This window comes from Trichoplax adhaerens, genomic scaffold, assembly GCF_000150275.1.
Source record: "Trichoplax adhaerens TRIADscaffold_7 genomic scaffold, whole genome shotgun sequence".
Lineage (NCBI taxonomy): Eukaryota > Metazoa > Placozoa > Uniplacotomia > Trichoplacea > Trichoplacidae > Trichoplax > Trichoplax adhaerens.
In genome coordinates, this window is record NW_002060949.1 from 1,172,956 (window position 1) to 1,245,044 (window position 72,089).

The 72,089-nt window shown below is 33.2% G+C and overlaps 9 protein-coding genes across 9 annotated transcripts in view; 5 read left to right on the forward strand and 4 right to left on the reverse strand.

Annotated features, from left to right (window-relative positions):
* Nucleotides 1-29,908: 29,908 nt before the first annotated feature.
* TRIADDRAFT_57900 (uncharacterized protein) lies at nt 29,909-34,680 on the reverse strand (the record flags this gene model as incomplete). Its single annotated transcript, XM_002114232.1, has 15 exons — nt 29,909-29,950; nt 30,226-30,371; nt 30,520-30,628; nt 30,783-30,870; nt 31,015-31,091; nt 31,529-31,606; nt 31,719-31,787; nt 31,924-32,010; nt 32,568-32,694; nt 32,777-32,848; nt 33,029-33,104; nt 33,607-33,736; nt 33,891-33,978; nt 34,309-34,397; nt 34,657-34,680. 15 exons carry the CDS (start codon nt 34,678-34,680, stop codon nt 29,909-29,911), a joined length of 1,302 nt encoding a protein of 433 aa, XP_002114268.1.
* A 2,174-nt stretch (nt 34,681-36,854) lies between these two features.
* Nucleotides 36,855-37,763, reverse strand: TRIADDRAFT_57901 (uncharacterized protein; the record flags this gene model as incomplete). Its single annotated transcript, XM_002114233.1, has 1 exon — nt 36,855-37,763. One exon carries the CDS (start codon nt 37,761-37,763, stop codon nt 36,855-36,857), a length of 909 nt encoding a protein of 302 aa, XP_002114269.1.
* A 1,088-nt stretch (nt 37,764-38,851) lies between these two features.
* TRIADDRAFT_57902 (uncharacterized protein) lies at nt 38,852-40,083 on the forward strand (the record flags this gene model as incomplete). Its single annotated transcript, XM_002113914.1, has 3 exons — nt 38,852-39,050; nt 39,264-39,716; nt 39,905-40,083. The coding sequence occupies 3 exons, from the start codon at nt 38,852-38,854 to the stop codon at nt 40,081-40,083; spliced, it is 831 nt and encodes a 276-aa protein (XP_002113950.1).
* Nucleotides 40,084-41,229: 1,146 nt separating this feature from the next.
* Nucleotides 41,230-47,052, forward strand: TRIADDRAFT_57903 (uncharacterized protein; the record flags this gene model as incomplete). Its single annotated transcript, XM_002113915.1, has 8 exons — nt 41,230-41,335; nt 42,190-42,359; nt 44,115-44,231; nt 45,131-45,271; nt 45,639-45,944; nt 46,032-46,060; nt 46,170-46,258; nt 46,922-47,052. 8 exons carry the CDS (start codon nt 41,230-41,232, stop codon nt 47,050-47,052), a joined length of 1,089 nt encoding a protein of 362 aa, XP_002113951.1.
* Nucleotides 47,053-47,734: 682 nt separating this feature from the next.
* TRIADDRAFT_57904 (uncharacterized protein) lies at nt 47,735-53,076 on the reverse strand (the record flags this gene model as incomplete). Its single annotated transcript, XM_002114234.1, has 15 exons — nt 47,735-47,797; nt 48,873-48,941; nt 49,022-49,105; nt 49,192-49,259; nt 49,326-49,404; nt 49,534-49,559; nt 49,686-49,704; nt 49,819-49,878; nt 49,958-50,021; nt 50,114-50,154; nt 50,225-50,278; nt 50,347-50,423; nt 50,515-50,658; nt 51,031-51,085; nt 53,059-53,076. 15 exons carry the CDS (start codon nt 53,074-53,076, stop codon nt 47,735-47,737), a joined length of 921 nt encoding a protein of 306 aa, XP_002114270.1.
* Nucleotides 53,077-54,150: 1,074 nt separating this feature from the next.
* Nucleotides 54,151-57,262, reverse strand: TRIADDRAFT_64065 (expressed hypothetical protein). Its single transcript, XM_002114235.1, has 9 exons — nt 57,164-57,262; nt 56,993-57,037; nt 55,877-56,002; nt 55,516-55,782; nt 55,297-55,394; nt 55,123-55,230; nt 54,966-55,029; nt 54,728-54,819; nt 54,151-54,634 (listed from the first exon to the last, which is right to left on the reverse strand). The coding sequence occupies exons 1-9, from the start codon at nt 57,215-57,217 to the stop codon at nt 54,580-54,582; spliced, it is 909 nt and encodes a 302-aa protein (XP_002114271.1). The 5' UTR covers nt 57,218-57,262; the 3' UTR covers nt 54,151-54,579.
* A 2,966-nt stretch (nt 57,263-60,228) lies between these two features.
* TRIADDRAFT_57906 (uncharacterized protein) lies at nt 60,229-64,316 on the forward strand (the record flags this gene model as incomplete). Its single annotated transcript, XM_002113916.1, has 10 exons — nt 60,229-60,261; nt 61,102-61,104; nt 61,154-61,201; nt 61,947-62,015; nt 62,493-62,557; nt 62,646-62,749; nt 62,826-62,885; nt 63,764-63,850; nt 64,041-64,100; nt 64,201-64,316. 10 exons carry the CDS (start codon nt 60,229-60,231, stop codon nt 64,314-64,316), a joined length of 645 nt encoding a protein of 214 aa, XP_002113952.1.
* Nucleotides 64,317-65,893: 1,577 nt separating this feature from the next.
* On the forward strand, nt 65,894-68,798 carry TRIADDRAFT_57907 (uncharacterized protein; the record flags this gene model as incomplete). The annotated part of the gene is made up of 9 exons (XM_002113917.1): nt 65,894-65,941; nt 66,047-66,208; nt 67,100-67,240; nt 67,368-67,392; nt 67,544-67,626; nt 68,131-68,183; nt 68,279-68,420; nt 68,496-68,565; nt 68,677-68,798. 9 exons carry the CDS (start codon nt 65,894-65,896, stop codon nt 68,796-68,798), a joined length of 846 nt encoding a protein of 281 aa, XP_002113953.1.
* A 463-nt stretch (nt 68,799-69,261) lies between these two features.
* TRIADDRAFT_57908 (uncharacterized protein) overlaps nt 69,262-72,089 on the forward strand; it is a gene marked incomplete at both ends in the record, with an annotated part of 3,179 nt that continues 351 nt past the window's right edge. Inside the window, 10 exons of the mRNA XM_002113918.1 lie at nt 69,262-69,427; nt 69,651-69,688; nt 69,795-70,361; nt 70,433-70,528; nt 70,632-70,739; nt 71,026-71,077; nt 71,247-71,304; nt 71,382-71,436; nt 71,542-71,621; nt 71,690-71,783. Of these exons, the coding sequence (XP_002113954.1) occupies nt 69,262-69,427; nt 69,651-69,688; nt 69,795-70,361; nt 70,433-70,528; nt 70,632-70,739; nt 71,026-71,077; nt 71,247-71,304; nt 71,382-71,436; nt 71,542-71,621; nt 71,690-71,783 (1,314 nt within the window). The remainder of the gene's footprint in view (nt 69,428-69,650; nt 69,689-69,794; nt 70,362-70,432; nt 70,529-70,631; nt 70,740-71,025; nt 71,078-71,246; nt 71,305-71,381; nt 71,437-71,541; nt 71,622-71,689; nt 71,784-72,089) is intronic.

Consider the following 72,089-nt stretch of genomic DNA (forward strand, 5'->3'; position numbering starts at 1 on the left):
TTACTACACAAATTAGATCGGACTTTGATACCAATTATTATTGTAAAATTTTTCAGTTATGTTAGAAATAGTATTAGAATACCTATAATTCTTGTTATCACATGAGTATTAAATATTCTGTCCAAGTAGTATAAGTTTTTGCCTTTACTTTGAACGCTTCCGCTTATGTTGATGGTCACCTATAGCGTTTAAATCAAACAAAATCATTTCGTTATTATAGTCGCGTTGCCGTCAAATATTTAATTATAGTCTATTATTCTACCCATAAAGCTCATATATTTATAGTTTATAGCAAACTTTTATAAATTCGTACACTGATGATGGCATATTATTCACTAGGTGGTATTCGACGCAGCATCCTTCTCCCTCGGCCGGCAAATGAAGTTGTTCGCGCAGGCTGCGAGGCTGCTGTTTACATCAAGCAGATAAAATAAAAAAAAAGGTTAAAATTATTTACGATAGACCTAATTACACTTGCAAAAGTACACTTCCTTACAAAGAATCAAAGAAATTCTTATTAACCTGTCGTTGTAGTTACAACGCTAGTGCTTTCAGGTACAGTACTTGTAGTCGCTGCAGAACTTGAATCCATGGAAATTGGTCTATCATCTTAAAAAGTATATTTACATATTTAGAATCTCTACGTACTAACACAATCTAGAGTAAAAAATGTAGCTATCCACAATCAATGATACCTTCAGTGCTTTGTTCACTTCGTTCAGGCGAGTCCGGTAGATCTGAGATAGCAGTAGCGACGCTCTCTTGATTTTCAACAATTTCATGAGGTGTATTGGTACCATCATCGCCACTGTCATTATCTTCTATTACTACGACATTGTCTGGTGATACAGTATAATTTGTAGTAACTTCCTCACTTACAGGTTCTGAGATTATAGTATAGAGAATTACATTTAACTACAGTACAAAGTCAATAACAATCACGGAATCTAGTAATTTTATGTATGAAGTTCATCGTACTGTGCAAAAGATCTCTATTTTCTTCATCTGCAAAATCTACATCGTGATGGTAAGCTTCATCGACGCTCTGAGCGCTGTTAAAAAGTTTTAAAAAATTACCGACGCTCATATCATAGAAATTTATACAATAATTTTCGTATGGATAATATCAGATCAATAACTTACGGTCCACTGCATGATTGTGAAACGGCATTATCAATATCAACCGTCATATCCATAGTATCCGATATAACCTCTTCACAAGGTCGGACAATCAACTCTTCGTCTCCATGCGTTGCTACTAAACCCAACAAGTAAGTAATTCTTTAACGTCATGACAATATTAAGTACTGCACTTTGAAATAGTACGTATCCTAAATTTATACTATCCCACTCTCAATCACCTGCTTCATCAATGATATCAAATACATTTCCATCGTCAACAGATAAAAGAGCAGTAGGTACATCCGGTTGTGCTAGGAAAATTTCTTCATCAGTTGTTTTCCTTATATCACTGTTACTGGTTTCTGCCGATAAATCAATCCTTGTATCATCCACGCATAATCCTGCGGTTTTCATATGACATCAAAATTTCAGGGTTAACTTCATTTAAAAATTCTACTTAATTTCACTACGGTACGAATCATAGTTATTCAAGTTAAATAGTAAATATATTTTACCAGCTGACGTGTGTGAAACAACATCTTCTAAAGCACTAGGCTGAATATCAGGTACACTTGGATATTGTTCAGACTGCGCAAAGGAAAATTCATCTCGTTGGGTATTGGGTGAACTAAAGGCAGATTTACGAAATAATTAGGCTTGTAGTATTTTGCAATAATTCTTAAAACATCAGACATGATCTTGAAAAGATTATCAAATAGTCTTATAGAATAATTCCAACCTAACTGCTTCAGCAAAAGTTTCAGAGGGACGTGGTATAAGTAATGTGGGAGTGCTTGGCACTCTACAATCATCAGATTCGTCGTAAGTTCCGGAAGGATGCTAACATTCAAATGTAAGGAATAGTTAGTATCTCAAAGTTCTTCAGTGATGCAACAACAGTTTAAAATATTTACCTGCATGCTTGCAAAGTGAATCGGCGTAAAAGGTGTTTGACGCCTACTATGTTAATTTAAATAGTTAGAAGTCGTGGCTTATCGTACAAGTCATTTATAAATTACCTTCTAGAAGTAACATTAGAAACTTCGATGTCGTTCTCCTCTCTTCCTATATTTTGATCCTGTGACTCGCTCGAAATTGGCTAGGGAAATTCATATTTATTATGGATCTGCGATTACAGCAAAATAATTATCAAATAACACAATTTTTACTTGATCAGATTCTAAAATTTCTCCTTCTTCTATCTCATGACTTGAATCTTCCGCTATTACAACAGCATCACTGGCTTTGGGCTGTTCCCCCGATAGGTCTTCTGATCCAGTAGAAATCTCTTGCGTACTTTCCTGGGTCACTTCAGAACTTTGCTCACCTGTTACAGCCGAATCTGTATCTTTATGTCATTGTAGGATAGGCATAGTTAAATAAGAGATTTTTGTATATGTTTCTAACCATAAATTAACTATTTTACCTATTGTTTCCTTAGGTTCAGAATCGTCAATCTAATGCAAGTTTCAACGCAGAAATAAAAAATTATCATTTACAACAAGAAATTAATTGCAAACCAACAACGGTATCATACAAAGCCTTACTTTCTGCTTTTTGCTATTCGGAGTTTCGTCAGTTTCAACCTCAGTTGTAGCAATATCCGTAGTTTGAGGTTCGTTTGTGCGAGTTCTCTTTAAATTTGTTTGAGCTACATTTTTACTGTGCAATTCCTCTGATATAGATTGTTCATGGCTTTCTGATTTAGCATTATCATCAGAATAGGCAGTACTTTCGTTGATATTTGTTGTATTAAGAGGCTCTTGTGTCTTAACTGAGACGTTAATAGACACAGTTTGCATAGCTTTCGCTCGCGATTCTCCAGTTTTAAGACTGTTATTAGACGAGCTAACAGGCACTGCCTCAGCAGCACTAGTAGAAGCAATTGGGGCTCTAGCTATATCGAGAGCCGCAGGGTTAACAAATGCAGACTTCTTCACTGACGAATTTGAAATCATAACTTGTACCGAGCTACTTGACTTATCCTTTGGCGTTCCATCTTCCCGTTTATCCATTACTACACGCTTAGAAGCTCTATCAGCATTTGAAGGTGGTAAATTTCTCTTAACAGGTAGGCTTGATGACAATCCTTGTGACGCATTCATAGTTTCTGATACGCTAGCCTGTAATACAATAAATCTTCCAGTCATGTAACGAGCTTTAACAAATCGCTCAAAAAAATGTTAACGCGTATGCCTATAAATTGGACAGAAATTTAGAAATATACAGTGACGCCTGAAATTCTATTTCACCTTTTGATTTCCTAATATTCTCTTTATTTGTGGTCGTACTTGTGGTTTAACTGCTGTCTTTTCGTTTGTTCCTGTCTCAGTTTGGCTTTGCTCTTTCGACACCTTCAACGTAGTTGATGCTCTTATGTTTGAATCGGGTTTGTCAGAGGTTTGAATCTGTTTTGATTGTTCCGTTGTTGTGGGTGGGCATTTTGGTGCTTCTCGTATTACAGTTCGCTGAGCGTCTTCGACTTTTTGTTCTTCAGCATCGTTTGTACCCTTTTGTGATGGTGTACTTTCATTTAAAGCTTGTTGTTGAATTTGTTGCTTGAGTTTCCCAATTTTACCGTCATACTGAGATTTCAAAACGCCAAGCCTCATCTTTAATTCCACTGCGAATGCGAAAATATATAGTATATTTAATGCTATTCTTAAATCAATCGCAGTACATCATGGCATTAGCTATATCGATGCGCTTGTACAATTATCTTAGCAGTCAAGACTTGAATTATAACTATAAACTTCAATATATACCGATATTTTCTTCCAATGATGAAATTTTATCTTTGTCCGAACTTCGTTCGGTTTTTAGTTGATCAATTTCGCTATTTAGTGTTTCTTTCGTAGAATTAAACTCTTTTGTTTTCGTTTGAAGTCCTCGTAGGAGCCGTCGATATTTTTCCTCCACAGTGTTTTTTACATTCTCTAATGTAGTGATTTGTTCTTGCAATTTCTTACGTTCATCGTCCTTGCTTGATACTGACGACGCGTTCTTTGATAATTCATTCTTAAGTTTATTAATTTCTTCATCTTTTTCTGTCAAGGAAGCATTCTTCTTTGACAGCTCTTCTTTAATCGCAGAAAGTTCAGCAGTTGTCTGTGATATTCCCTGGTAATCATGGGATATTATTTATTAATATTGTCCGTAAATTCTACAGTAAACATAAAGTTCATTCACCTCATCCCCTTTAGTTTGCTTTTCATCTACTTCTTTCTTTAACTCTTCGTATTGGGTTTTATAACGTCTAGCCAACTTTCTAACCTACAAAGTAGATGAAAACCAAAAGTTACCCGGTAGCATGATTATTTTCCATTTACCATGAACATTTTGAGAGTACCTGTGCAATGGTTTTGCCTTTCTCGCTAATATCATTATTTTTGCTCGCAATTTCAGTTTCTAATGTCTTGATGGACTCGTCCTTCTTAGCAATATCTGATTTCGCAGCATTCAGTTGGCTCCTTGCTGAGTTTGCAGTTGTAACTAGCGAAGAGACTTTAGCACTACAACAAAAAGTATTTTGATCATCGCTTTAGCAATATAACAAACATTAATGGCATTGAATGCGACAAGTCGATCGCAGATACGTTAGAATTGCAGTACTTATTTTTTTGAAATTCTTCTTTTAAATTTTCATTCTCCTTCTTTAAAGCGTCTATGCGGTCTCTGGTAGTAATGAAGCCATCGAATTAAAAATAAAGATTATAATTTTATTTTTAGTTAATCTTTAGTAAATCAAACCAACGTTAGCTGTTTCATTTCCTCTCGGTCGGCACGTTGTTCTAACAGTTGATTGCTTCTTTTAACCCATTGCTCAATTTCTTTTCCCATTGCAGCTTTCTCTGCGAGCAGAGTATCCTTTTCAACTTTTAGTGTTCTATTGCTGTCTCGTAATGGTTGTATGTCTTTTTCTAATTGGGATATCTAAACCAATGCAAATCCAGCTTAGCATAGTATAAAATGATTACTACAGATAACGAATAAAGGATCCTGCAAAAACATCTTACTTTCGCTGTTTGCTGCTTCACTTGCTGTTCCAATTTTTCCTTCTCGTCACGTAGCAACCTGTTACTTTCATTAAGGAGATTCAGGTTCTCAACCTTCTCCATCAAATTAGTGTATTTAGCGGCCGATTCAATTTGCGATTTTATGCGATTTCTCTCCGTAAGTAAATCTGATCTGGCTTCTTCCAGTTGTCTTTCAAGGTAATCACATCGACTCTTAAGCCTTAAATTTTCCGTCATGGTCACTTCATATTTTGTTTCAGCAATATTTTTCTCTCGTCGTATAAAACTAGTGAAAGATTGCATATATATATATATTTTTTATATAATCTAACAACAACATCTAAAATACTATTTGGGTTAATAGAGTAATTTAAATACCAATTTACCGTATAACTTCTAGCAATTCATCTGAAGACTTATCTGAATTGCTGAATGAATCAGACGTACTGCCATCAAAGGACGATACTTGACCATGCGAAGCAAGAGTACGTGAACTGATCTGTAGGAATATATATATATCTTGTCATTTTTGATGGTATTAATAATTTTTCATTTCTATAACAAAATACAATATTATAATTTATTGAACCTCTTCTATTTGTCTATGTAAGATAGCATTCTGTTCATCTATTTCTTTATATCTATTTTCTAATTGTTCTATATCTTGCTTTTGTATTCGTAATTGCTCTTCATATGAATTCTGAAATATGATACACAAATTATTACTCAATTAGAAATACAAAAATAAGATAAGATTTTAATTTAATAACACTAACAGTATTTGTTTGCAAGGTTTCTTCCGCAATCCTTGCTGTTTCTTCGGATAGACTAACTTTTCCTTGCAATTCTCGAAGCTATGCAGCAAAAAGGTCAATAGCAGCTTTGTCATCAAACATCTACTCATTGATATCAATAAAATAATACAAATATGTGTTATAAGTACCTGTTCTTTAACTGCTATTAATTCTTTAACATTTGCTGCATGTAGAATCATTTCTCGCTCATACTTATCCTGAGCCTGTTAAAGTATTGTAGAATTTAATATCAACGTTTATAAATTTACAAGGTTAAAGTCTTATTATTTTACTCTAACCTCTGTTGCTAATTCTGTTTGTGCTTTATAATCATTTAAAGCATTCTGTTCCGATTTTTTTGCAGCATTCAGTTCCTCTAGAGTCGTTTGCAATTTTTCTTCAGCAGATTGTAAATTTTTTTGCAATTCTTCATTCTTATACAAGAGGGTAATATGTCATATTAATACTCATATCAATGACCACTTTAAATCTGCAATCAATAAGACAAACCTTTGCGTCAACACTAGTTTCTAATTCACTACACGATTTCTTCAAGTTTTGTATTTCATCCTCCATCGTTTTCAATTGATCCTTCATCTCGATTTCCCCTAAAAGTTTCATAAATAGCAAACATTTTTATAAAAATGTAATTATTAATAATAAAAATACAATGCCGCACATACTTGACTTATAACCCTGTAACTCTTCTTCCATAGCTTTCTTAAATTCATTAGAAACCTAACAATTGAGACAGGAAATATAATAAAATATAAGATAGCCAAAAAAGTATCGATATGAAATGAAACTAGAGACATATCATATGAATATGGAGGCACAATAGTGCGTTATAATGCACTAACTTGATTAACATCTTTTAAGGCGTCTTCGTTAGCCGCAGCAATTGCTTTATATTGTTCTATATGAGATTTTGCCTGGATCAGTTGCTCTTCCAAACCTATTTAACCCGGAGTATTCAAATTAACCAAAGCTATAGTCTATAATTGGAGAGAAGAAAAGTAAATACCTCGGGAACGTGCTAACTCCTTCTGTAACTCAAACATAAGTTGACGTGAGTTATCCCTATCTTCATTTGGTTGAGATTCCTCAGCATTGTCTGTATCTAAAATTATTGACACATGGAATCAATACCAGTTTTAACGTTAATAAGATCAGTTTCTATTATCTATAGTAGTATATAATAAATTACAATTACCGTTGCCATCTCTACCGTGGCGTAGATAGGTATCCAACCGACTCTCACTTGCTTTGAGCTGGTTCTTAATTTGTTCATTCTAGTATATGAGTCATCAGTAATTCTTACTATTCTTCTCAGTAAGTCTTAAGTTTGTTATTACAAAGTCGTTATACCGATATCACTATTTAGCTTTTTAACAGTTAAACTGACCTGTTCATTTAATGTATTAACTTGGTATTCAGCCAGCGTCAATTTCTCCTTCGTGTTTCGATAATTTTGTCTTTCTGTATCAAGATCTTTTCGAAGATTAGTTATTTGGGCCTATAGTAAAATACAACGTTCTAATATCAACAACTGACGATATAAGAAGCATGGTGAGGATAAGAGTAGTACCTCAAAAAATTCAGCACGGCTTAGGAAGTCACTTTTTTCAACATTTAGTTTATCTTTCAATGTACTAATTTCACTTTGTAAAGTTTCAATCTGATTCTTTAGCTTAGACTTTATTTCGTACTCGGAGCTTTCGAAATTATTCTGAAAAAATTTTAATACATTTTACTATATTGTACCACATTAACAGGTGAGATCTAAATCTGCTTATAGAATCAGGTTATCTTACTTGAATAGCTTGTAGATTAGCAAGGAGAAGGCCCTTTGTTTTTTGATCTTGAAGTAGTGACTGGTTTTGCAGCAGCAGACGATTTTCAGACGACTTATACAGGTCGCGTTCTCTTTCTAAACTCTGACTTTCAGCTTCTAATCTAGCATATCGTTCACGAAGTGTCGAAAGTTGCTATACGTATTGGATGAATTCAATATGTATCACATATCTGGTAATCAATATTAAAATGGGCCAATTCTAACTAAGTATACCTGTCTTTGAGCTTCGTCTGCTACCTGCATCTTTTGGAGGGATGAGGAATATCTTTGACTACTCTCACGTACATGCTCAATCTCTTTCTTGTAAACATCTATTTGCGATACAGTCATCTGAAGTTTCTCCGCAGAATAGAGGATATCAGATTTTAATTTGTTATTTTCCATTCTAAATTCAGATGCTTCCTTGCGAAAATTTTCCATTTGATCTCCTATAATCCTAGAAAAAGTGCAGAACCCCATTTTTGTGGTCAACAAAATTTTTAAGTGGCTTGATATTATCAATAACAAGTTGTTCGTATACTTGTCATTTTTTTCCTTGTTTTCTTTGTATTTCTTAAATTCCTCTTGTAATTCTAGTAGTGCATTTAAATGAGAGGAACTATCTTCCTTATCAATAGTGGTTGATTTTTCCATGCTTTCTTGGGACTTATTTGGAGTATCACGTTCCTGAAGTACTTTATACATATCACGCTGGCGTGTAATTGCTTCAGTTATTTGCAACTGCTGCAATCTAGTCTGCTCCATGTCTTGTACACGTTTTAAAGCATCTTCTAGTCGACTTCTTAGTTCTTTCCTAGAATCTGATTCTATCTGTTCCTCCTTTTCCTCGAGTTTCTTACTGAGATCGCGTACGACAGCAAGCAATTTTTGATTTTGAGCTTGAAGTTCCTCTATGTTTCTATATAGCAAAATTATTCGTAAATATACATCAAAGAATATTATATAGTTTTAGAAAGACAATGTAATAGATTGGGGGTATACGTTAACACGATAAATAAACTTGCCGGAATATCACAAGATGTCCAGAGATAACTGCAGATGAACTAGAAACTTCAGTGTCTTGCAAGTTGTCCTCTATCAGAGTCACTTGCATAGATGAATCCTTTGCGATGCTTTCTTTTAATAACGTTTGAACTTGTTGACTCAAATCGATTATTTGTGCTTTTAATCGTTTATTTTCACTTTTAAGTTCTTCACTGATAGCCAACACTTCTTCGATATTTTCCCGTAAATTTCCATTTTCCTATACATTACGATTTAAATTATAGAGTATTGTATATAACCATATCAATAATTTTCTTTTTTAAGTAGTTAATGACTTACCTTAACAGCATCGTTTAATTTGGATTTCAACGATTCGATCGAAAGTAGACTTTCTTCGTAATTCTTCTTTTGTTGATAAAGCAATGGGGCTCTTTCTTCGATTTCCTAAATCCGAATTATTTCATGATTGTCACAAACGTTAAGCATAATAAAATTTAAATTTGTTATTGCCTTCGATATATTCAACACTACTTACAGCTAGAATTTGATTCAAGTACTGTTTCAATCTTGTAGTTTCATCTTTTTCCAGTTGCAATGCTTCAGCCGTCTCTACATATTTAGTATAAATCTAGTGTGGTAAGCAAAAGTAGTTAATAAAATGCTTATTATAAAACCTGGACTTGATTTACTTATTTTTTTTTTGCGGTACGATTAATTTCAATCTAGAGTAAACCTCAGTTAGCGTCATTCCCGATTTCATAAAAGCACCGGTAGCTGCTGCTGTTGGTGAAATTTTTGACATAATCCCAGCTGTGGTATCGGAATCATCTAAATTTAACGTACAAATAGGAAAGCTATATTTACTTAAGTGAATATTAAATTGTGCTAGAATACAAAACATATAGAATGGCTTTAAATCTGTGACCTCGACTTCTTGCTGCCGATAAAAGATCATTTGCGTTGTTTAGCTCATTTTGCTGTTTTTGGACAGTATCCTCTAAATGGTTTTATAAAAAAGGTTGTAATTATTTTATGAAGATTTATTAATGAATTAGAATCATCTCTAAATATTTATTGCACAGCAATCAACTAACTATAAATTGATGTCAAACCTAGAAGTTTGGTTTTCGATTCTAGGGATTTAATCAATTCCTCGTTGTGGCTTTCACTTTCTGCCAATGCTAATAAAGTATTGTGCATATTTAATTAAAAAACAAACATGAATAGCTTCTACTCTAATAAGTATACACTGTAGCTAAGAAAATATTTAGGTTCAATCTATCAACACTTATTTTACGATCATTACTAACAAATTTGTGTATTTTTTAATTGATCGTGTAACTCTTCCACAGCTTTTGCTAATTCTTGAACTCTAAATTCTGATGCTTCACTCGCAGTCTAGGCATTAAATTGTGTAAAAGGTAATAGGAGATTAACGTATGAAAGTAAAACTGACGTACAAATTAGTTTACCGAACCTTATATAAATCAGCTAATTTCCTTTGAGAACTTAGCTCCGACGTAATTTGACCTTCAAAAGTATTTCTTTCATCTTGTACCTAATATAAGAAACAAGAAAATGAATTTTATACTTAAACACGCTGCTTGAGCAAGAACTTAGACATTACTTTTTTATTGTATCTTGAAATAACTACATGATTGAAAGATTGATAGTGAAAGAATGAGAGACAATCCAAAAAAGTTGTAGACGTTTTAAGCTAAGACGTATTACCTCTTTTAGTTTACCCAGTAAAGTATCAATTTTATTCTGTTGATCATCGCCAGACTTCTCCAACAATGTTTTACTGCTTCGGAGGTGCTCCGCCTTTTATTTTTACCGGAAGTCGTAAATATTGTATAAGATATTAGGTAGAGATATTGCAATTTACGAGCAATAAAATCTTACTTCTAGGCGAAGCGATTCCAATTCATTAGTAACGATGAGAAGTTCAGACGACTATCAGAGACGAAAATCATATTTTCATTAATTTAATTTGAAGGAAAAATAATATTTAATCGTGATAGCAGCTATACAAAGCAAAAGAATGATTTTTAATTAATTGTATCTACCTTTTCTTTCCTGTATATATTGAATTCTTCCATTATTTTCTCATTTTGGGCTTTTAACCATTCTCCATGAGAGGATATTAACTGCTTTTCTTGCTCTAGACGTTGTTCCCGAAGCTACAATATTTATATCAAATATTTTATCGATCACAGATTCAACATTACAAAATAAATTTATTGACGTGTAGGATAGTGGTAAGCATATATGAAAATTTCATCATATAAATAGAATACGTAAGCAAAATAATAAAAGGTAAATGTATTTTTCTACCTTCCATGTTGTTTCAGTACTTTCAAGCTCATCAATTCGTGCCTGAAAGATCGTTGTAATATATTAATGCTGTAATGAATTGCTGACCTTTTTCGATAGATATGGTTTAGCAGAAAGAAGACAAGTATACAACTAAAACCAGATATGGACCTTACCTTGGATGTGGCGGTATTACTGTTAGTATCGGACAATTTCTCAACTAATTTTTCTAATTCATCTACGTTCGATATGACATGGTTAAAATAACTGTATTCACCAAAAAACTTGTATTAAAGTAAATTAATTGATTACCTTGCAATTGGGAAATTGTCTTATCACGATTATTAATTATATCTAATAAATCGTTCTTCTCTTCATTTAATTTTTCAACGAGCCGGTTATGATCGGACTGCATGTTATTAAATCATATTATAGTCAGCATTTTATACTATCAAATATCAAAAATTTTCAATTATACCTCGTTATTTACAAATTGATCAATGCGAGTTTGTAATTGACGAATCTGATCATTCTTATCGTTGAGAGTATTGCCTGAGGGATCCAACAGATAAAAAACAAGTTAGAATTTCATTACTAGGTAGACTGTACAATATCGATGCAGTAATTAATAATTTTTAATCATCGTCGTAACATAAACGTGAATATTTTGCTCTCTGTAGTGTAGGACGTTTAATTTTAATTAAAAAATTTCTAGTATGTAAAATAAAGAGTTTTCATTGATAGTACAATTACAGTATTAGCACCTTTCTATTTTCGATAATAACTTTAGACAGATACAATATTGTATATGCACAATGCAAGTCATACTTTACAAGAAGGGATAGTTATCTCATGATAGATTTAGATAGTAAGGAAATAGATTGATCGCAATATTACAACTTTTTATTTAAAGGTGTGCAGTGCACACTGTGTAGTTACTCGTGCTATTCTAGCAGAAGCTTCATCTCATATAGAGTAAAATTTGACTAAAAACCGAATATTTTAGCATTAACACGTGAATATATAGTAATTCCTTGGCACGCTCACCGTTGTCTTCTATATCCTTTGAAAGTTGATCGTTATATTTTTCTTGTTTTTCGATCTTAGCCCGAGAGGCTAACAGTTCATGTTCAATTTCATGTAATCGATTTTCTATTGAAGACGAGAATACGGAGAAGAAGAAATGTTGCTATTACTATTAGGGTTTAGTAATATCGTTATTTATCCAAAAATATGAATATAGAGTATTGATATCATATCAATGCAAGTTTGTGCCACGTTAGTTGAGTCTGATTCATTTAGAACTATGTAGCACAATTGAATTACTGTCTATTACTATGCGATAAAGTAATCTGACTAAATGGCATCATCATGGAGTGGATAATTAGAACTGAAGATAGTATAGTTGTAACTAGCTCCGATTGAGTAAAGACTTGCAAATGCACGCTTGTTTCTGTACAATACTCAAGTTTGTCAGTATGCAAGCGTAGCAACGTTTTTGAGGTTGCACGACAATGTAAACGCTCGTTAGCATCGGTGAAATACTCCAATGCCTATTATGAGAATATTTGATTGGAATTGTACAACTATCAATAAGTGTATGCTTTCACTGATTGGTTATAAGCTTGAGATATGGATGAACTATCCAGTGCTTGTTGAAAGAATTTACAGTGCAAGTGCTAGCTTCAACGTGACACACATCGTCTGTATAAGAGATTGATTATTCATTGATTGAATGTATTTATGGACAAGCCTGATACAATAGTAGCAGAATAACTGCATCCTACATTGCCAATTGAACGTTCTATTTGCAAAAATAGGCATAGTTTTAGTGATTTCTTTTACTGTGGTAATATTCTGTCTATTCAATCCTGGTAGACTATATGATGAAGAAGGGTAAGCCATCGGTGGGGGTAATACGCGCATGGTTGTCCTCTCGATTGCCGACTAGAGTTGAGTTAAGTTGTACATATTTGGCTTTATTTTAGTACAGTTAATCAATAAATAAGTCAAGTTTTAATGCGTTCAAGACTTGTTGATAGATCTATCTATATATGTCTATGTAGATACTATTAGTCATTCATGATTATTTGGATTGAAAATGATTGATAATGTTGTTTGTTAACATGACCAACATTGCACTGCATCTTATTTTTTAGTGCAAACGGAACTACTTGGGATACTGCATTACCTGCATTGAAGGAAGTCCTTTCATTTTCAGCTTGTAAATGCTCTTTTTCGTTCAACCATAACTGATTCTTTCGCTCTTGATTTTGAATATAGAATTCGATGTTAGAAATGACTTTCCTAGCCAATTGACTTTGTTGGATGAAAGTATCCAACTCTTCTTGATTTAATTGAATGACACTCTTTACATCCGTCATTTTTCAGCTCAATTTTGGAAAGGCCTAGTTGGAGCTATCAAGCGGTACTTCCACTCTTACTACTTTTTATGTCCAACTGCAATAGCGATGTTGGCTGAGAAAGATTTCTCTGTATTGCGTGGAAACAACTGCCAATAGAACTGAATGCGTTAATGATATAATTGCAATGGCGTAAGAAGATTAGTCAAGGAAGAGGACGCAGGAGATCCCTTGGTGCTACAACATGAGCGCAGTTAGGAGTGGAGAGTGGAGCGCCGTTTTTCAATTCAATTGACTGTTTTCAAATGTGCAAGGCGAAATGGTGGCCCCTGGACACAGGCCATACTGGACGTAGTAAGCAGGCAAAGGGATTGAGAGGCAAGATAGCTGATTAGCGATGAGCTAGCGTGAAGTAAGAGGTCCACAATACTGATACTGTAGCGCTCAACTGTCTTCAACCGTACACTTGGATATTTGTCTCTCTATGGCGCAGACCTCAACGTGTGAGCTGATGTTGACATCCAGTAGAGTACAGTGTACACATCCCGTACTGTACACTGTAGACTACAGTGTACAGTGTACAGTACAAGATGGGATACAGTAGATACAGTACTGTACAGAGGCTGATACTGATACTGAGACAGTACAGTACAACATTGGGTATACAGTACTGTACGTGTACAGTACAGTACACTACAGTACTGTACTGTAGTCTAGCGATGAGCGTACTGTACAGTGTCCAGTACAATATGAGATACAGTACAGTACAGTACAGAGACTGATACTGATACTGAGACAGTACTGTACACTGTACAGTACAGTACAACAGGTTTGGAATTTTTTCCTAAAATAGATTTTCGATTTTACCCGACAGAAAAGGACAGAAAGGGGGGCGCCAAAGGGCTGCTTTTTGCAGCGATCGTAGTACAATATTGACTTACTGTACTGTATTGACGTACAGTATAGTACAGCACGCGATGCTCCGTATACTTTTTTATCTGTATGGCGGTGGCCGGTGACTACGGCATACATAGAGGTAGAGGTTTTTTTCTGTTTTACCTGTCAGGCCATATACTGTACGTAATACTGGAAGCATACAGCTACCAAGATATTTTCTCTAGCAAGTCGCTCGCTGTACAGTACAGTACAGTAGAGGTAGAAAAATGATAGAAAGACTCAGTACAGTGTCTACAGTAGTAGAGTAGAGTAAAGTACAGTACTGTACACTGTAGTCTGTTGAACAACAGTACTGTACACTGTACAGTAGAAGCCAAAAAGAAAAAATGATAGAAAGACTGTACAGTACAGTACAATACAGTTTACCGTACACTACAGTACAGTACTGTACAGTACTGTGCTGTCAAAAACTGAACGGACTGTACGGTATTGTAAAACCTCCTTACGCAGTACAGTACAGTGTACAGTGTACAGTACACCCTATTTACAGTACTGTACAGTACAGTACAGTACAGTACTGTATGGCATGTACTGTACGGTACTGTAAAACCTTTTACGCAGTACAGGACAGTATGTACAGTACTGTATGTAATATATTCTGTTGTATGCAGAGACGTACAACTCACAGTCAAGAAAACTATGTTTATTGAAGAAAGACAGAGAGGATAACAAGAGAGAGACGAGGTATAATCACTACTACCGTTAGCAAGAGATGCGCTCATTTATATAGCGATCTCTGAGCCTGTTGACAGGTAAATAGTATAGCGTAAACAGGTTAGATCTTTGAGATCTATAAGGTACTGTAGTTAGCCAATACATGTTACACTGTACACCCTATCTACAGTACATTCTACAGTACAGTACTGTACTGTACGGTACTGTACAGTATAGCATGTACTGTACTGTACAGTACTGTACTGTACTGTACTGTACGGTACTGTAAAACCTCCTTACGCAGTACAGTACTGTACTGTACTGTACATTACAGTACAGTACACCCTATGTACCGTACAGTACTGTACGTACTGTACTGTATGGCATGTACTGTACAGTACGGGACTGTAAAACCTTAAGCAGTACTGTACAAGTATAGTACAGTACACCCTATCTACAGTACAGTACAGTACAGTACTGTACTGCAAAACCTCCTTACGTAGTACGTACAGTACTGTACACCCTATCTACAGTACAGTACGTACAGTACGTACTGTATGGCTTGTACTGTACTGTACGAGACTGTAAAACGGTACTAAAACCCCCTTATGCAGTACAGTGCACAGTGTACAGTACTATAAAACCTCCTTACGTAGTACTGTACAGTACAGTACAAGTACACCCTACCTACAGTACTGTACGTACAGCACGTACTGTATGGCTTGTACTGTACTGTACGAGACTGTAAAACGGTACTAAAACCCCCTCATGCAGTACAGTGCACAGTGTACAGTACTGTACGTACTGTACGGTACGGTACTGTAAAACCTCCTTACGTAGTACTGTACAGTACAGTACAAGTACACCCTATCTACAGTACGTACAGTACGTACAGTACTGTATGGCTTGTACTGTACTGTACGAGACTGTAAAACGGTACTAAAACCCCCTTATGCAGTACAGTGCACAGTGTACAGTACTGTACGTACTGTACGGTACGGTAATACCCCCCTCCGGGCCTCCGCTCAAGTTGCAGCAGTAGAGGGTTACCAGCAGATGACTGAGTGGAAAACCACCACCACCATTGACAGGCTGTACCCTACTGGTCGGTCGTGTTCCGCTACTCCGTCTACAGTACAACGGTGACAGGCGATAGCACACTAGCCGGTACCACCCCTTCACCCCCCGTTCCCCTTGTCGCCATATTACAGTACTCAATGTGGACGGTTACCCAATGATCAAAAGCTGCGTCGGCTGCGTGTTGCTGATGCGTATTGACATTTTCATAGTGGCTAAGGAAGAATCATAGCAGCCCAATCGTTTTTATTCCCATCCTATCCACGTTCATTGCCAATTTAAAGTTGATTTTGAAGCTATTACAATAAACCGTTACTGCCAATTGTCCATGTTGGTGGATTTCTGACAATCCCAATTTGAAAAATTGACAAGGAGCGGTCGACTCACACAATTCAGTCAAGGGAAATTCGCAGGTACTGCAACTCATCTTGTTCAATTGGACTGCCCAAGTGGCCATTGCGATCGCTATTCTTGCATTTTCCGATGATTACAATTGTACTCATGCTTTTATCCATTTTACTGTCATAAATATGTTCTAAGTTATTCGTCATGGGTTGATTCAATGTTGAAATAAAAAAAAAAAAATGAGACCTATGATATCCATCATGCACAGTAAGACACCAGGAGTACAGTACTTTGACACAGCAAACAACTCCCAACAAATCCTTTTACTGACTGTAGCAAGCTTGTATAGTGGTCATGTCAATCATTATCTTTGTGCCAACTTTTGCTATTTTGCTCCAATCAACTTATTAAATCAACATCAATTAATATGATATACAGATCAATAACCATGGATGATAGAATCGCTTCGTTGGAACAGGAAATCCGTAATCCAGACAGCAATTTACATGTCGATACATTGCTGGTAAGTCCATCACATCAATTATATCATTTCCTACCAGTCATGCATCCAGTACAGCTAATAAGTCAAGCTCCACTACAAGCAGCCATGAGGAATGGTGCCCTCCATCTTACTTAGCCTTTTATTCATTGACAAACGACTTGAATACTTTCTTAGTAATACCATTAAAATAGACAAGATAGTAATGCTAAAAAACAATATGGACAATGCTGATAATTTACAACACTTGTACTGTAGTATTCCATGACAGACTTACCTCTTTTTCATGATCGACTTCTATCGGATAATAGTCATGGATTGATGATGATCCACTAGTGTTACAAATGCCAATGCCTGATAATCTCTGATATTGATCATATATGTGTATTTATTAGGATTGCTTTAGTGCGGTCGTCAACGATTGCAGCTTTCCTGGTGTTCGAAGGATGAAAAACGTAAACAACTTCCTCTCCAGACGTAAGTACAAATTCTTCAATCCAGTAGTCTATCTTAGACACGCCGCTAACTTCCATTGTATGATTTTTATTATTCAACTAATGGAGCAAACAAATTCTATTCAGTTAAGAATGAGTTGATGACAACTACTGTACTTTTCTATTACCTCACCAAGATGTACTTATCGTCTTTCAACTTTTTCTATGTTTTGAAAAGTGTTCACCGATACCACTCTTTCTTATTGGGATTATTGATACTCTACTGTGTAGTTAATCCCTTATTAACAGTACTTAGAACTTGCAAGTGTTTTCTTTGATTTGCAACTGTACTTGATCGTTTAATTAATTGGCTAGCTTGGTACATGCTTATTCTACTCTCTATTTGTCAACAAGTGGCGCAATCTTAATCCTTGTCCTAATATAGTCATTTTATTCCCATCCTTATCCTACCTTGTAATGTTATTATCATGGGCCATTGAAAAGGTTGATCGATTTCATAGGAGTAAATTCAAATCCATTCTTACCTTTTCAAATTACAGTGACCATTGAGTTATACCATCCAGTGTTCAGTAGTCAAGTGCATAAATGATCACTTTACACTACGCCTACATCAAGTGTATTCCTGCAACTTTCTTTACAATTTTGATCTACTATATTGTATGAATATATCATAAAAAGGTTGATCCAAATTTCCCAAAATGAACTCTATCCTTGTCAAATTTTTCCGGGCTATTCCTTCTATCATTGTTATTCCTTATTCGATATCAATCTGTGCTGTGTTTGTCTTATTTCAAGTACTTGGAAGACACCTTGACTAACCTTCCTACATCATGAGTACTCGTGAAATACAATAATAATTGCCACCGTGATGTTCAATCCTACAACTTGAATGAAACTTTTGTTCAAATTATTGAAAACCATGTAACTAGTCTTCAATTACGACTACCATAATACAAGCCTTATTTATTTCAATAATTCTTAATACAATAATATATTCTCTCTATGCTGACTCAATTAAAAATGGTTAGCTATCGAACGAGATTAATGGTTTTATTATTCAATATTATATGAAATAATGACATTATAATATCATCAATATGATGCTATTTAATTTAGTAAATATTTCCTTAGATGATTACGTAAACGTTGAAGTCAACTGATATAGTGTGTTGACCATAGAGGTAAAGAAAAACCTCTATGGTGTTGACACTGGGGCAAAAAAGTAACAAGTTACGTATATAAATGAAGCTGTAACGATTGATCAATCCAGTAAAGCAAATTAATTGTGCTTGATTCATATTTTATTTCATTTATAATGGAGAACATTAATCTATTCTGTAGATACTGTGCGGCAATATTATTTTAATCGAGTTTATCAATCAGATGTTAGAAACAAGTTATTGTACTGTGACAAATCATGAATCTGTTCGACTAGAGGGAAGGCGGCAAGATGAGATGAAGTACTTTTCAATAAACTTACGATACTATCATATTAGTTTAGTGAGGTGTTCATTTTGATAACGATAGGACGTGGTCTTTCACTATCGACAGCTTCGTCAAATTTTATTTTTTAGATAGGGAAATCTAAATGAATACCAATCTGTTCTATTAGCTGTACGTAGTATATTTTGATCGACTTGTGAGTTACTATACTGTCCAGCGTACAGGATATAATTTAACTCCATTAACTTAGGTGAAGTTACACTAGTAGTAACTTTTTTCAGATAGCATCAAACCCTTGCATACTTTTATGCTCATTTTACATAACGAAAAGTAGAGGAAAGGAACGTAGGATCAGTTAATCTCTATGCCGTACTAATTGAACTATGACTACAACATTAAAAATCGTTTACACGGCAACCCCTAATAAAAATTCCTATTTGCTATCGTTATCGTGCTTAGCATCTTAAAACTTATCACATTCATATTTCAGATCGATTACTTAAAAGAGGTATTATGTATTATGATACCAAAGCTTTATAGTTTGTCATGACGTTAAAATTCATTCGTTGAAGAATATCAAATTCTGATACAGAGCAAAAAGCATTCCAGACTAAAGTTATATCAATCAGTTAAATATTTGCATTTCATGAAGCAATAATATTCTTTTGTAGGTGTAGGCCAAAGCAAATTTATATTCAACAAAAGAACTAATAACATTAGTCTTGTTCTGCTTAAAAATTAAAAGTGGAAGGAAAAGATTAGAAAAGTGCTAACTCTTTATCAACTACTAAAATTGTATTATTTCCATATAGATGAAAAAACCGTCAATACTATTTCCAAGTATCGAATGAAAGAAACAGACTTCAAGACTTTGAAGGTTATAGGACGTGGAGCATTTGGTGAAGTTCGCTTAGTAAGTACACAGTTATTCGTCGGTATTGATGGGAATGCTGTAATTTTTATTTTTAATGTAATCTTTACCTTTTTATTTGCTGAATTAAATGGCTGTAATCAATCACTATATAAAATTGCTTAACGCAATACTGTAACTATATTTTTCTAGGTACGACACAATATTAGTAGTAAAATTTACGCCATGAAATTACTCAGTAAATACGAAATGGTATGTATCAATAGAGCATTAATTGTATACGTGAATTCATAAATTAATATTTATGATTAGCTTAAATTGCTGTCGTAATGAATTGTATCGAAGGTGTAATAATTTATGTATTGCAATATCATAGTACGGGTGTCTCGTATCTTTGTTAAAAAACTGATTTCTATTATAGATTAAGAGGTCGGATTCTGCATTCTTCTGGGAGGAACGAGAAATTATGGCAAGAGCAACGTCAGATTGGATAATCAAGGCAATCTTTTTATCTTGATACTAACTTTTTATATATCATCAACAGCGATCGTAAAGTCTTTTCTTTTGATTGAATACAAATTACTACAGATCGATTATGCTTTCCAAAATGAAAAATTTTTATTCTTAGCTATGGAGTATATGCCAGGTGAAATAAAACTTGTAATGAAGTAAGAGCATCATACAATTGTGTTTTAAACTGAAGTTTATTCCAAAATAGGAGGAGATATGGTTAATGTTATGAGTAATTATGAAATCCCCGAGAAATGGGCGAAATTTTATGTTGCGGAGGTTTCTCTTGCATTAAACTATATACACTCCATGGGATTTGTCCATAGGTACGTAATTTATCAATTGGTGCATTTACGCTTATCTGTTCTTATTGGTCCCTACCCTAAAATACTTACGAAATCGTTCAATTATCCTTGCAGAGACATCAAGCCTGATAATATGTTGCTCGATAAGCAAGGTCACGTTAAACTCGCGGACTTTGGTACTTGTATGAAAATGGATAAGGTGATTATAATTTTACTTTACGAAAAGGCAATTTTAAACTGGTACCGAATTTTGATTATGCATCTGAATTATATATCTTGCAAATTTTTATAGGATGGCATGGTTAGATCTGATAATGCTGTAGGGACTCCAGATTATATATCTCCAGAGGTATTATATTTACTACATGGTCCCCATATTTCATAACGGTAATATGAATAGAATTTTCAGGTAGTAAATCATCATTTTTCGTATAATAGGTCCTTAAATCTCAAGGGGGAAACGGCCATTACGGTCGTGAATGTGACTGGTGGTCTGTTGGTGTGTTCTTATACGAGATGCTCATTGGTAGGCGTTCGGTGGTGTAGCTAATCTATCTATTGTATAATAATCGTAGTGTGTACTGCATAATGCAATATTCTATCCATAGACGTGTACACACGTATATATTGAAATCATTGTTTATTAGACTATGATATCTGCGTAATTGTAGCTGTCACCCAATTATGTATTTAATTCCAAAAACTAAATTGTCTAATGTAGGTGATACGCCTTTCTATGATGATTCTCTTGTTGGTACTTATGGTAAGCGTAGGTGTAATTGGAAGATTACTAATCATTGTACTATTAGTTAAATAAATTTTCTGCTCAAAGTCTAAAATTACATTCTTAACAATTGGTAAACTTTAGGAAAAATTATGGACTTTAAGAATTCTCTTAAATTCCCTGGTGATGTTAAACTATCTTCTGCAGCTAAACACCTAATAAATTCCTTTTTATGCGATAAGTACGAAAAAAATGAACGTATTGTTAACATTCTTTACTAGTCTTAACTTTACTGTAAGGATTATTTTTAATAAGACTTCAATTAATTTATAAGGAAACAACGACTTGGTACAAGTAATTTTGATGAAATTACTCAACATCCGTTTTTTAAACAAGATGTTTGGACATGGAATAATATTAGAGAATGTGCGTCCTTGCCTAGTTACGTTCTTTTTGTACCATACCTGCATCGTAATACTTGTACTATTTGTAGGTGTTCCTCCAATCGTGCCGGAGCTTAACAGTGACACCGATACTTCTAACTTTGATGTATTTGAAGCTGACAACACTTTAGAAGAAACCTTTCCAGAACCAACGGTATCTATTTTAATCATTACTTATTGATAGCAATTTGTTTACCAAACACTCGTATATAAAGTGCATTTACACCTTTGCCTAAATGTAGAGTTATGCTGGGAATAATCTGCCGTTTATTGGTTTTACCTTCTCACGTTTTCACCGGTAAGAAAGATTATGATGTTTGCTAGCTTTTTCATATACTTTACTGAAATTTTTTATTACATGATCTAGGCTATTGTCTGGAAAAAATTCCATAAAAGATATGGTAAATCAATCATACTACTGTATTTATTTACATTTGTGTACTAAATAATGTTTACTTCCATACTAAGACGAACGGTTCGATGGCTATCAACAATGTAAGCAAACGTTTAAGCAGTAATTTTGATTTCTGTAGACGCAACTTGCGTAAATCAAGGAACTATTCATAGTGTATTGTACAATAATGACGTTCATGAGAATCTGGATTTGTAATCGACGTTATATTAAATATTTAAATATTAGACCGCCCCTGTTAGTAAAGATTCTAAAGACCTTGAAAGTAAATTGAAAGCGGAATCTAACGCAAGAAAAAAAGCTGAAAATGAATTAAAGTACTGTATTATAGTTTATAACTACGATAATTTTTGAAGCGGTAACATCCTAACTTGTATAAATAATTTCTTACAGTGATATGTCGTCGAAGTTATCAAAATTAAACAAGGACCTAGAGAATGAGGTTGATAAAATCTAATTTTTATCCTGAAAATTATTTATCATCTCTTTATAATCGCTTTATGTACTTTCTTATTAACAGACAAATAGACGTATGGAAGTTGAATCTACTAGTCGTGATTTAGAGAAATCGTTGGCTCTTATGAAGCACGACTATAGGGAGGTTGTATTCTATTGCTAAATATATTAGGTACCCATTCTCAATATTAATTTTTGTTGCATACAATCTTTCAATGGTAGGCTCAAAGGAAGACTGATTTCGAAATAGAAACCAGGAGAAAAGTATGTATGACATAATCGACTTTTATTAAGATTCTAAAAATAACAATATTATCCATATTTTATATATCAGCTTCAAGAAAAAGTTCAAGAGCTGCAAGCAAAATTAGATAATGAAGCGGAATATCGCGCTGATATTACCAATAGCACTAAATCATATACTGATAGAATTAGCATTCTTGAAAAGGAGGTAATACCAAGTGTAATAATACAAGACAAAAAAGTACTGGCTGTCTTATTCTGAAAGCTTTGTTCTAATATCACAGGTTGATGAACTTAGTAAGAGTCTCACAGTTGAAATGGAAAATAATAGAAAGCTTCATGGATCACAAGTGGAGCAAAATAAGGTTGTAGCAGATTGTTCAGACAATCATAAATATCGTTAGGCTAATATGTTACAAATTACATCATTTTACAGCGCATGACTGATATGGAAACTGAAACTTCAGAATTACAAGATAGATATAGACAATTGAGTAACATAAATACTAAATTGGAACAGCAACTAATTGATTCAAAGAATTCATTAGAGCGACATACTCAAAGTCAATCGGAGCTATCAACCAAATTATCCGAATCAGAGGGTATCAGTCAATTCACTTATTAATCTTTCAACTTAGACGCCGCTAATGTTGTTTATTTAATATTTAGTAAAAGTTCGTTCTCTGACTGATGAAGCTGCGGAGTTGAAAAGAAAATTGGCCGTCATTAGTTCTCAGCGAGATGAATTGCAGAAAAGTTTGATTAATATGGGAAAGGTAAAATTTGTAAAATTTGTAATGATTGTGTTCGCTGAAGTTAAAAACTTTCCCTCATGTTTTTTCATCAGGAAAATGCACATGTTACTTATGAACTGAAATCATTGCAATCAAAACTAGAACAATCGAATGCTGAACATCAGGTAGTACATGTTGTACCGTAGTCCATTTGCGTAAATTTATAAAAGACAAATTTTTACAACAGATCATAGAATGCTTAGTTGTCATGTTAATAATATTTATTGGATAAATAGACGGCCATAGCAAGTATAAAGTTACAAGCTGAAGAAGAAACAAGCGCAGAACAGAATAAAGATTTAGAAAGTAAATATATGTTATTTTCTGTATCGGATGCACAAGCAATTTGAAGACCATCTGTATACTCTAATGCTGTTGAAATTAAAGACCTTCATACCTTTTCTTTATTGCAGATTTAAGAGAACAGCTAAAAGGAGAATCTACTGCACGTATTGAAGCAGAAAATCAAGCAGGAAGCATGGAGAGGCAATGTAATATCCTCAGAGTTGACATCGAACAGTTGCAGCTGCAGCTAAAGCAGCTTGAAGAGATGCATGTGTCCGCAAATGAAAAGGTTTGTGAATCTTCTAATTAAGCTTACATTTTAAGGGATAAAACTTCAATATGTTTATGGAACCTTTTTATATAATTTAACTACATTGAACTGTCGACATATTCTATTTGTTATAGATTAAAGATTTATCAACTCAGAATGAACAGGAAGTCAAAAACTTCCTCCGTGTTGAGAATGAGTTGAAACAACAAATGACTGCGTTAGCATCGCTCCGAGACGTTGAGAAATCATTAAGAGAGGTTAGCATTAACGTATAAAACTTCTTTCCCTTAGCGCTGTAATTACATTGTAGCTGAAATCAAACTTTTAACTTCTGCTTTTTGTATTCATTATCTAATAGGACTTACAGGAATTAAATATATATAAAGCTAAACTTGAAGAAAATTCATCCGAACTTAAAAGGTAAACTGGCTGGTTAATGAAGTTTAAATTCGACGCTGCAAGAGTATATTTTGATTAATGAATCAAACTAATTATCGATTTTTTTTTATTCCTAGCAATTTATCAAAGAGAGACGGAGAGATTAAAGAAATTCGTGAGCAATTAGAAGCCGAACAATATGTTTCTGTAAGTACTGTATATCTTCTACGTTAAATGATAACTTTAGTCTGCTATATACCGCTAACTCTTGATTATTCCTATCGTAGAGCTGCTTTAAGTCAGAATTAAAGGAACTTAAACAATCAGCTGAAGAACGCACGAAGCACTACAATGATTTGGCGAAGGAAATGTCTCAACTACAAGATGAAAGGTATCGCGTAATTGATCGGATGATAATGACATTCTCATGAATACAATATTTTTACTTATTTGTAATGACTATTACTTGTAGGGATTCCTTATCATCCCAGTTAGAGAAAGTACTTTCGAAAGCAGATTCTGAGCAACTAGCTCGATCTTTAGCTGAAGAACAGTGCGCGGACCTAGAAAAAGAAAAAACTATGCTAACATTAGAAATTAAAGGAATTAAGGCAAAACATACAGGAGAACTATCATCAAAAGTGGCTGAGATAGCAGAGGTATAATTCAAAGTCTACAATTGCTAACGTTGTCATGGCTTACGCATGTTGACTATATAAACAATTTTTACATAGATGGAAGAAAAGTGTAATAAAGCTAACTTAAATGTTGATCAATTAAAAACTGACAAAGACGAAATGGCTCAGCAAATAAATCAGTTGAAAGAAGGTAAAGCCTAAGATCAGTATAGTGATTTTGTTACTTATGGACTAAATTCGATTTTATCTTTCTTTTCAACGCAGAAGTAGAATCTGCAAAGGACAACAAAGATAATGATGTTTTAACGCAACAGGTAGAAAAATTAAATCAACAACTTGCTGCAGAAAAATTACTGAAAACCCAAGTAAGTATTAAATAACTGTACAACGTATACCATTATTTTATGATCTCATAATTACAATAATTAAATTTTTAGGCTGTTAGTAAGTTAGCTGAAGTATTAAATCGGAAAGATCAAAGTAAGCCAACGAATAAGAACAAACAAAGTTTCCAGAAAGTGGACAAAGAACGAAGAAAACTGAAAATGACTCTAGAAAAGGTAAAAAAATTACCAAGTGTCTATGTATACTATTATATACAATTTGTAACGATTCCTTAAATGCTTACTAGGAAACCGAAAAATATAGCCAGATGGTAGCTAGATTCCAAAGGGAAGTATCCGAGCTGCAAGCGGTAAGTTATTACTGTAATAATTATATCCATAGAAGCAAATTTCTAGTTAATGACTAAAATTGATTTCCTAAACTTGTAGCAATTAAATGAGGAAGCCCAGCAGAAATCGCGAATAAAGGTTCTAGGCATTCGTAGTATTTTACGGAACTAAACAAAAACTTAAATTATTATTCGGTGTTATATCTGTAGATGGAAGCAGATAGTAAAGATTCCGAAATTGAAAGACTTCAGGCTCAACTAAGTTTAGTCCCCGGAATTACTACGGAAGTTGCTAAGGGTAGACTTCCTGAGCTTGGTCCTGGAACTCCCATCACACAGGGTAAGAAATTGCTGTAATCTTTTGCTTTTGTCATAAATAAAGTTGATTATAAACTATTTCTTTTAGCAGAACGACTTGAGGGATGGCTTGCAATACCTAATAGAAAGAATATAAAGAAATACGGTTGGAAAAAGCAGGTAATTTGTTTATATTGCCGCTTGCTTTATTCTATTTCGTATTATGTCTGAATCGTCTAAGTCACTCTCCGTTTTATTTGCAGTATGTTGTCCTCAGTCTTAAGAAAATCTTTTTCTACGCCAGTGACATGGACAAAGCTAACTCCAATCCAGCGATGATCCTTGATGTCGAGTACATTTCTTGAATTTAGTTATCATTTACTTAATAAAAGCGATGAAATGAGACGGAGCTAATTTTTAATATTTTTACAGCAAACTGTTTCACGTTCGGCCGGTAACCCAAGGTGATGTTATCCGTGCAGACGCAAAAGACATCCCTCGCATTTTTCAAATATTATACGCTGGCGAAGGCGAACAAAGTAGAGTTGATGCTGAAGATAATTCACCTGCAGTTGGTGTAAGAAATAATTTCTTATTGAGTGAATTTTAACAGGATGCCACATCTTACATGTTCAAATTTATACAATATTTTGATTTAGGGAAGCATTGTTAGCTATATGCAACATCAGTTTATACCAATGCATTATCATACGCCAACTTCATGCGATTACTGCCAGAAACAGCTATGGAGTGTGTTTGTACCGCCTGCTGCACTAGAATGTCGAAGTAAGCTTATTTCTATAGTGTTTGTGTGATCTCCTAGATTAACAATCTACGATTTGATTATTTGGATTGAGTAGTATGTTAAAAGTTCAATCTTGCTCAATTCTCTATACAGTATAAATGTTACTGCGTATATATTACAGTGAAACTAAAAATGGATGATCATATTGCATGTGGCATTTTTGATACTGTTTCGTAAATGAAGTAAATTAGCGATTCTGCAAATATTTTGAATTGATTAATTCAAAATTATTCGAAGTTATGCGCGACAATTTACCGATCTCATAAAGAAAAAGAAATACAAATGTCTTGAACTGTGTGTTAATTATTGGAAAACTAGCTAGGACCCTGGATCTTACTAATTTCTTTATTGTATAGAATGTCACGTGAAAGGGCACAAAGAACACGTAGATAAGCAAGAGACTGTTATCAAACTGTGTAACGGTGTGTTGTAGATGGAATTACTACATCAACTACGTTTGTCCTCAGATATTATAACCTAGATTATTTTTAAATAGTAACAAGCGATACAGAGGCTGCAAAGGAACTATTAATATTGGCCGGTTCTGCAGAAGAACAGAAGAATTGGGTCTTAGCTATTTCCAACAAAATTATTAAAAAACCTGCGGCGAAGCCGTCTCCAAAGTTTGTTAATATTTGCTGTATTTCTTATACTGTTTCAAGTTATTAAATCCAAAATGTTTTCAACAGAATAAGACGATCACCCAGTCACGTAAAATCAAAACAAAAGAATCAGAAAAAAGCGGATAATTAAGTTAGTAAGTGAAATTAATTTATAGTTTTCTTTTACGATTACTTTCAGGATATAATGTAATCTGGTTAATCTTTACAGGATATTATCAATCGCCTGACATAGATATATCTTAGATTGGACTTTTACCAGGGATCAAATATCAAAAGCTGAGGGATCAGAAGCAAACATTATTAATTTTGATTCAGAAGAATGTTTTATCTACGTTTTTACTATCAATCATATGAACATCAGCTCAATCGACGAACTTCTGTTATGAAGAACATCTTTAAAATATGTATTTTATATCTGTGATACCCTAACTTCAAATCATGTAATAACATACTACTTCTTCAATTCATGGATAATAATTAATTGTAGAATATAGAATTTTAGCAGTATAATGATATTTGGATATTACGAATCGGATACTTTTGATATGATAATACAAAATAAAGCTATTTCACCACTGGTTATAATTAACGCTGTTAAGATTAGACAAATGGAGTAAATTATAACGATAATAATTTATAGGTAATGTTAACGTATCATTATTATTAGCTTATGTACATGCTGTGCACAGCGAAAGAAGAATGAATCTTTATTTGGGAATAGACACCTAGAAAAGTATAACATCGTATATTTACGATTTGTCTAATGATTTTGATAACTTCGTTGATAAAAGATATAGATTGTCAATTAGAAATGGTTAAGAAACTAAAATACACATAGTAGAATATAATTCATGTTAAAAGAAACCTTTGTTTTTGTATTAAGGTACTGTTTGCATTGTTAGGATTGACAGTGAATACATTTTTGGTGCGCATATATTAATATAACTGAGAGGTGGTGACTTAATCTACTTATTTTGTTATTTTTTGGTGTGTCTGATTTAAGTCACTCTTTTGGAAATTTTTAAGAATTTTTGTTTCCGATATGGTTCATGTTTGCATACGAATATAGGAGAAATGTTTCTACGATAATTCCTTGAATATCTAAATTCAATTTAAAACTGCAATTCTTGTTATTGCTCAATATCACTATAACATAGTACTATAAATGTTTTTAATACGGTGTACAGGAGTTACACAGACAAGAAATAAAAGTATGGTCTATCATCGCACAATCTTTATAAAATTTAAAGTAACGACTTACTAAAACGCTGCATGAGAATAAAACTTTCATCTTTAACTGATAAAAACATACTACGGTAACTATAGTAAGGATACAAGGTAGTATTTGATGCTGTCGATAAAGACGTTCTCGTTCCTTAAATAGATCGAATTATGGAAGAGTTGTTATGGTATATTACCATTTCATGTAACAAGTTGGATACAGTAATCGTATGGCAACTGTATCGACAATAATTATAATGAAACGGAGAATACTGTAAGAGGATTCAGTAATAGATTAGTAATAGAGGCGAATATTGAAATGAAAATGGCAAGCCATTTATTTAAATTTGCTAACAAGTAGCAATCAGTACTATTTCATTATTTTCATTAAACTATACCATGCACCAGGGATACAACGTTTTATATCTACGCATGTAATGCATTAAAAATGAAAGCATATTGCATTGATACAACTAGCGATATAGGTTGGATTTACAACGTAGGCAACTCACAGTCTATACAGAATGTAATGTTGTTATCCCTTTATAAATAAAGTTATCTATAACTACAGTCTAATTTCTATACAGTATATACTCTTATAAAGAAGTTTACGTGGTTACTGCGAACAGCTCAAGAAATCGATCATAATTAGTAATATAATATCTACATGCATGGGCAACAGTATTAAAATTGAAATACATTAAACAGTTTCAAATCTATCCGATATTACAGAATTACTTTGGATATCATTGCGTCCATGACAAGATGTTTTTGACAGCTTCTATGCGTAAGTAATACAGATACACTTTTGCTGAAATCCAAAATTGATAGATCAAAACGATTTAGGTTATATTTTAATACCAAATAGTAAGGTAATATCTTTCTTTATAATAATCGGTGTTCAAACACTTAAATCGCTTCAGATGAGTACTCAGATGAGATCCCATAGTAATTACTGATCCCCGAATATTCGAAGCTTGATATTGCAGATCTGATCGACATAATTATAAGAGGTCGCAGTTTGCAAAGTATCTTCAAAAGAATAATACAGCGACCAAGCGTAGAACAAATACATCAATTTATTCCGGATCCTCCAAGTTAGTCGCTATGGGAGCATCCTCCTAAAAAACATAAAATATCTCGAATCAGATTTGTCTGTTACTAAATTTCTAATTAAGAATTCATTTTAGATAATTTGCTGCAGTTTTATTGCCAGTAATACCTGTAATTTATTTAGTTGATCACTAGCTATCATCTATTACTATATATCTGTACCATCTCAATTCTAACATAGCTATAGTGCTTGATAACTCATTAAAAGATATGATCAAGCGCTCAAACAATTTCATATAAATGTAATAGGAAGATAAATTTTCATAATCTTAATTTTTAGTACCTGATTTAGCTTCTTAAACTCAACTACTTTACTGAATACATATTCTAGAACACGCTTTGCATCTCTGGATTGTGGAGGTAACATTTTGGTTACACCTAAAATATCACCGCATTCACGAATGTAATATTCCAAATCGTTGTCATTACCTATAGAAGATAGTTGAAAGAAAAAAGATAAAATAGTTTTAGACACTCTTATAATATCTCTAACTGATCGAAACGAATCCAAATTTTAATGGCTTTTATAGTCATCAACTTAGGCAATGTAATACAGGAAAATGAAAAAATTTCATACATTTATTTGTAATTTGTGCCAATCGGACGCGTTCTGATGAGAAGTAATCATCTAAATCGAATAAATCTAATGATGGTGGTGGTAGTTCACGAAATTGAGGCGGAAAGACCTGTCCAACGTCAAACATTAAATTCGTTTGGCAGTTTTAATATTTAGAACAACTATTTCCATAGGTAATATGCATTATGAAACTAACTACTTTCTGCGTCTTACTATTAGTTAATTTCATTAATTATTTAAAATGTGTATGGTATATTGCTTACCGCTGGCCGAAGGGGCGGCAATGGCGTTTCAAATTGAGGTGTAATCAAGGTTAAAGGTTCGTGTTTAACACTCAGTTCAGTGTATGCTCTGTTATTTATAGTTAACGATACATTAAAACTACTTCAAAATAAGGGGCCGAAATCAGCTCCTACATACGACTAAATTAAAGCTTAATGATATACTCGATATAAATTTGGTATAATGAGGAGGAACCTTAGCTAGAATAATTACCTAACAGCATCTGGAACAGTGGTTGTATCGAATTGAAATAAAGAGTGGTCAAACATTTGTGAGATATCACGAGGAATCTAATGAAATACGATAATGGGATGAGAAAGTTCTTGTCGAAAGACTCTAATTAAATTTGTGAGCATCAATTCATAATAGTTAGTAATCCTTTAATCAATCAATTAATCGTACACGTTCTAAATATTAAGGATAAAAATAACTGTTAACATCGACGATTGATTTATTCAATGATAATTCTTTTATGAAATATCGATCAAACGCGGGTTGATGAGATTGATTTATGCTTCATTTACTATTTATAATGAAGTCTTACACTACTCTGTCCGAAATGTTGGAATGTCAATTTGATATCTTAAGCTAAGTTATAATATTAACAACTGATGAAATTGTATCGTAACAATTATACTATAAAGCATGCTATGTTACTAGAATCAAGTAAAGATAACTAAGTGCAATGTACCATCATTTTTTTTACTTTTAACCAAAATCAATATACCTCATCGCTTTCCTGTAAGCATACACGCAGTTTTTCTGATAGCTTTGTAATATCAGGCAATGCGTGATAGTCTGTTAACTATCAACAAGAAAATACTCTTAATTCATTAAATGTTAAATACAAAACTTATATAATGAAAAGAGTAAAAATGTTCGCCATTCATTGTAATAATAGTGTTAATTTTGTTTACTTCAGGATCTTCCGCATCGATATTATTTAGCTTAATTTCATCTGTGGTAAGCCAACGCAATAGAATATCCTATATTATAAATAAAACATATATGAAGTGATGACCGAAACTGAGCAACATGCACATAACCCAACTACGAAGCAACACTATCAATTAATAAGACATATGAAATTATATTGGCATATAAAATTGTCAATAACATTACCCAAAATTTAGAATTCTCTTCTTTATCAATGTAGGTATCTGAAAAGATATGGACAGAACCAATAACCGCTAACTTTCCCTTAGATTTCTATATTGCAGCAGCAGTAACAGTTACATCATAGATAAGTTACATTTCCTAATCTTAATGCTCTAATTGCAGTTACCTAAATTTAAGTATATATTGTAGACGTAACCGTATCAGCTTTAGATTCATGCTATTCCATCGTAATGGTACACATATCTTATCACCAGTAGATAAGTAAGAGACTTAAAACAGGTTTTACTCTATTGTACACTCTCAATAATCATATAATTATCATATATTATATATCTCTGCGTAATCGTATGTAAAGAGCAGTTCTTGTTGTCAGCGCCTTGTGTAGTGTAATATTATCAATAAAGCTGAGCCTTCAATTATCAAACACGAAACCGTACTCGCTTTACTGAAGACCCACCCACAATACCTCACATAGAGATTACGCTATATAAAATTTCATCAACCAAACTCTTTATCATTCATAGAGAACGTAAAGCCGATACGGTTACATCTACATATATTATTTTGTTTTATCTAATGAGAATGAGCCTTTCTATTTTGTAATTTAGATAAAAAAATATTTTTGATTTCTATCTATTCATTTCAACCTTGGACGAGTGAAAAGCACAAACTGGACGATTCAACGGAAATGAAGTACTGCCTGTCGATAATACAGCGATGGCCGGTTTACCAACAGCTAAGGTTGCACCAAAAGGGTAAACGTAGGCTATTGATCTGTAAATGGATAATTATAAGAGATTAAATTGGTTAAGATGATAATAATTTATCTAGAAAGGTATGATATTAGTATGCATACGGTGAACTAGTAACGCTTTCATCATCAGTATTGCTTCCAGGTATTATTTTACCGGCTGCTCGATTGATCTCTCTAATTTTGAGAAATAGATTTAATTATAATCTCATTTATACAGTATGTCATAAAATTTAATTACTTTCTAAGAAAAATTTCTAAACTCTAACACTAAATTGGCTATCAATAGATTAAATCAGATAAATAATCTTAATGTAGCTATCGATTCTTAATAGGTTATTAAAAATATTAAATTACCTGTTTAAAACACCATTGGAAATAAATACTTCCTTAGGATGAAAGTATTTATAATAGGAGGTTCTCACAACCGTATCTAGTAGGGTACATAATAAAATATTCAGAAATAAAAATAAATCAGCCGAAAGGTTCATACGTAAAAGACTGTTTTAGGTCCTTACTGATCTTAATAGCAAAATATCTATTTTATTATCATTGCGTCTTAGCACTTAGTACCTTTCGTCACAAATATTGCGATGCATTATATTTAAGAAATGAGAAACTATTTGTTGCAATTCTAAATGTTTTATACATGGTGTAAATGATTTAATCGATTTTAACGAGATTTTCACTATGGGTGCCATAAATGTTAAAGGATAGGTTATATTATAGAATGCAAAATATTAATACGCATAAAGGCCGTCAACTCTGGACGTAGACTATAAAAATTTGCAACAAGAATTTGATCTGTTAAAACAAATTTTAATCTACACTACCATACTGGAATTAGCAAAAGCAAAGAACAGTGCTTAAAGAAATAAATCATTCTAATACTGTAGTACATGAATCAATAATAATTTTAATATATATTCAAGTACCATTATTAACCATGATGCCATAATCTTCCAACAAGAAGTTGATATTTGTATCGAAATTCGATTCACCGCCTTCACCAAGCATGACAAGAACACTACCACCTTGATCAATATAGTTTCTAATGGCATCGAACTAAGAATAATGAACATCATGGATCTTGTTTAATACAAAATTACGGTATACGAGTACTTTCTGGCATATTCAGCAGGTAATATCGTGAATGATTTTATGCTTTATGAATGATACTAAATACAACTTTCCTATTAATATAAGATTTCTGACTTACTTCAGACGCAGTAAATTTATCTCTTGGGCCAGCAAATATTATTACTTTAGATTGATTGATCTTGTTAAAGTTCAATTCGTCCTTATAACTATACGAAATTTTAATAAGGCAAAGAATTTAACTATATGGTAACCGTCCGGCAAGAATATAGCTTAATGTCTGTACTCATCTAATTACGTTTTAAGAAAAAATCTGCAACGTGTGCAATTAATTACGCGGTACCATTATTACATAAGTGATTACTTTTATATAAATCTGAGTGTGTTTTTTTAACTGGTTAATGTAATGTTCTATTCCTCATAGAGTAAGTATCGCCATTACTTCTATTGATTTACATATTGTTGCTTTTAGTTTAGAGATTATTGGCATTATTAAGAGCAATTATATTCACCTGATCACTTTCCAACTTGTTCTTAACCTTCGGTGTATAATCTTAAAGCCATTAGTAGGTGAGAAAAGTTCTCGTTTACTAACGTTAAACAGAATTGTATTGGCCTGACTTTCATCCTAAAAAAAAACCTATACTTGAGTACTGTATACGCGTATAACAGCTTTCATGTTATGTTCTTGAGGATTTTTGATTTATAATTTTGTATTTCATAACTAATTCCAGCTCTATTTAATAATGTGCTATCGATATTGGTAGGTACAGCATGCAGCCTACGAACGAATCAATGATGCTTTCGTGTTTTCAACTAGTCAAGTTTGATTTGGATGATCATGTCTACTACATGGATACTGATCAATGTTGCATTTGTCAACTTACGTTTTGGTTGCTTGTTGGTGCCATAGTTTCTTGTGGCTTTAGGGTGCCCGTTAGTCAATAAACTTAATAAAGGCCAGTCTATAAAGCTGTAGATGATAAACTAGTCTATGGACAGCTTTATTCTATCATATGACGATCAAAAATGGAGTATCTTATATAATATAAGACTTGTATGGATGCAGCGCGCAGCGTTTTTTCTGAATCTTTTGATGAACTAGTTTAGTTAGTAACGTAGCAACGGCGGGTGTGTTGCATAGAAACGGAGCACCCAACTACACGTAGTGACGGTAGTGTCAGTCTACATTGCCAGAAGCTGACGTTAGTGCATTTCTGTATTGTACTGTACAGTACTGTACCGTACTGTACAGTATCTCTGATCTTTCTACTGTACAGTACGTACTGTACACTGTACACTGTAAGTACAGTACAGCAGAAAGCTGCAAAAGCGACAGATTCAAGTCAGTTTCAACTCGGTGTCCAGCGTCCAGTTGTCCACTCCATCTCAGATACTCTGTAGATATTATGGCTGTAGTCACCTTTACATAATTATGGTCATCTCTGACAATATTTGGGAATATTTTTTATTTCTATGTTGCAGTTAAGGACTCTTCGTTATTAAAGAAATCACTATTTACCTCCAATTAGTTGAAAACCTTCAACTTTCTGACCGTTCGTTTTAATTCTTCAGTTGCCAGCATGAGCGAAATAATGATTGTGTCAAGAACAATATATGAGGCTTTAAATGATGATCGTATAATATAATTATCAAGCATCAACAATAGGCCGATACTTATACATCCTACTATATATAAAGTATAAAATTTTGTGCATATGGAATTGTGTATGGCAGTGAATTGTGTATTTTAATTCGATTAATTCATAAATAAAATAGCAACATAGATATAGATTCAGATTTTACACCGATTGCATAAACTATTAATTAGTCGTTGTACAGTACACTACTATACGTACTTTATTAAAAAAACTGGGTAAATGGCCAGGAAAGCGGCTATTTAAGCAGTCCGAAGGATTCCTATTAAACGGTTAATTTAAGGTAAATACTTCGCTACAACAAGGGATAACCAACCGGCACATTGATCGTAGATGTCCTACACATACTCCGTATTAAAAGTAGAATTGCAATAAGTACAGTACATTTACGCGAAATCTTCTACTAGTTGCATCTGTGTATAGTCTAATCCGACGAGTTACTAGTGAAGTTGTACTACGCGCTTTCGGTACTGCACAGTGCTCTATATGCTTATCGGCCATTTCTCATCAATGACTCGCTATCTATGCAGTTGTAGAACTGTTTCAATTACTACATAGTTTTGAATTTTGTGACATGGAATGAACTTAATTATGTACACTTACATATTACAGTATTGTGTCCATCTTAAATAGATTCATTATTTGCTCTTTATTATGTATGTTGCTGTTTATTTTACTCGAAACGAATGCAATCGCTATAGCGATTTGAAATAACATCATCATCGGCAAGATGTTACCAAATGTTTTAATGAATATATCTTCAATTTTGGGCATAGTAAATAAGGCTAAAAATAAAGTATGAAGTTTACGATACATCTCACGTACACGTATTCACATGCCGAAGACAAATTTATAAGATGTGAATAACAAATTGCAACTTAATTTACTCTAATTATAGTTAATACTTTGAGGCTTGTTTAACATATTTTTATGGCATCTCCGTAACGACCAGTTACGTATAAAAGAACTCTATACAGCAAGCCGCATTTAATTTTAATAACAATAAAAAGAGTTAGTGTTCTATTTTCTTAAGAAAGGGAAAATAACTGATTGGTCGCAAAAGTTAAAACGAGAAACATCGTAATAGATGTATAGAGTAATATTATGGTAATTTAAATCATTTTAATATAGGAATGAACGATCGCTTAATGACACTGAATTTCATCAATATTAAGTGTCAAAATTGACAGCTAGACTAGCGTAATAAGCAATATGCTAAATGAATCCAGGATTGAATAAAAAAAAATTTATTAATTACGTAGAGTATAATCATTGTGTATTCGAAACTACCGAGAATTAATTCACTAACATCAACGATTTCATGTTATGCTAAAGCTAGAGATTAAACGTATAAGCGTCATTAGTAAATCATCCTGTCTTGTCAATTTAAACCTATCGACTACTTATACCCCGCAATGACGATCGTTTTAATTAAAATCAATCAATAAATTTGCAGTATTCATTGGACCGCTAATGGCAGCCTTATTAGTGAAATCTTTCGATAGTTCATCGTTCGAGGAAGTCGATGATCGACTTCGTGCTAACTCAGTAAAATCATCAAACATGGATGCAGAGCATTTGTTAGGCGATGATGGCATGGTTGACGCTCTTGCTCGAACTGAAATTCCATCGGCAGTAGGAGGAGGTAATAACTTTGGAGGTGTAGCTGCAATGATTTTTGACTTTGGTGAAGAACTAGTTTCAATTCGTGAAGTAGAGGATGCACGCGGCCTAACGTCATCCTTTGATAGTCCCAATGCCTTATTCTTTATGTTATTAGCCGCTGCGGTTAATCCACTAGAAGCGTCCATTTTTTTATTTTCGTTCCCTTTGCTGTTCAGTTTGGCTTTAGCAAAAGCCATTCGAAATGCTGTACCGAGCACGGTTATAATATTACGGGCGGTTTGTACGTCATCGCACATAAAAACATGTGCATGAAATTCATTTTTCTCTTCCGCTCGAGTAATATAACAGTATAAAGTTGGATGATTTTTACTGCCGCTACAAAAGGAAATACGCTTTAGCGGCATATCAATGACAGACATTGTAGTTGATACGTCCTCGATCAACATCCTATCCCTTTCAATTCGCACGCACATTCTACGCTTTTGATTTTTCTTCGTTGATTCGCGGTATACTTTATCGATAGCGATTTCAACATGATCGCTACCCGTTCCAAACTTATCTACGACCTGGCAGTAACCTAAATAGCGAACCTGATAGCTAGCCCCGGTGATGACCCGATCTTCATTACTAACGTCGTCACGATGTTGTGAGTAGTTGGCATTTCTACCAAAGCCAATTTTTTTTAAGAAGCCGCTTTTTTCTTCTTCCATTGGAGTAAAAGAGACAACTCGAATAGAAAGCACGTCGATTCTCTATTAAGAGGTAAGCACCATCAATTGATCAAACTAGCTGAATATTGTGCAGTATATAGATTTATCGTTTTTTATATCGAGTGTTGATAACGGTAAAAAGTAAACACTCACACTACGATATCAATCATTTATGATAGCCATTATTTATTTATAATTGCCTTTTACTTACCAATGATAGCGATAATATTAGCTATCGCAGTATTGATGGGCTATAGTAATGAGCTCAAGAACGAATGGTTTGAGCAAAATCAACTTGTAGAAAATTGATCCAGCAGTCCTTTGAAAAAATTAGAATATGATTAACTCTAGTACTGTTTTACATTTTTATCTAACCGCACTCTGAAGTAAATACTGTAACTCTCTCTGCTCTTCTTGATTCATTAATTACACTACTGTAATTTATAGTGATTATATTATTAACAACTAACTCATTGTATTCTTATTTGTATAAACAGTTCTGGAACCTACAGTACGGCACACTGTACACTGTACTGTATAGCTGGATTAACTTCGGTGGCACTAAGGAAAATAAACCGTGTAGGCTAAATCAAGGCAAAGTAGATAAAATCTTCTACGTATGCCTACACATATAGATTTTGAACAAGAAAGTTAACAAATTGCAACTTTCAATTTTCGACGCCATCTTGCCATCGAAGTTAATCGCGCTATACAGTACAATACTGTACATCGCGTACTGTACACTGTAGTATCAAATAAAGATTATTACTCTTTTTCTTTCCACTACGGTACACAACACTGTACTGGATTGTACTGTACTACACTCGGAGCTTGTGCAGTAGGAGTCTTGTTCAGCATCGACTGCTCAAGAACTGCATGATTCGCAGGTGTTGCAAGCAAAGTAAGGCTGTACTGTAAATGTTTTATCACTACAATTTATTTTTCTAGCCATTCTAACTATCATATTACTTGTTCTACTCTTACAACTAGTGAGGTTTAAATAGTCTATATTGAAAATAGAACTCCAGACAACTTGTGTCATCCATTTGATTGACGAAAACTTTAAATGATAAACGAATTACGCCGACATGAGAGTTATTGCAACAAGTGCCATTGCAACAGGATTATTAACATACCAACTCTATCCTCATCTATTTCCAAATCGTATTCGACCCAAGCATATGACAGGATTTCCAATCATGCAAGAGACAATGGCCTCATTCAAAGAAATTTGTCAGAAGCTTGATATCGATCATAGTGACAAAGTCAAAGTCTATGTCGACAAAAGTAATTCAATGATTGTTGATACTACGTATAAATCACCTTGATCGCATACAGTAGTAGTAAATCTATTTATAGTTATGCAGTAATTTTGAAAAGCAATCGTCAATGTTCAACTAACCAAAATCGAGCTTCATGTCAATCTAATCAATGTACAGTATGTGCTATCCATTCCTTGTTTATGTTTTACTAAACGTATAAACGTTCATGCGATTATAGGTCTGACTGCTGGAAATTTAGGAAATAGTTGGTTGCCCAACGGAGCAATCCTTAGCTTGCCGTGTACTATTTATTTTAAAACCGTCAATGATGTCATATATTCTAGAATTACTTTTGGCAATCAAAAGATTGAACGTGAAGATTTACTCAAATCTTTCATTACTTCAGCGAATTGTAATAATTTCCAGATGGCTCACGAATTATCCCACTTAAAATTGAACGACTTTATACCTCGAAGCATTGTAATGCCTACCTTTTACATAATAGCTAGTGGTGTCTATAGTCTGTGCAATAAGTTCTTCTTAGGATCGACACTATTAAGGGGACTAAGCAAAGCCGCGGTCATAGCTGTAGCCATAGGCTGTTTCGTAGCTACGAACTCCTACATTATCTACAGACAGGAATATAGAGCTGATCATACTGCAGCTAGTATTGATCCAACGTACTTAATAGGTATCTTACTGCAAATACTTGTTGATAAAACGGCTTATATGATGATATAAGAACTTGCGATTCAATTAATATTCTTTCTATAATAGCTCCAGTACGTATATGATTTATTTTGCTAACGTACTGTTGCAGTAATCAATCTGTATTATACTTATCTAATGTTGTACGCTTTCCAATTTTGAAAATTAAAGGTGGTATAGAACTTATGCACAAGTATCTTGACTGGGAAAACAAGTTTAACAAGAATGGTCCATCTAAACCTTTCTTAACGGTCATGTTGAAACGCTTATCGCATCCACCGGTAGAAAGGAGGCTTCAGCGGTTATTAGACATGCAAGAGCAGAGGGCTATCGCTGATAGTAAGAATTAAGAAAGAAACTAATTGTGCTTTTAATATCGAACTCGGAATAAGCTATGAATGAGATAGTGTATCAAGTTTATAGAAGGCCTGGAGTGTAGGTAAACTCGATCTGTATATATTATACTGTTTCGTACATAAATATATGCTTGTCCACTACTGTATATGTTACGCATATACAGTATATATATCTACTAAGAGTTCAACACCCATGTTACAGACTTATACTTCCTCTATTAACAGGTTTACTCGTATATGTGGGTTTAATAGGTAAACTGTTGCATATTGTATTGGTGGGGCTATCGATTAAAGACTGTGTAAGGCAATGTCATATTGCTCCACAGTACTGTGCACTAGACAACACAATACAGAAAATAGTGATTTAAAATATACAACATTGATAGTAAATAAAATTGAATTTATTTTATTTGTTGTACAAAGTTGCAGCTATCATGAATACAGAAATAGAGTAAAAGTCCAAAAATCTCGCTGGATATTTTATGTACTGTACTTAACAAATTTCAACTTTGATGAATGAATGATATATGATATTTATTACACCATTAGTGCATTACTGTCGATAAGCAGTAATAATACGTGTATTTCTCTCTAAGTTATAGTATATGAGCTACAGTTATGCTTACAAGCATGGACTACTCAATACTAAATCCTCGTGGACTCCACACTATGCTCGACCTGTAGCTACAGCACGACAAGAAACCCCCAAATTATTGGTTCTCTTTAGCCATGAGCTTGTCGAGATCTACAAGTCCATGCTTTAGCTGACGATCCACCGTGTCGGAGTCAAATGCGCCCGAACTTTGATTGATTGACATACTGTACACTGTATAGTACAGTACTGTTTGTAACCTCTGTGTTTCTGTACAGTACAGTACAGTACATCACTACACTACGTACTGTACACTGTACACTGTACAGTTCTTTCCCAGTCAATCCACACATGTACAGTACATTGTACAGTACTGTACTACAGTGAACTTCACCCTACCTGTGCTTCAAGTCAATCGGGCCCAAAAGATACAAAGCATGCGCAAGCAATCCAAACCTGCAGATGACACTAGCAGCGAGAGCGGTCACACGTATCTGCTGCAATTTTTTTATCCATTTTTATCCTTTTGCCAGCCCTTACATCTCGACATGGCCAAAGAAGAAGACCGAAAACAAGATTTTTTATTAGAGTTATATAAAGAGAAAGAGAAACTAGATCCTTCCTTTTACCATAGTATACGATTACTTTCGAAAGGTAGGTAAGGATACACTGGAATGCTAAGCTAATCATCATGTCATCGAAATGGACAATGAAAGCATTTCATAGCCACGACTTTGTCTTGTTGGATCAATGATACATGGAAATTTCTATCGTTAAATATATATCGATAGCTTTCATTGCACTCTTTGTACATACAATCGATGATAGTCAAGTTATTTGAACAGCTCTGATATCGTTGAGACGATGGAATATTACTTTACTTTCGGATAGATTGCAGGTTTTCTGCCTGATTTCAGTGACCTTTTTCTTGATTGATAGAGTCAATTTTTGACTCAATCACAATAAGCCAATACTATATGCACTATTGCTCAAAATGATTCTTTTCCTTTTTCATTTTGCTGCTATCTTCAAGACATGAACAGCTTTTAACAATTAATTTTATCCTAGTAGTGCAAAACGTTGAAATTGATCGTATTCCAGCGATGCTTTACAACAAAAATACTTTAATGACCACGGCTTGACTGTAGGCACCGTTTTACAAGCCATCATTGATTTCATCCTAAAGCACGTACAGTATATTGTGCTAGATGATCGATACTGGATTAGAATGGAACAATAGCATCAATAAAATGGAGAGAAAAAGTGAATAAAATGGTGTACTTTACTACACTTAAATCGAACCCTCTTAATCAAATATTAGCAAGAATTCGAAAAATTAAATGTAATAAAAAAAGTTTATTTTACGAGGACAGAATCTTGCCCCCAAATTTGTATCATCTTTTCCAACTTCCTCTATATAACTATTAACTATACTTTATCGCTACTACCATACGATGATGTGAGACTAATAATGATTATCTTATTATTCAATTCTGAACTGATTTTAGAAATTGCTCGAGTAGAATGTGGCGATGAAACGTCTGGTAATGGTTCTCTTAATAGCAATAATGTCAAACAGGAATCTCCAATGACATCCGTTCGACTTCATGATCCATATTCTCCCAGTGCTATCAAACTATCTGAAAGAGTATTAATTCCTGTCAAAGATTATCCAGGCGTAAGTTAGCAAATGAAAATTGCGTTTTGTTCCTATTTTACATACTGTATTATCACGATATCGATGCGTCTTCTAGCCTACGGGATACACTATTCTGGATCAATACAGTGCTGTGTTAGAAGGCACTTCTCTATTTGTACCAATTAGGAACAATCGAAAAAATAGCAAAGAAACCACTTATAAGCTTAAATTGTTCTTATCGACAAACCTTTAATATGATATAAATCTTGTTTACATACAGATTCTCTATCATACCCTAAATTCGTAATTAATGAACCTCAATCTTATCAATTTAATTATCCAACGATTTAACCTCCTTCAACATACATTACAATACTCTTCATTTACCTTATGTAAATTTTTTTGGCGTCGTCAGCATAATCCAACTTTAAAAAAATAAGGTATTGTCTTGATCAGTATAATATACAGTAAATACAAATCGAACTGCTCTATGTTTAGGACATAAATAGTAGAAACTTTTTCAGGAAGAGAGAAATAAAAGTAGAATATTCCATACAGTAGCCTTGTCGATAAGGTGATACTGTAATCATTGAAACGTACAGTATGAGTAAAATATCATCTACTACTGTAGATCTAATTGTAGCAATTAAGGTTAAATGTAGTCATTAGTATGACACAAACACTTAATGTCGTATTATACAGTAATTGTAATTTTACTCAACGAAAAAATCTTTTGTTCTATCATTAGACATTTTTAGTACAAATTAAACATTGAATGCAGTCAAAGTGGGCCTCATCAAGTGCCTAAGCTGTAAATCATTTTCCCATTTTAGCTAATTTCAAATTGTTAATTGATTTTTAAGTAGCACACTATCAACAAACTATAGACGATAAATGGACCGTTGTACATTAATGATGATCAGCATTTGCTATCTGTGCGATTCAAGTATTGATTTTTCGATACTCTCCGTCAAGTTATCGAGATGTTGAATCGATTACCAACAAGAGGGGTTTAGAGAGAGAGAGAAACTATCTTCGTTTAGTTCATTCAATATACTGTATGCTCTTTTATTTAATCTCTCAAATACTAAGTGGTATATTTAGGACGTTCTAGCTTTTAAAAAAATACTAGTATCCTAAGCTGTTGCCTGAGTATTATCCGTATTATTGACTCTAACCTGTGCTTCATTCACGTAGATGTTGTCGTAGTTATGCAATAGTCACATTAAAATATTTTAAATAGCCTATAAAACACGTATCGTTTTAATCATCTGTTGTCTTCTGCGACTTGCATCAGCGATAATGATAGCATTAGAGAAATTTTTTCTTTACAGAATCTACAAAGAAACGTATTCATGCCTTTATTTAAAGAGAATACGTACATTTATTATCTCAAGTAAATTTTTTGAAGATTACAACAAAAGCACAGAGATATTAGCGATTTTGAGTTATCCTTTAGCAATTTGTTGGATTGCGCATAATAGATTGCCCCTGTACAGTAAATAACAAAAAACATGCTCTGATCATTCTAAAAAAGTAGTTTACGTTCTTTTATTACAACTGTGCAATATTGATTTTAGTAGATAGATACGTGGATAATAGTAGACTTTTGATGCCTATGCGGCCATACCGAGAATCCTTTCACAATTTACTTATGCTAAGCGATCCTCAATTGTATTCATCATTAAGTATAATCTTGTAATGTACTGTACACTGTACAATAAGGCAGATAGTGGCCAGAAAACAGCGATAAAATTGCTAAACTTTTAAATGACCTTCTAATAAATGTTATAGTTCAATTTTATTGGAAAACTACTCGGTCCTCGTGGTAACACGCTAAAGAGGCTCCAATCTGATACATTGACGAAAATGTCAATACTTGGTAAAGGGTCGATAAGAGATAAGGAAAAGGTAGTATCAACAATATCTAACGTATTGAATGGTTCTAACAAAATTTTAATGCATAACGGTTAAATAAATAGATCACATTTACTTGTCTCAAGTGACCGGAGTAGAATATTGTAAATATGAAGCGTAATAACTAATACGGCATCATTAAAGGCTTACTGGGTACTAAATGTACGCGTACTTTTTGTAGTTTGCAAGTAACTTAATCCCACCTAACATCAAGAAAAAGATAACAATTGCGTTTTAATAGGAATAGTTACATTTATCTTAGATATAAATTATTCATAGTAGTCGCAACTACAGTACAATAAACACGTCCGTTACGGACTTGCTCTATTTTTGAGCGACATTGTAAATCAATCCCGGATACCATCCTAAAAAAAGATGGGAGATTGATCTTACTGCGAACATTTTTTAATACTTGCTTGTAGGATAAAATTGCTCTAAATTCATTATTTATTACGTAAACGTAAGAAATTAATGCTTGCAAAAACTTCTATTATATGCGTACTTTTGTAATCAGTTGCTATATAATATTCAATATTTTTCTCATTCCAATTTCCTATCAGACAGCTGTTCACTTGCGTAACAGATTGAAATAGTCATCAACTGTTTTATAACATTTCATATCACCATTCGAGGTGTCTTTTTTTTCTATCCAAAGTATTCAGAAATATTAGAGTATAAAAAATTCCTTACAATTTCCTATCAGACAGCTGTTCACTTGCGTAACAGATTGAAATAGTCATCAACTGTTTTGTAACATTTCATATCACCATTCGAGGTGTCTTTTTTTTCTATTCAAAGTATTCAGAAATATTAAGAGTATAAAAAATTCCTTATTAAATAATTTTCAGATATTAAAGTATAATTTTATTATGTTTACATTGTATCTACTACAGGAAGAAGAATTAAGGCGGGATGATCCTAGCAGTCACTTACATTTAGATTTACATGTCCTCATTGAGGTGGAAGCACCTTATCATGAAGCACATCAACGCCTATGCGCTTCTGTAGAAGCTTTAAGAAAATTTCTGAGGCCGGTAAGTGTTGGCTGGTTTTTTAACTTTTATTATAGGGCTCTACATGCTCGTGAAAAAAAAAAAATTAAAAAATCAGTCATTTATTAGCCTACTAATCTAAGTTCCACGAATCCGTAATTTCTTATTATTACTGACATCGTAAGCGTTTGCAATCAATTTCTTTATTTTGTGTTGAAATCAACATGTAGAGTGCAGCTAATATTGCCTATTCATATAATCAACAGTTCGTTGTGTTATTTTCTTAATAATTGTACAGTACTAGCAACAAGCATTCGTCCAAAATATTGCTGACATTGCTAAACATAGTTTTATAATGCTAACGATCAAGTTGTGTAAATGTTGTACCCTTTTTGAATATCAAACAAAGACAAACAGTGATCCTCTCCACCAACAGCAAATGATCGAATTAGCTTATTTATCTGGTAAGCAAGACGAAAGTGGAGATTCTGTCGCTGTAGCTAAATCTTATCCCAGACCTATCATTCACCGCAAACTTACGGAGATTGATGCGCCAACTGAAAGAAGAGTTAATGATCCTTCGCAGATTTTAAGAGCAAAAACTTTATTCGCATCTCGTTCCGCTACTTTGGGCAGAGTACGTGAGAGTGTACCATCAAAGTATACAGAATATACTGAAGAAAAGTATGATCCACGCTACGAGGAAAATTACTCTGTAAGTAGCAATGTAACTTTGTTTAAAATTATTCACTTCCTCAATTTACCATAATCTTTTTGTATCATTTTAACTAATGTCTTATAGCCTTACTCATCAGACTTCATGGAACCAAGGTTTGGATAATTCAAGTTAAATCAGTATTAACAGTATCAATTTACCTATTTGTAGTCCAATATATACGTGTAATGCTAAAACCTTAACGCTTCATTTCTCTGATTGTAGTAATCAAGGTTCGCGTTATATTTATACATATGATACCCCTAGCGAATCTCATGCTGATTCCAATATCGATAAATTTGGTGAATATGATGGTCAGTTAATGAAATAGAAAATGAATATGATGAAATTGCATTAGTTTAGATATTACAATAATAGAACGGCTATTGGCTGCTGTGCAAGTTGAACAAAGTAACTTGATTTAGTATTTTCTACTGGTGGTGTTTTTCCGCCGTTAGATGATACTCTCAACAGTCATAAACTTGTAAATATAGCCGAACATGAACATGCTGTGCTCATAGTCCTAGTGATAGCGTTCACCTATCACTAGTCTCCAGCAGATCGATATTCATCATCACGTAGCTTTTAATTAATCTCTTACCTCTGTCTTTAAGTATTTTTACTAAAAGGGTAAATATCATTTATTCATAATGTGTAGAAGACTGGCGAAAATCACAGATGAAAATGCATTCTAATCGAAACAAAATTTACAGACGGAGTGCTCATCCCTATTGAGAAAGCACGTAGTAAATAGTATAGTTAAGGATTTTTTACAAACCATAACAATTGTCATCCTTTCATGTCCTCGGAAAAAATGAATTGGCCAGATCATCCATATGATAATAATGTAAAAAGAGGCGACTACCTACATCCGTGGCAACACAACTACTATCATCTTAAAAGCTAAAGCATCGCTATAGAATTAATCCAATGGAATTGAATTCCTATTTAAAAAATTGTAAAAATTCTATCGACAGGTAAATGGAACACCCCTTCACTAGAGGTACATGCCTCTACCAGGAAAATAATTTATTATCGACTGTTAATATTATTTATCATATCAGAGTTTCGATTAATATCTACAGCATTAGGCGCTGCAAAAAGGTGAATACAGAATTTTCTGAACTATTTTAGTTCTATGTTATCGCTGCACTGTAGTAAGCCCAACGTTTATTGGCTTTTATTCCTATTTGTTGATCTATGATCTTTTATTAAATTACATGACCTAACTCAATAATGTAATTTGTGATGAATGCGTAACTAGTCTACTATTAAGCCCATTACCTATTCAAAATTTATTGATGGCGGTATCTGAATCAACAATTTCAATATTTGTAGGTAGGGGGCATTAATATTCCACTAATGATTATTAGTTCAGTCACCGCGTCCGATATTAAAGCAATTACTTTGCATCGAAATTATGAATTTTTAAAATACATAAAACTAATATATCTCGATAAATTTCAAATCAATGCTGTTAAAATGAACCCATAATACAAATTAACTATACATTGTGTTCAAATTTTCGATTTCGAATTTATATTATACAGATTCTTTCCTTTATTGCATAAATAACGACATTGTTGTTAAAGATATAATAACTGCGAAGTAATTAAGATAATCTAAACTTCGAATTAACTATACTGTAAGATCTCTTCAACAAGTAGATCTAAAATTTATTTTATACAGAGCAGTTTTGTGATATTACTATCACAAATACTGATACTGAAGTCACTATAAAATAAAGTCGAATATTGATTATTCTAAGGATACACATGTACGCATATGTACTACATAACCGACATGGGACTTGTACGAGTGTAATCACTTGGTATAGTCGTAGCCAAATTATTCTACGTATCAGATACAAATATATTGTAAAGTTTTTTTTATAACATATAAGCCCTAAACGAATAAACTAGAGCCCTCTCATATCGGTCTTTATACTGATAGAAATAACATAGACACACGAAGTTACAAAAATAATTACTTAGGTGAAGTCTTCTCAATAACTTTCTCTAGTTAAACTGCCCATACAATTACTAGCAAGGACTCTCGAACTCGTTAGTCCTAGGTGTTAGTAACACGATAATTAAGTCTTTATAAAGAAAGGACGTTGTTACTCTTAGTTCTTCTAAGCGATTTAATGCTCTGTTAAAGCTACCGACATCGTAGAGGATACATTATGATTTATTAATTTTACGAAGACACTTACATCGTGGCTTACAGTAATTAACGTATTCAGTAACTGACACCAACACAGTTATTTAATGCAAGCGGACGGTAATAAATCATAGAAGTCAACAAATCCACAGTATGATGGATAATAAGAGATGATGAGTTAGCTGGAGGTACTGCGTTTTTTCCGGTATACTTTTATCTCTGAATCTTAATCTAAACTACATGTATGATCAGTAATATCGTATTCTGTACAATAATAAAATTTCTAAGTGGCCAATTGCCACAAGCAGTAAGAAATTAATGGAAAGATATACATGTATTAAATCACAGTTGTAGAATGGAAGAAAAAAGACTAACTAATCCCCTTTATAAAGAACCTTAACGAGGAAACATATAAACCTTTGCTAATAAGTATTGAAACATGATATCTGCAGCAAATAAAAGATAGCTCTAAGAAGTGTAACATGCAAATCGAACAATTTTAGTGACACTCACTAAACACATAATAAGATCATGTAAAAAAATTGCAGGAAAATTTAACGTAACCTATAATATCACCATGAATAATGCTGATAATAATATATCGAAATACTTATTGTGAGTTAACACTTGCAGGTAAAGAAACGGATAGCTAGCTTCTACGCTCAATTAATGATCTGAGAAATAAAAGAATTATAGGTATTATACAATATAACGCAATACTACAATAAAAATATCGTGTTAATCGTATTTATCCTTCATACTTACTGAAAAAATAGTAGATTTAATAAAGTCTTTTTGAGATGAAATATCAATATCGGGGAATTCTTCCAGCAACTTCATAGTCACATAAAAGAACGTCCAAAAGAAATTATTTTCACACGGAGAGTTTAAAATGAACCTTAATAATTTCCTACCTCCCGACAAACAGACTTTATCGTAACATTTTGTAAGTCAGCACCATCTAACAATTTTGTAATTGCAGCTTCGATTTCGCTATCCTGTTATAACATTGTTTAAATTGATAAAAATAAATTTTACAGCATATTTAGTTTCGACTACATCTAGCACCACAAAACTAACGTACTGTCGGCGGATCTTTTTTCATCTTCTTTGCTAGCGGCTCTTCATCCGAACTATCAAAGTCATCCACAACTATAAAATGTTCACGAATTTATTTAAGAGATTACATTTCAGAAGCACTAATGTTGGTACACAAACCCGTCTTTGCCTTTCTTTTCTTCTTCTTGGTTGGGGATTTCGTCTTGATCTGCTTTTCTTTCCGAGGAGGCTTCTTAGCCTATTAAATATTAAATGTAAACTTCTTTAAGTAATTAAATCAATAAAATTTATACCATTAAACAACAATAGAGTTACAACTAATTATCACAGATATTTCAACGCTTTAGATTAGTAACAATACCCATACCGTTTTGGGACGTTTCGGTTTTTTCCCTATCAAAAGATACGTAAAATGCGAAAAATTTTCATTGACCATAATAGAAGTGCTTACAAATCTCAACCAATAATACGCATGTTAAAAGTAAAATTTGTTACAATATAAGTTTAGCTGACCACTACCTGAGCTTCTAGTTGAACCCTAAAATTAATAAAGATTTGTTAAATTATTTTTTTCTTAAGAATCAACATATTGCAATTAAGATTGTAACACTTTCGTTGAGTAATTAATAGGGATAACTTTGCTTACTGTTACCTGAGCGCCTGAGCTAGACGGTACAAGCAAAAATTCCATTATATGTTCTATCATTTCGACCTTGATAAATATATTTTATTAAATTGCAGTTATACGATATAAAGATGATATGGTAGGCTAATTTATGACTAGTTTATACCTTTGAAGCACCGCGTTGAACACATATTATGCCACACAAATTTCGTAGATCGGAAGATGTCATTCTTAACGATAACGATTAGATTAACTCTAGTGTCTTAACTAGTGCTTCCCTATGAGATAGCAAGACTATTTGCAGTCGTTAAAGTTGACTTACTTTGATAACATTTTCTCTTTTGTTTGATATTCATCACTAGTCTAAAGGTCAAAGAAGTCATTGTAATGATCATTCATGATAAATAAGTGTATACATACATATATCTCTTACAGTGTCAAAGTTGAATCCTCGGAAATCTCGAATATTTCTTTTCACTTCAGTAGCCTAAATTAAAGAGCGAAACGATGCGATTAAGCTATCGAACCAAATACGGGCTAAAAAGCACAGCTTACCGATCCAGGGCGACCAAATAGTAGTCTATGTAAAGGTTTTAAGGTATCTGCCTTAGAACCTGTTACCGCAGTTTCGACTACATAAATTGAAGCCATAAGATAAGTTAAAAAAATAAAACCTTCCTATATTAATTTATGTCATAATAAATCATGCATTTCCAGCAATACTTTGTGAAATATCTCCGAGACGTTCGCCTTTGCCAGTAGAAAAATCGATTTTAGTTTTGACTTTAACAGGAATTTTTAAATGTAGCCGATCCGTTGTTTTGCGTACTCGAGCACCTTCCTGAATTAGAGGTTTGTCGTAAATACCTACCAAATAAAATAGCATCAAATCGTAATTTAAAATTTCAATGCATTCGGGAATCAGCATACCTCTTACTGAATATTAGGTATGCAATAACTAAATATCATCATGGCATTTAAAACCTTGATACTAATAAGATTTCGACTTGAAATATATGCAATATGTTTACTTTAATATTATCTTTGATAAGAGTGAAATCTTGAGTGAGTAAACCAAGTTAAATATTAATAAATAAATCATTACCAACCTAAATGTTTGGTGTTATCGTCGCCATTCTCGCTGACACCTTAAATATCAGTAGGCACGCGTAGGTCAATTGAACGTGTCGTAAGTAATTATAATTAAGAATACAGACTGCATTCAAAAGACAACCATACCGGAATCTTCATTAGCTTCTGAGGTTTCGATTTCATCCTTGGTCTTAGTCGCAGCCTATATCAACGACACGAATAAAGTACGGGTATGATCCGATAAATTATTACATTAACTTGCTAATATTTATATGATTCCACAAATCATATCATGCAACTCAATTCACGAACTTCATATATTGTAACAGGATTTTGTAAGTATGACAGATTCAAAAATTCTCAAACATCTCATAGGGGTAATTAACTGTAATGAAAAATCTATTTCATGCAATCTTCGGTAGTATGCTATAGGAGTTTTAACCTGAAATCTTATTATCTACAATCATTGCACGGCATTTCTTAAGATATGCATGGCAATTTTTTAGTTAATATTTAGTGATTCCCTCTAGTAGAATAATTCAGTGCAGTTACATCAGGTATAATTGTCTTTCTTTTAATGCAGTAAGGAAGCTATATGTTGGAACGTATCAAATACTTATCACTCGAAACGATAACGTATTCGTTACATCTGGTGCTTTTAGTACTAATATCAGTATCGTTACAATTTAACAACAGTCACCAACAATTACAAAGATTATCTTCAATACTACATCTATAAGGGTTTTATCTATGTGATAGCAGCAACCAGAGTATATTTATATAAGAGTACGCACGATTACTAACTGATTGCCTAAACGCAATATATCATTATATTTTCATTTATAACATGTCACTTTTAGTTTAAATAGTGCACAAAGCTGATGAAGCTGTTAGCACATCCGTTATAACGCCCTTTAGATATTTATTCGTGTTTAGCGTCAATTAAAGACAGACTGATCTACTACAAAGTATGGTGCTATTTGTACGCTTCTTTATTAAACAACTATTGTTGAGTAATAATATTTCAGGCTAGAATTTCCTTTAATTCCTTTAATAGCTGGCACAGTAGTACTATTTAGTGAGCAAAAATACGTCATACGAGTACTATTGTAGCTATGTACAGTACATTAGCATATTGCGAAGTACTGTGTATATAATAATTTTTAAATGCTAGCGCATTCCCTTAATATAGTATCGAAATCGAGCAGTGCCAAAAGCTATAATTGTACTAGTATTATACGTACACCGCTTTATGAGGGTAACCTATATGTGAAAATAATTATTTAAATTACAGATAAATCATCGATTCTATTTCAATATACCCGTATACGTACAATGTATAGGGTATCATATCAATTTCAATTTAGATGACTGTCATTGCTCAAGGCTAAGCGTACAGTATCACGTCAGACCAGTATACTGTACAAGCCCATAACTTTATTGAATTCGAAAAACATTAATTATCATTCCGTAACTATCATGCTACATCCACTAAACTGCTGGAAGAATCTAATAACGTGAAAATTGATCTAAGTATCAGAAGATAGTACATAGACTACTCGCTAAAGCTAGAACAGTTTAAGAATATGAATTGGGTTGATAATACTCTTGTGCAAAGGGGATCCAAATTGGTGACAATACAGTCCATATTAGATTGAATAGTTGCTGAATGAGTTAGTGTGTTTACGTGCAACCTACAGTAAGCTATCTACAGTAGACTACAATAGTTTAGAATTGGACACTGGCCTATTTGATGTAATTAACTACTGTACAGTATGTCCACCATTAGTAAATGATTGTTTACAGGTCCGATTGCAAACTACTGTAAAAATGGTAGCGATAGAATTGTAGAAGTTGTCCGAGACTCCTACGTAGTGTATCGTGCATAATACTACACAGGCAACAAATGCTTATAGCGGTGTCTGACATCTCGTGGTATCTTGTCAGTTAGCACCTGATATAGAATCAGCAGCCTCGACATTTTTATTGAACTCATTTGGATGGTTTCACTGTCCATAGGTCTACAACAGTATTGTGTTCAATGCCAATTCGAGGAATAAAGCCGTTACATAAACGTCTTGGAACTGCACTAGCTATCGCAAAGAGAGTGAAAGAGCTGCAACCTCCATAATGTATGTACTGTATAGACACACGCATTATATCATCAATACTTACGGTATTATCTGTCGACATATTGTAGTGTATCGGTATTTCTTTGAGAATCAACAGTCGCTTTTCTTGATGTTGGGAAATCCAAATTCTAATTAATCATCATATACGTCTACGTATATAATTCAAAGATTACTTGGTGTTTTTGCGCCAAACCTCTTTGTTTAGCAATCAGGCAGACCAGGGCTCGGCGGCTTTTGCGAGAGCGTACAGTACAGTACAGTACAGTATGACATGTACTGTACACTGTACTGTACAGTACTCCTGCAGTACTGTAGACAGTTGTACAGTACTGTACAGTATAGTACTGTACAGTACAGTGTATTACACCGTATATTACAGTGTACAGTACTGTAACTGTAGCTGTATCAAGCCTCACTCAACAGTACTCGACAGTTGATTATATAATAATAATTAATTATAATGTAATGTACATGTACTGTACATAAATCAATTCGAATCAGTCAATCAAAAGGGAAAAAGTTGAATTTTCCTTTCTAGTTTGTGCTGCTTCGCTTTCATAATCATCATTCCGTAACTTTTATTTTAGCCTCATACTTGTATCCTTAATCTCTTGCTCGTGTTCTATCGAATATTAAATTCCTACATACTGTATTAAAATACAATACTATATTACGAATCTAGGTCAAAAAGCGTTCTGGGTTACGCCAGTACAGTATAGTGCATTAGAGAATGGACTCTATTCAACCACGTGTGATCTTTAAGGTCAAGAGGTAACTGTGAATCTGTGACATTGCAAGTTTATCTAGCTGAGAATTCTATTTAGCATTGTTGATAGACTAAAATTGGACATCACGGCTATACGCTATGGTGCACTGCATACTGTATTGTAGGAACTACCAAGACTTGAAATCGGTGATTGATACGATATTACTATTTACTTTACTAGGGTACATAATTGCTTGAAACTTAAAACTTGTCCCAATGGAGTCATGCATGCTGTAGTAATTCCTAATGAATAATATCCCCATGGCCATTAACTAACTGTAAAATTTACAGGAATCCACAAACGCAATATTGATACATTATCCACACAAATAAAATACAGTACACTATCAATTTTCAAGATTTATTAGACTTTATTGGTTCAAAGTTGTATTATACATTATAGTGCGCGGTACATAACATACTTGTACAGCTGGTACCAGACAGTGTAATGACATACTGTAATCTACGTATATAATACTGTCACTACCTACTAATAACCTAGCACGATAGCAACCTGAGCGTTACTGCATTATACTGAGTACTCAATACAGTATACGCGTATTCTATCTATAAAGGTAATTATCAAGATTGTTACTCATATATATTAAAAGTTAATATATAATCCAAAAAATTTATCAGTTACTGTATATAAGATCGGTTCCATTGTATGAGCCATTTACAGAGGTTAAACTAAACTATCCTGCATTTCTCCGGATAAAAATTTCTAACACTATCATAATAGATCTACTGTATATCCATTTCTGCAGGAACAGCATATAACAACGGCGGCGGGAAAAATTATATTTCAGGGATTGAGTGATCCATTTGCTTCTTGACAAGGCTTGATGCCATGCTTCAATTAATATAAAACAAACATTTATTACTAAGATTATCATATTTATAGGTGTTAAAATTGAACATCAATAAGTTAATGGCTTAGACTTACTGTTTCATTATATGATCAAAGATGAAAGTTGGTATAATGGTAACGGTTACGGTGCGACCACATGCTTGGAAAATCTTACCAATATCTTTATCCTAAGTTGAAAAATAAAGAAGATACCTTCTCGTTAATGTCATTAAAAAACTATGAAGCCTTTCATAGGTTGCACATTAGTGATCTAGACCAAGATCTACAGTATCAATTTGAAAATTTAACACTACCATTAGATGGTAATACGAACCTTCATACCAACAACATTTTGACCGTCAACTTCGACTAGATTATGTTCTGTCAAGATACCATTTCTGAAATTGAAGAAAAAGACTTTCTTAGCTACATTCCATTGGCTTATACCTTGGATGTAAGCAATTACTTAATAGCTTCAAAACTAGAACTACCTGGCAGCTGATGAATCTTTCACGATGTGAGTCACCTTTCCATTCTTGAAAACAAAACCGATATTACCATCGCTATTCTTTTGTAAGGTGATTGTACGTTCAAAAGGCCTAAGCAACAAAAAAAAATAATTAATAACTATAGCCACCGATTAATATCATGATATTAACCCTTACCTATCTCTTACTGCAAGTTCAATTCTATCTGAAGTAGCATTTTTGAAAAATTTCATAGCTTTGTCAGTACTGAGACCAGCTAAATTTTGACCATTGATCTATATACGTTATACGATAAACAGTCGATATGAAGATACGAGGTTATGATAAATCACGCATACGTGGTAAATACAATATGTTCATTAGCTGTATCATTGAATATATAATTGATCAAGTTACCTGCAAAATTTGGTCACCAAAACGAAGGCCACCCATGGCAGCTGCAGAATTTGCACTTACAAATTGCACAAAGATTCCATTATTGACGTTACGAACCCTCAACCCAAGCTTGTTCTTGTTGTCTTTAGCAAGGATTACCATGCGGATACCTTGTTTAACCTCAGCCCTTCTAATACCGACAGCATCTCCGCTAACTGGAGCAACAACTTGTCGGTTCGTGTTTGCTGGAACGGCCACTTGGTTATTGACGTTGGTTGGTAGCATTTGCTGCAAGATATCCAATATAGTTTTTTAATACGCGTATTATGATACTTACTTCTAACAGTTGATAATACTCTGCAAAAAACGGTCTAAAATCTACCTGTTGAACTTCTGGTGGGACATTAGTCAAATCGAGACCCATGTATTCCTGAAGCGATGGATACAAGCTTGGAGTCCGATTGGTTGGGATGCTACCAGGAATTGGTGCCTGACCAGCAGGAAGAGCCTTTAAAATAGAAGAAAATGAATTTTTTTACTTTTATAACCTCAATTCCATACGAATTTTATACAGTCGTAGACCGGGAGTGTTAATAATTACATATACATATAGCGTTCCATAGGACTTATATACGTCTTTACACTTTTAAAATTAGCACCTCAAGTAAGCAACAGTAGGGTGTTTAAAACAGTATCGCAAAGGGTCATACCGTATAGCATACCCCACCCACAAGACATAAACCTTAATATATGACGTCATTAATAACGAGTTACATACTGTGACTGTACTGTACTGTACTGAATAAGGTTATTATTCAGTCAATTTACTGTACTACTGGTACAAGTGTCCATGCAGTATCTCATGTCTTTCGGAACCTTGCTCAAATCTAGTCACTCTAGTGTACCGCACATCTCGTAGCTACGCAATCCAAAATAACCAACACTATGTAATCACAGCAATAAAATGCTATTCCTAGGAAAAGGCAACGACTACTAGAAAGAGACTAGTCCTTGGAAAGGGTAATGGGATCAATGCTGATCCAAGTAATACAATAAAGCAAACTGTACAGTAAACAGCGAAGTAGCCTTCTAATGGAAGTTTTATCCACTAAAAAAATCGTCCCGTCTACACTTATGCCTTTGGTTACAGTTAAAAATTACAAGAAATCACTGATCAATAATTATTCTAGTAACCACTAAAGGGTTTCAGATGTGGGGTTTTAGTAATTAAGCACGACATGCACAATAACTTTAAAGGATCCAAGTTTTCGAGTCAATGTTGATTTCATATTCCCACGTCCTTTTAATGAGGCTTAAATAAATTCTAAAACAGTATTCTCTACAACTCACAAAATACAGTGTAAGGAGTCTACGCAACAGTAAAAATCACATTACAACTCTATACTTGATGATGAGATATCGTGAGAAGATCAACATCTTCTTCACTACTCCAATTAAGTGATTATTTCTATCAATAAAAAATGGTCAAAAAGCATACCGGAGGAGCTGGGGCCTGTTGAGCAGCGTTCACAGCAGCTTGAGCCTTTTAGTAAAGATGAGGAAACGAAAATAGATCAATAAAAAACGTAAGACTTGCATACGCTTGAAATACTATTCCAGATAATAAACATTTTTCTCTCAAGCATAACAAGTACCATTTTTCATTTACCTGGATCATTTGATCCACTTTCATATCTTCCAATGAAGGGTAAAGAGAAGACATTTTCAATACGAAATTAGTAAAGAAGCGGTAGAAGTTTTGATCAAGACAAAAAAAAGGCCAAATTATAAAAGCAGGTTCAGTGACGGAGTCGTTTTATACCTAGCCTTCGGTATCGTACGGTTTGTTTGCTCTTATTACAGCACAACAGACAAGAACACACATACACGCATTACTCACCATACAGTACACTATTGTTCCGATCCGCCTCACTATGTTTGGTCAATTTGGAAGTGGATCAGAAACAATGCTATTTTTAGTAACATTACGTCGTGTCATGCGCAATGTAAAGGTAATGTACAGTATTGACTGCCAGTTTACAGTGATACTCCGTACAGTACAGTACTTTCAACCGTATGAAAGGTTCGTACGGTATAGTGTGCTGTACTACACTCAATCAATAATACTGTATGGTATTACATTGTACTGTACAATCGAATAAATATGGCGTGCAGTCCAGTATCATACACAATACTCTAGTGGACTATTAAACAAGATTGCTGTTCACAGTACAATATACTGTACAGTGTACAGTACAGTACTACTAAATTGGAAGAGCTTGGATACGATAGTCTAGTGAGCATAGCTGCTTCGCTTTCAACTGCCATTTTGCGCATAGAGGTAAATGCAAAACATAAAATAGTGGCTGTTTCTTTTACCTCTATGCTTCCCGATAAGTAAAATTAGATCACAATCACCGTGCAGTGCAGTACAGTACTACAGTACGGTAAATAAATAAACGCCGATAGAGTTACGGGTGTGAATTTGGGTCCTCCAATCATATACGATAATAAATTGTCAACTTTCACGTAGAAATTGATGATGACGTAGTCTACTACAGTAGACATTTTTAAGTCTTCGTAGACCCCAAATAGAATATTGCCGATACTGTACTTTATTTAGCCAAAAGTTGTATTTCTATGTGTGGCATACTGTGCGGGCACATTTTACAGTAGAAATGCTGACCAGCAAGTTACAGTACCCTGTATAGCTGCTAATGCTGTGTACAGTCCAATTATCGAAAGAATCAAGTGAAAAATACGAAATAAAAATATGTGCAGTATTTTCTAAAGGAGAATTAATAAAAATTGTGCTGCTTACCTTTACAATTTATATGAGCAGGATACGTATGGATTGTATACAGTATTTACAAAATCACAACAATGGGCGGTTTTCTTCTCTTATTTTATATATCGAGAAGTCCCTGCGGTATATTGGCTCCCCATTGGTTTTATATCGCTTTAGCATGTACGTAGCCGCTACGTTCTTTGATTAATATATTTCGGCAAGGGATATTCAAATCCCATAAAACTAAACCTCATCATAGATACGGTACCTATGAGTATGCGAGTTGCAATCAACAGAAACTCTTAACCTTAACTAATGAATATAGAGATGTTGAGTTCATAAATTACGGCAGTGCAAATTCAGTAATACGACGAGTAGATCACTCTGCTGTATACACGAGTACGTTCTAGATGTTAATAATTTCTGAGCTTAATACCGCAATTACATCACTAGTAAATTAGAGATTAACTATTCAACTTCGATAGTTGCACTGCTCTATCTAGATAAAAAAGACTGCAAAATGTTTACTGCCGTGAATAACCACGAGATATTACAATGCAGATATTTTCATTGCATAATATACAAAATACAACAATTAATTAAAATTCTAAATTAATTTTAGATCTACAACGTTGCATAATATCTAGTAGTATCTCCACTTAATTAGAGCACTAGTAAAAGTATGCATTATGAACGTATACAGTAATTCCTCATTACTGCAAATATAATCTATATGACTAGATAATTTATAATCATTAGCACCATCATACAACCAACGACTACTACAAGAAAGATGCAACATAGGCTAAACTCGTTATATAGGATGATTCTTGAAACGATTCCATTTTTATAGATTTAAAAATAAACTCATTCGTCATCGAAAGCAATGTTTAGAAATGATTAGAATGATGTAAGGGTGTGCATATGACACACGTGAGAATATAATTTGTATAAATATAAAGCTGCCAACATACAGCCGAGATAGATATTATTACGGCTCCAAAATACTACCTACGTTTACGTAAATGTATAATACAAATAAAAACACTACAGGTAGTAGATATAATTCATGAATCAGATATTTTTGATTTTGTTACTACGAAATAGATTTCTGTATAACGGTATAATATCTTAGTCCATTTTTATCCATCCATATCTCGGTAAAAATAGCTAGATTATGAAGGACGTATAGTACAATATAGATGTGCAATTATGACGAATAAATCTTGTATTGTGTCCATAAGTGAGGAATAATAGATTTACTTCTGCTATGTATACTGAAATTACTAACGGTTGCTATAATATCAGAAAAATGCATGAAATTGATTAGAATAGGTAGATCAGTATGCCATAATTTATTTAATTATATGCAATAACCATATTGAAGCTATCACAACCCATGCTACGATTCTATAGGTTATATCTATTGTCCATACAAGTGTACGCACTTGCGGAGTTGTGATGCACGTTAACTGTAATAAAATTAAAATTCCTATACAGTATTATGAGTTTATGGCCCATTCTTTACATTAATATTAATCTATTACATCAACCGCGTAATTTTATATTTCTTTCATTAATTCATTTGTAGGCAATATAATTATCTGAATCTAAGGTATTATGTAGTAAGTAAAAACAAAGAACTATTGGCAACCAAATACGACCGTGCCTATTGTTACTAAACAAACGCAGCCATACTGTACAATAATACAATGCAATTCAAATAACGCGTAATATTAGGTTAGTAGTGATTGCATCTTGATGTGAACTAGACTTCAATTACTGCGATATTTATAACTTAGCTTCTCATTTTAATGTGTTAAATTAGTTGCAACAGAACAAAGTACTTCATAGCTAGAAGTTTATACTAATAAATACTAATAGATTATATATATTAGGACAAAAAAATATTTTTATCGCAGTTAAAGAATAGTATTTGGACAATCATGGTAGTCGATCCGCATAAACCTAAAGCAGGGGTAAGTTGAACTTAAATACGAATAGAATAATCGATATAGTAAAATCTTTCGTAAATATCTCTATTAAAGTAAACCACATAGTTTTAAATCAGGCTTACGTTGATAAATTTCTTTCTTATCGAAAGTAGCCCATGATTCTTTAAAGTATTAGTAACATCGATACAAGCTTCTTTTTCTTTTCTTTTACACATTTGGTGCGTTCAGTAACCATTAATAACTATAATCATCGTTACTCCCACTTGATCTTATAACTATAAGTTAGCCAACTAGTAACGTATATCAATGTCGTATGTAATAATTTAATGTACTCAGTACAATTTGATCACTTGGATTATTGTGTTACTACTTTCCTAAAGCCAAATAGCAATATCAGCTTTTAGGTTTTTTATTCGCCTGCTAGATATCTAGTGTTTATCTATCTTACAGCTATTCAGTTAAGCTACAGAAAAATCCCTTCCGATTCGATCTTTCCGTCACGTTCAAAAAGTTAATGCTTTAGCAATGTATAATACCAATACTCATTTAAAGATCGCACAGCTAATCTCATCAAGAGGGAAAAATTAAAAGGATCCCCAATCCAATTTTGATTCCGTCATCAATTTTCAAGATGGAAGAGAGAACGTATACGTTTACGAAAACGTCGACTGTTGATTATTTATTTGCCTTCATTTTTTCAGTATCAAGTCATTGTCCGTATGTGAAAAGACAGGCTATGGTCTATTCTTGTGCTTATGCTCCTATTCAATTTGAATTCTCACATGAACCAAAAATATAATGCTACAATTTTTGGTCTAGTATTAAGTAGTGATTAATAACTAAATCATTCGAATTTTTTACTAGAAGGTAAAATGTAATAAGATTTACTTTAATAATCGCTGATAAAATAAAATAGGATAGACCATATGTTGTCTTTTACTATGATGCTTGGAATATTAGTGAAGTAAACCTAGTTGACCACTTGTTGCTAGCATAGGTTTCTTGCATCATATACAGTAACGTATGTATCTATGAACAATATCAAAGCAAATCCCCAATGAATTCGATGTTTAATGAGTTAGCTCCCTAATGATTTAACCGATTAATTTTTTCAGCGTTCTCGTAAAATTAACTGAATCGCGTCTCATTTGAGATTTTCTAGAAGCGTGTTTTTTCTATTTTCATTCATTATTACGAACACGCAAACATGTTACTCTTATGACAATCAAACATAAGATGAGTATAGGTATACTTACAACCTGCTCTATAAATCAAATTGCTATAGTATTACCGTTTCACACATACACATTTGCTGCCGATTTCATTCTAGCCATTTTCCTATTTCTATACTGACGCACCATCTATATACGCGCATAATTTTTCTGGCTTAAGCCTTTGCAGAAATTATTGCAATTCGCTTGAAACAACTACGTCCAATTTATGAATATTCTGAGGTTTTATAATGAGAATTAAAAACTGATGATAATTGACGAATCAGAAAATCGATCTACCTCTTCTGAAAGATGTCGTATATCTACGGTGTATAGTAATATATATTGCGATAACAAAGCAAGCAGTAATTGCCTAGGATAAAGACAGTTTTTACTTGTTTTATACTTACGAATAATTGGGAAAATGTAAATAAAGTGATAGTCTGTAATCTATATTCTGTAAACTTACTCTTGCGCTTGATTCTTATTCTACAATAGGGAATTATAGTTGGAATTTCTCTAGCAATAGTAGCTAGCGTCGTCATAAGTATTGCCTTAAATTTGCAGGTAAGGTTTTAGCATGCCGTAATTGATGATAAAAGTATATCTAAGTACATCTATGTAATGTCTATTTTATGAAATATAAATATATCTGTGTATTGACCACAATTTATACCGATACCTTAGAGTTGACAAAAAATCAAATATCGAATTTGTCATAATCATCTTGAAAGTCTACTTAACTTTTTTACTATAAAATATCACGCTGGTGCTCACAAACGTTGAAGTTAATAAATATCAGATGTATTGAGCTGTATAGGTCCGTAGAAAGACATATCACACAATGATCACATAGATAATAGAAATGCACACTACCCTACTCTAAGTATCACCATCATTTAAGTATTTATACACTAGTCTTTGATTTTTATTATAACTAGTTGTATTTTAACTTTGCTGATTCTGCCATAAATACTAACCAAGTACTAAACTTATAATATATAGCAATAAATTTATTCTATACCACTATCGCCCTTTTGATAGAAATATGCTCACAACCGCTTAAAGGATTTCGAAGACCAAAATTACTTAAAGAGTAAGATATGGTGGTAAGTAATTCATCTAAATAAAAAAATAGTTGCAAATTTAGTAGTCAATCTACTACTTAATGAAATATCTTATCTCTTCATAAAATAGGCTCGGGATGATATTACTAGTTTCTGGTGAATTCGGAAATTTCATAGCTTACGGTTTTGCACCAGCGACTATTGTAGCACCACTAGGTGCTATGACTATAGTAGGTTAGTAAATACGTCAGACTTCCTAAGTTTGATCTTAGCAAATGATAACACTACAATCTTTATTGTCATTACATAGCAAATGTTGTCATTGCTCACGTTTTTCTGAAAGAATTGTTAAGAGTACGAGATTTATTCGGTAAGGCTAATACTTTTTTATAGCGTAATTCGTTACGTACGAGTAAATACTATAAGATTTATGGCATATTAAATGAACTTTGATTACAAATTCTATGGTAATACTAAGCGAACACTTACAATAATCTTTCACAAATTATTACCGATTAGCATGTTTGATATAGCCAAAATGTAGTCCTATGGTTTTAATCCATGACTGAGACATAGATCTAAATCAGAAACTAAACGTCGAAAACTGCATATTCTACAAGTCTTACTGATCTTCCTTTACTATAGCTTTAGATAAATTCCATTCCCGAGGCCAAGCTTTACATAAACTCCATTCTTAATACAAATTTTCATTAAATTCTAGTTATAATAAAATAAGCAGCGATATAGTTATTGATTTTGTGATCGAATCTTGAATAGAATCTAAATACAAATTATTCTATTTTTATAATTTCTGATACTATAATAGTCCGACTTTCCTCAAAATAAACAAGCTCATTTATAATCATAAAATACAGTAACGTACCCTCTTTAAGCCTATATCTTGCTACACGAAATAATCATGAATCCAATCTAGAGTATATCATACCCCCATTACACTGTATTTTAAGCTCCAAACCATCACCATCTTAGTTTCAGCCTTTTTTAGAGTCCTCTTTACTAATTCACTCGTTTTTTATCTATAGCTAATTATTTTTAAGTGTATTTCTATGCAACGTATATCAAAGCGCATTAACATATGATCCATATCGAGTTGACATTCTTTAACCGTAGTACTGGATATTTTTGTTGTTGCGGGATACAAGATAAACGCAAAGTATTTCAATTTTTATAGGTGCTGTTTATCATTTTTTGGCATATATATCATTTCTGGCGATCGGTCTAATGCAGATTCAAAGGAATATAGTAAAGTTGACAAAGATGGTTCAGACTCAGAAGAGCTACTGCTTGGTGAAAAGAAAAATGGAGATATTAAAAGTGTGTTCAATGAGATTTATCTAAAATTAACTATTATTTCTTGTACACTTCAAATAAAAAAACTATATACTGTGTCAAGTATACCATAATCTCATACAACCAATACTATTTCATTCCTAGCATCATTGTTTGAGTTATAAACTCAAATACATGCTATTTAGTAATGATTGAGCTTCTTTTTTTAATATAGAATATGTCGGAGGAGAAGTTTTAACATACTGTCAACCAGAAGTAGAAGAAGAAGAAGCAGGTATATTATCATGGAAGAATAGATCTTGCAGTAGATCTCAAATTTTGGGCTAATACGACTAATTTATATGCATCGCTTCAAATTTATATTATCAAAACAGATAAATTTATTCCCAAGTCTGATGTTCATAAGCCGCATCCAATACAGCCATATACAAAGCCATCATCATCTGCAGCAATTACGCGTGGAATCGTCCCTACAAAAGAAAAAAATTAAGCAATTACTCATTTCAGTCAATGTTCCACTTCACATTACTAGGGATAGACGCTGTATAGTATAATTGATGAAAATAATTAATTCAACTTGTTCAGTTTCTGTCAAAATATAATTAGCAGTTGCTGATAAAACTAAATTCTATCTGAAAGATTCGTATGGTAGCGAATGAATTGTTCAAAAAAAAGTATAAGGATCGTGATATCGTCTATTATGTTAACTGTTATAGCGATCACAAATGCTGCCAAAACAAAATAAGTCTAATATTCTGAATATGTAATGCCAATTTTATTTGTTTTCAGAGTATTTTATTTATTTTATTTATTGACTAAATTATATGCTCAGAGCTTTAAATAATAATTCTATTCGAGAATACGTATTTTATTTTTAGGCTATATGATAAAAGTTCTATACGGTTGAAATTAATATAGGCTAGAATAAGTTTGATGCCCAATAGACAATAATATCAAGCGAGCTTCTAAATAGCCATAATACGGGATATGCTTATAAGCGTATTTAGGTAGGATTGTATTCAAAATTTGTTATACCTATACATTTCTTTTAAACCACTTTAATAGGGTTAAATTTGCTAAGCTTATTTTATTCGATATTTCTGCAATGTATTGTAATTATTTTTATAAGTCAGATCAATCATATAAATATTACCTATATTGGTTATCTATCTATTTCAGTACTGGCAATAAACCATTCTCAAATAGCTCTGGCATGTCTCAGTTATTGCGAACATATTTACTACATGCATGTTAGTAGCAACTTTTAGTTTGTGGCAATTGTAAATCTTAAATGCACGTAACAGCATCCAATGCAAATGCAATGATGCTCGCTATGAACAATTTACACAACCTCATTCTACCTTCTTTAAGTGCAAATTTCTACATGAAACATACACATTAGGGTAGTTCGATACAGATTGATTTACTTAATACGATTTACTTTCAGCACTTGTTTCAAAAATAAAATTTCACTCAACTTTATGCCGTCCGTATGCGTGCGACGGTGCAATTGACTAAAACTCATTTCGGTTAAATACAATACTGTACTGTACGGTGATAGCGTGGTACTATGCGGTTGACTGACCGGCTGACACGCATAGCACGTGCGCGTGCTGACGTGATACGTTCGCGTCACTTACGTCTTTGTCTTAGTGGGTTGAAGTTTCAAATAAGTTTCAGCCTCCAAAAAACGCACATACTGTACGTAACACAGTACAGCACATGATACAAGTACTCTGTCTACTTTATATTGCTGAGAGTACACCCAATAATTCGAAGGTCATATCCGCAATGTGCGTCATACCTGTGTGACCTATATACGTACGTGCGTGCGAATGAATGAAAATTTGCAAAAATCCTCTTTGAATCTTCTAAGAAAAAATTTTCAAAGGAAACTTCTTGCTAGATTCAAGGTTAGTAATTACTACTAGTTTTTTTTAAGAGAAATTGTCTAGTGCTGTATGTGCGCTCATTGCAAAACGAAATTATATTAAAACATATCTTGGAAACTTTTTAAATAACCATACCGCAGCCTCAAATTGTATCTGTTTCTGTAGCTTCCGGAAAATGGCAGTTAATTTAGCCAGCAACGGCAAATGCGTATCGTTTAAGCAGGTAAGTTGCAAAATGTTACTACTGTTTGTAATACTCTTATTTTTGGCTATCAACTCACCGCTTTGAATACCAATTCTTTTTAAAACTTATTATGAATTTATTTAGCTTCTGCTTCAATTATCCCAATCTGTCGATGGCCACAAACATTTTCTTGCTTTAGCGAAATTGGCCAATAGAAACGGATTAAGTGATAATTTGTGGGAGGATTTGAATCAAGAAAATCGTTTTCACTGGATGTATACGTCCTGGAAAAAATCACTATGCTTTGTAAGAATTTAACCAAGACTACAGCCACAGGCTTTAACTAGTGTAAATAATGAACAATTATGTTCTGCCGAAACTTATAATGAATACGCGTATAGCTATTTATACAGTATTATGTCGGTATTTATATACTGTGACGGCTCATGAAATTTGTGGCAAGTAAATTTATGTCCCATTCTCAGATACATAAATATGCGGCATTACTGTAAATATATCTGTGCTGTAAGGTGGTCTTAGAAGTGCAACTTTTAATATACTAATTTATATTCGGAATCACAGTTTATAGAAAAAAACCTGGAAGATAGTGTCCGTCTGTGTATGATATTTATGAAGAAAGTTGTCAATATTCTATGCAGAAATGAAGACGCTATCAACAAATTATTTGAATGGGAAATTATAGTTGTTATACCAATCTTTATACGCATTAAAGCTAATGATTCAATTTTTGAAATCCATACGCTAACCTTAATATACGCATACGTATTTAGTAGAGTAAACAGAGTATCTATGGATAATTTTGATACTTAGCCAATTCTGTTTTAAAATTGATTACCTCCCCGTTGAAAGCAATGATAAATTATTGCTTTAGTCGTAACATATACATTCTTAGAACGGTAATAGTTGAGAAAAATTCCCTTTCATAAAATTTTGCACATAAAATATAGTAAATGGAACTAATAATATGATAAACTGAACTAATATAACAATTACTGTTAGTACTGTACTATAGCTTTTGAATGTTTGGCAGAAGTAATAGCGTATGAAAGCTAAATATTGGTTAACATTCCGCTGCGCACCATACTGTACTGTACCGTAATAATATGCTTACCGCCAATAGCTAATACCTTCGCCTTGCGATATTTCATCGATTCACATGACATGTAAAACTTTAAGATTTATATGACAATTGTGCATGGAATTCTCTTGCTTTCCATATCTTACATTAGTAAAGTAATTAGGACTGTACCGCAGCTACCAAACAGTCAAACAGGAAATTCGGAGGAAATATTACGTGAAACGCTGACTATTGTTGCGGTAAGTTTAGATATGTCTTGCTTTCTATAGTTGCCTAACTTATTTCAGTAATTCTAGTGGCTAACATTAGATACAATATTAAAGCAATAAATTAAGTAATACTATCTTTTCTACCTGTTGCATCCAGTATTCAACAATGAATCATTCTGAACGTAAGTATTATCTTGGTCAACAGTGTTGATACGCTGAGCAATATGGAAACACCCAACATTTATTTAACTTCTACTAATGATGTCATTTCAATGGTGTAATTTGAATTAATTGCATTATTGCTGTCTGCCTTGCAATATAATATACTTTCAGATAGAAAATCTGTTATTGTTTTAATACCCGATATTATTAAGGCCCTCTTTGCTGTCAACCTGAGTTTTAATTGTAAAGATCAGGTACTTTTTTAATCTTATACTGTATATCTTTATAGCTACTACTTGTATTTATTCAGACAGTATTCTTTATCAAATTACATGTACTAATTAATATACCTAAATATACCCATGTAAAGGATTATATTATTGGATGTATAGTAACATACTATATATACTATTTTGTTAAGGGTATGACACTTATTAGCATACTGCTGAACGACGTTCCCAGCTCAAGACTAAGCCATTTATGGAAACTAGTCAAATGTCACTTTACTAATTTGATATCATTTTTGAGCATGGCTGGTGATTATGAACTGCAAAGAGCAACCATAGACACATTATTTCACTTGACAAGAGTCCATGAACGCAAAGTCTTTGCAAAAAAAGTTTTCAAAAACTCTCCACAATTACTAACAAATTTTCTAGCAATGGACGAAAACCGTTTTGAAGCTGTAATGACTGTATACATAGAAGTATTTATAATCAGTAATCAATAATTCATAAAAGTATTTCTTGTTGTACTAGACATGTAGAAGTTTTCTGAACACTTTTAATTCTCAGGGTGATGTCTGCAAAAGGTTTGTCATATCTGTGTTTTATTTTGATTACTCATAATCCAATCTCAAAAGCATATCAAAAATTGTATTTCTTTTATGCATATGGTATGCCCCAGAGTTATATCGATTCCCTGTGAAAAAATAATGATTGGAAAGAAAGAGTTTAAGCCTATAGGTATGGAAGAAGATAACTCATGGGTTGACTTCAATAGTGGTAGCAGATCCATAAAGCTTTATCTTGATGCTTGTCAATTCGAGGTAGAAGTGTTCAAATTAGTACTACTTTTAATTTCGATGGTATAGTGATTATTTCTCAAAACAATTTTGGTATAGGAAACCGAAAGTGAGTGGGATGTCATTATTATTAAGGATCAAATTGTAAAAACCCATGTTATTAAAGAGGGTTAGTAATATGCTAAATAAAACTAATTGTTTTTATCTATCTTGAAGCTTTATTAGCAAGGTGTTAATACCACTTTAATAATGCTACAAATTTTATCTTAATATACTGTAGATATGGCTAATATTAAGGTTTTGGTTTTACATCTTCGCGTACCAATCAGTTCCCTATTACCACGATTTCCAAAGTCGACTAATAAAATTCTTGAAATTATATTTCAAGAAAAATATATCTGATTTTAACACTGCTCTATGCAGACTATAGTGTTACAGTTACGCATTGAATTAACCTTTCTCAAACCTTTATTGCTCAAGACTTCGTTAATTGAAACTATTAAGTCATCTTCTGATATATTTATATATATACTTGTCGTTGTTACCTTAACATAACCGACATAATATTGCAAGTGCTTGTACACATGTATTCCTTACATCGAGATGTTCATCCTTACGACAGAAAGATGTACGACATAATGTAGAAATCGTTCTCTCTAATATAAAATATTGTTTAGCAACGCTCCGTTTCCTAAATATATATACTACTCTTAATCACTTTAGGTATTGCAAAATTATCGCCCAAAGACATCAATAACGGAACGATCGTTACGATTGTCTAGTGTGAAAAGCGATCAGAAAATGGTACAACTATTAACACACTATCTAATAATTATTCTTTGATTATTCCTTGAATTAATTTCCAATGTCTACCTCACAGACAAATGAAAAACATAATATCAGTCGTAACGATCATAGAGTAGAATCTTTAGACAGCTCTTTAGATAATAAAGACTTCACTACATCAACAAGAAATTTCGAAATGAGCCTTGGAAAGTTAACAGATGAATGCGATCACGTTGTTCCTAAAGGTAAATGTTTCTATTCGGATGCATTTATTAGATACACACTGATGCATTGCTAAATATTATTACGTGGATTACAAATCATCAGAGACATATATCCTAATACAAGTACAGCAGAACATCTATAAGGGATCAGATGTTATTACATATTAATATTCTGCATATACGGTATAATTTATTATTCAATGTAAGATAACATTCTTTGGCATAAATTTTTCTTTAATTACAGAGACGTCATTGAAACCCGAATTAAACGAAAATAGGCTGGTAAATGTTGCATTTTCGGTTTAATTGGTTCTTGTCCGCTATACGCATTGTGTTTATTATATGATGATATGTCGATTGATTCTGCTATCTATGACTTAACAAACAGAACGACAAACCGGACTTACAGTTACCACTATCAATGTTACATGAAACTGATAAAAATATCGAGGAAATAGAACTTGATAATTGTCTCAATTCCGCTTTGTCCCTAAGTAGTAATAATACTAAGGACAGCAATATCATATTCACCGAGAGCTCAAATGAGACTTTGAGAAGCGAAAATCCTATTTCTAATAAGTCTTGGGAAAGTAGTAAAGTCTTTCAAGAAAATAGTGATGTAGTGCTGTCATCGCCACGCCTATTTTCAAACGATAATCAAATGTTAAGCAAAAATAATGGAAGAAACCGTGACGATAGTGATTCCGGACTTGGATTTTCACCAAAAAGAGTAAATATGGAATTGATGAGATCTTTTGAATCAGATCCTAAGGAAATTACACATACAATTGCAGAAGACTCAAGGAATTTTAGCAGCTCCAACACATCTGAGGAAATACAATCTTCTCAATTTAAGGATAGAAAATTAGATACATTCGAATGTAAAATCCAACAACATCCAACTACTTACAGCAACCTTGAAAGTTTAATGTTATCATTTAGAGAAAAATGCAAGGTTCAACAATAGAAAAGTATATTTTTTATTCTGAGGATTGTTATTGACTGTTTTTATTGTAATTATCAAAGGGTATAATAAATGACTCTACAGATATTGATGAAAAGGATGCACAACATTCGACAGAATTTCAAGACGCAAATAATAATGGCATCCAAGTTGATCATGTAAGCCATTTGTTGCAAAGTTGCTTTATTTAATACGAACTGATTAGAGTCAAAAACCCATAAGTAATTTTAGTGAAATGATGTAAATTTGCAATGACCATAGTGGGATATAAGGAACGATACGCAAAAAAGACAGGCAAATGAGACACGCAAATGTAATAGAAAAGTGATGACGCCTACTTGGGATAGTATGGATGTACCACAACAATCGGTGAGTAATAAGGCATTCAACAATTGGACAAGATTTTAGTTATAAAAACTTCTTTTGAAGTTTTATACGAGCGCGTGTCTCGTGCCCGAAGTGTTGTAATTTCTACACTTGCAGAGTATTGGATTACATCGACAAAAATGCATCTTTTATTCTACTTCAAATGATATTCAAGATGTGTTTATTATATGATAGTAATATCTATGCTAATTTTTGTTTGCTGGCTTACGATTTAACTGGCCTAAATTTACAGTAAAGTAGGATAAAAAATGATTGCTATTTTCTTTAGGCTAAGGTCGATGTATCTAAAGAAACCAATAAACATAAGAAGAGAAAAACCGGTACGAGCTGAAGCTAATAATGCATCTATTGTTATGCGTGTATTATGCACTATTGTAAAATTCTTAATTCTTAACTAGATCTTACTACTATTAGATGTTATTGGATTAGTAAATTGCTTCAAATCTCTGAATCTTTGAAAGTCTTTACTAATCAAAAATTTGCTTAAAGATGCGAGATCCGAGAAGAGGAATGATTCCATGAGTAATTGCTCAATTACGCGAAAAAAGTTAGTAATAACTTTCTACTCTTAAAAGACATAGAGATGATTGCAATTTTTTTCACAGTACCAAAAATTTTTTGAAGGAATGATGTCGGCGAATTCGCTAATAAATATCGAAAGGACACGAAGCCAGAGATAGTAAGAAAACATTTAGGTTGCAACTGTATGTTCAGTTTAAATCTAATTGCAGCCTTTCACATGATTTATCAATGGAATATTGCTGGATTCTTGGGTGAAAAATAGAAGCAACAACTAGTAGAAACCGTAACGTATCAAGCAACAGAACACCTTTTGGAAATATTCGATAGCCAAAAAGCTGAAAGGTACTAAAACTTTGCTTGCTACAAGATCGATCTAAGTGTAATCATGGCGTCCTTTTGATATAAAAAAGACGGCATTTAATAGACAATTGTAGCCAAAAGCTTGCAAGTTTAACTACCGATACCAAGGATACCAGTGTAATTGAGGCTGAACGTGATTTTTTGGTCAGTATTTTAGTGTACCTGACATCTACAAAACGTATGCATATTTTAAAAATAGTTTAAGACCTTATGATTTATATAGCAGCTATTGTCTGTGTATTGTCCATTTCACGTATTATAATTATTACTGTAGATGTAAAAATTTTAGAAATTAAGGAAATATTTGAGTTTACGCATTGACAGAATTTATAATAAAATAGATACCTTGATTTACTAGAAACTTACTTGCACTAACTAGCAAATTAGGGTTGGAATAAACAGAATAAATCATGTCCTTGGAAGACTAAGGTATTGCTAAGTTACATATTG

Excerpts from the sequence above, each read along its gene's own strand:
- TRIADDRAFT_64065 (XM_002114235.1), bottom strand. The coding sequence starts at position 57,217 with ATGTCTTCTCTTTACCCTTCATTGGAAGATATGAAAGTGGATCAAATG. Across the intron at positions 56,003-56,992 it reads AACAGGCCCCAGCTCCTCCG|GCTCTTCCTGCTGGTCAGGC; the intron begins GTATGCTTTTTG and ends TCTATTTTAAAG. Across the intron at positions 55,783-55,876 it reads TCCCACCAGAAGTTCAACAG|CAAATGCTACCAACCAACGT; the intron begins GTAGATTTTAGA and ends GATATCTTGCAG.